The sequence below is a fragment of the Zingiber officinale genome, chromosome 2B (genome assembly GCF_018446385.1).
Source record: "Zingiber officinale cultivar Zhangliang chromosome 2B, Zo_v1.1, whole genome shotgun sequence".
In the NCBI taxonomy this organism is placed as follows: domain Eukaryota; kingdom Viridiplantae; phylum Streptophyta; class Magnoliopsida; order Zingiberales; family Zingiberaceae; genus Zingiber; species Zingiber officinale.
In genome coordinates, this window is record NC_055989.1 from 37,572,605 (window position 1) to 37,644,693 (window position 72,089).

The following is a 72,089-nucleotide window of genomic DNA, read 5'->3' on the forward strand; positions in this document are numbered from 1 at the left end:
TTGCCGAGCAACACAAGAGGAAGAAGCTTCTTCTTCCTCCCCTCTCCACCAAAAGACCTAGCCACTCCTTTCCCTCCATTGGTGCCGAACCTAGCAAGCAAGAAGAAAGGTCCAAGCAAGTTCTCAATTCTAGGAAACTTAAGCAAAGAAGGTAAGCTTCCCCTCACCTGTGGTACAAGGCTTTTTACATGTTTTTATGATTTTATGAGGATTTTAAAACCTAGAAACAAGTATGAGAAAATTCGGTTAAGAAGAGCTTTCGAAATCTAGTGATGTTTAACTAGTCTTCACTAAATGATAGATTTTCTATGCCATGGAAAAGGATTCTTCTTCATGTTTTTATACCTATATGATGCTTGATAAGAGGAGCACTTAACCCTAGAATTTCGGCCAAAAATATTTTTAAGAGGCTAGAGAAATTCATTGTTTTACTCAACTAGTACAAGGTTCTTCCTATGAAATGTTAGGGACCATGTAATTAGTTTTCTTGCTTAGAAGATGTTTGAACTAAAAGGAAACCCACCCATATGTTTCGGCCAAGAAGGGGTTTAGGGTTAGGAATACCCTTAAATTTAAATAAACATGCTCATGAGGTAGGATACAAAGATGTTAAAAGATTTGTATGTTTCGGCCAAGTTGTTCATGAACTAAATTTATATGTTTGTTTCTTAGTAAATTTTACCATGAAACTCACTTAGGTTTTCATGCTTTAGACTACTTAAAAACCTAGCTAAAGAATGGTAGGTTTCGGCCATGTGAAGGAAATAAAAGAAAAAAAAGGAAAGAAAGAAACCTAGGAAATGTTATGCAATGAAATTTATGTTATGCCATGATATGTGATAGCATATGAAAGGCTATACATAATGAGAAGAATGAAATTTATGTAAATGCCATGATATGTGATAGCATATGAAATGCTATACATAATGAGAAGAATGAAATTTATGTAAATGCCATGATATGTGATAGCATATGAAATGCTATACATAATAAGAAGAATGAAATTTATGTAAATGCCATGATATGTGATAGCATATGAAATGCTATACATAATGAGAAGAATGAAATGTACGTAAATGCCATGATATGTGATAGCATATGAAATGCTATACATAATGAGAAGAATGAAATTATGTGAATGCCATGATATGTGATAGCATATGAAATGCTATACATAATGAGAAGAATGAAAAATGAAATGCATGAAAGATTGTTCGGGATATGATATGATAGTTATGCATGATAAATTACTTTGTATGGTTTGTACCAAGGGTGGGCTCCGTAAACGCCCCGGGGTCGATGATATGCTATACATAATGAGAAGAAATGTACGTAAATGCCATGATATGTGATAGCATATGAAATGCTATACATAATGAGAAGAATGAAATTATGTGAATGCCATGATATGTGATAGCATATGAAATGCTATACATAATGAGAAGAATGAAAAATGAAATGCATGAAAGATTGTTAGGGATATGATATGATAGTTATGCATGATAAATTACTTTGTATGGTTTGTACCAAGGGTGGGCTCCGTAAACGCCCCGGGGTCGATGGAATAAGACTCGGGCTTCGTCAGTAATGGGCTTCTGATGCCCTAGGTCGATGGAGTAAGACTCGGGCCTAGTATGTATGTATGGTAGGGTTCAAGACTTGCTACCTTGGACCTACGTATGATGTATGTGGTACAAACCGGGATCCCAACTGATGATGATATTAATTTCAAGTATTTACAAGTATAAGTTTTCAAATTCATGATGCATTGCCTGCATATGTGCTTGAATTAGCTAATGATTTGATATGATGCCATGATGATATGAATATGATACCTTTGTATGTTGTATGCTTATGATATTACGCATGATGTTAATATACGATGATTTTCGGTTTTAGTGAGTAGGAAAGGAACTTACTGAGCCATGAGTGCTCACAGCTTACTTTCCTGGTACCGCAGATAAAAGAACTGGATGAACTTGAGGAGCAACAGGAGGAGCGGATAATGATGTGTGTGGTGGTGGCTCGGCAAAGAACGATTCGGACAGATTAATATGATTAGTTTTAAGTTCAATATATGCACATTTAATCTGTGATATCATGCTTATTTAAATAAAATGAATGGTTTAAATTTTTTATTCTTCCGCTGTTATAGTAAAACATGTACGTAAGTAGTATAAGAACGTAGCGCCACCTTTGGGTTGGGTAAGAAGGGCGGGCGTTACAAATATGCATGAAACTTGCTTCAGATTACCATGTCATATTAATTGATTGTGCAGGAATTGCTAATTTTGTAAAGATAGGAACTTAGATCGTATACTCGAGAGGCCCTAGTGACAGGGGTAACATGTTCATGGACATCTAGGATACTCCCTTGAAAGGAGAGACAATTCCTGACAAGGACGTAGGAAACCAAACCAAGCCCTTATCTCTATCCTTAATGATACCGATCAGATTTGTATTCTTGTGATCTACAGAGGCGCCCTAGTGACAGGGGTTAACGGTAATAGGTTTCACAAGAATCTTCTCTATTTAGTGCTTAGGGTAGTAACTTGAACTTCCGATGAGTACATGTTGATTGACAATGAGGAAAGGATAGAACATGATACGTCAACTACCACCATAACGAAACCGAACTCCTAGAGCTCTTCCCAAGCCGAGTAAAACTCTCTCTCTCTCTCTCTCTCTCTCACTCTCTCTCTCTCACTAGTTCTCACATCTACTTCCTAAGTTCTTTTCTTCTTAAGAAATAGTTCACCTACAACCATCGGTAGTTTAGCTAATTCTACGTGAACAATCGCTAGTGCTTATAACCAGTTCTCGTGGGATCGATAATCTTTTATTACTGATGACGTATCTGTGCACTTGCGGAAGCGTAACAAATTTTTAGCGTCGTTGCTGGGGACCACTTCTATAACATTAGTGATAATCATATTGGATTAGACTAGACCTTGTTTTTCTTTATTTCATATATATATATATATATATATAAACTCTTTCTTTTATTCTACACTTGGATTATTCAATATCTTGTTTTTTTTTTTTGCATGTGAAGAGCTAATCTTTCAGGAAAACTTCTACCGTTTGATCCAGAAATTGATAGAACTTTCCTGAGGAGAAGAAACTTGCAAAAACTCCAAGCAGAACAAGAAACTTCAGAAATGGCTGACATGCTTTTGAAGGACTACGCAACACCTTATGCATGAGGGCTTCGGTCTAGCATCACCCGACCACCAATTGAAGCTAACATTTTGAAATCAAGCCTGCAGTGATCCACATGGTTCAGCAAAATCAATTTGGAGGAGGACCGCACGATGATTCCAATCATCACTTGGAGCTTTTCTATGAGATCTGTAGTACTATGAAAGTGAACGGGGTCCCTCTAGAAACAGTAAGGTTACTTCCTTTTAGATTTCCCCTGAAAGACAGAGCCAAGTAGTGGTTTAATTCTTTACTAGCAAACTGCATTACATCTTGGGAGCAGTGTGAGCAAAAATATCTGGACAAATTTTACCCGCTAAGTAAAACTGCACACATCAGGAATTTAATTTCAAGCTTCAAACAGGTAGACTCAGAATCGTTGTTCAAAGCATGGGACAGATTCAAGAGTATGCTGAGACAGTGCCCTCATCATGGCCTCGAGAAGTGGTTGGTGCTGCACACATTCTACAATGGAATCAACTATCACACGAAGGTGTCCCTCGATTCTACAACAGGAGGGGCATTGATGAACAAGAGACTTGATGAAGCTGAAGAAATAATAGAGAATGTGGCCTAGAACCATCATCAATGGGCAACTGAGAGATCTGGAGGTTCCTTCCCTGGGTATCCAATCAAGGCATTAGGAAAATTTGACGTAGATGCAGTCACGCTAATGTCTGCAAAGATGGATGCTCTGACCAAGAAGTTTGAGACCATGGGGAACAACACAGCCAATGCAATAGTGTGTGTATGCGAAACTTGTGGAAGTTCAGATCATGCTCAAGATACTTGCGCCCTAGGGCCAATACAAGCACAAATAAACCATCTTGAGCAATGTGATGTTATAGTCGGATATAACCAAAGGCAAAACAATCTCTACTCTAACACATACAACCCTGGGTGGAGGAACTATCCAAATTTTTCTTACCGGGGCAATCAAGATCAAGGACCAGCAAAGCCAAGCTACCAACCTGGGCAACAAAGCTACCAATCTGGACAACAGACTCATCAACAACAGCAATCCTCTCAACTATCCAGAATTGAAAAGATGCTTGAAGAAGCTCTCTTGGAGCAAAAAGAAATGATGAACGAAATTAAGAAATTGAATCAAAGAATGGAGAATTCTGAAAAGCATCAAAAGATGCAAGATAGCTAGATCGTCCAGATAGCCCAGTCCTTTTCAAGAACGCTAGGAGCATTTCTGGGAAAGCCCGACATAAACCCGATGGAACATTGCAACCGCATTGAGCTAAGGAGCGAACGGACTTTGGAAGATCTCCAGATGACTACCCAGAAGGGAATTGAATTAGAAGAAGAGCCCTCTCACTACAACAAAAATGGCTTTTCGCAGTGCGCAAATTTGCTTTTCGCAGTGCGCATTGCGTGTTGCACAGTTAAAAGCTGTTAAAAGTCATAAATTATGTGCGGCGTACTTTGCACGCCGCGGAAAATATTATCCGCAGCGTGCAAAGTACGATGCGTAAAATATTATCCGCGGCGTGCATTGCACGCTACGGATAATATTTTCCGCAGCACGCAAAGCATGCGGCAGATAATATTTTATGCAGCGTGCAAAGCACGCTGCGGATAATATTTTCTGCGGCGTGCAAACGTACGCTGTTGATGGTCTTAACTATATTAAAAAAAAATAATTTGGCGAAAATAATAAACCAAAATTTTACAACAAATTGAGTTCAAATCATATCCATACAAAATTAATAAAAGTCATAGTTTTTCATTATACCAAAAGACTCTAAAGATCTAAAACAAGACATGAAATCTCTAACAAACTAGCAATTACATAACATCAATTAAACTTACAATCCACACAAATTAGTATAATATGTATCAATCACACAATATTATAAATTTAGATAACCATGCGATCGTGCTTCCTATTGCATCATCGAGAAACTACATTTCATCATGCGACCATGCTTCCACATCCTATCCTTCACTTCTTCATCAATATCATTCCATCCATCTAATGTATATGGCACAAATTCCTTTTCTTCTACGTCTCTCTGAAGTAGTGCAAGTAGTTCAAAGTCCACATTGATTTCTGATTGTTGTGTTGGTTCTTCTAACTCTCTTGCATTGGAATTCATAAAATAGTCATAACATTAATAGACCACTCGGTTCTCACAAGGTTGTTGTTTGCTACTCGGAAAACCTATAGGTTCCACTGTACAAAAATTTTGTACAAAGATCTGAACCTTTTCCTAGCTACCATGTGTTCTTTTAAATTAAATTTTGGATCGCCTGCGGAACTTAACACGTTTGATCCAAAACTTAATCTATTTGTTCTTTTAGGTTTTGACTTGGATCTCCTGCGGAACTTAACACGTTCGACCCAAGTCTCCTTAAGTTATTAATTCCATTAAATATTAATTTCCATAAAAGGTTCCCAGTACTGACGTGGCGAGGCACATGGCCTTCTTGGATATGGGAGCAACCACCACCGACTAGACAAAACCTTTAACAGAAAGCTAATATTTAATTTCCTAAAATAACTTTAGGTTAACCAAAGAGAACAATCAAATCACAAGGAAAAGAAAGAAAACAAAAGAACACAACTTCGAAAAACCATATTCGAAATTCTAGAACGTAAGCCTCTTGTATTTGGTATTATTTCCATAAATAACTAGCATGATGCGGAAATAAAATTTACTAGTTATACCTTGTAGAAAAACCTCTTGATCTTCTACCGTATTCCTCTTCTAACCTCGGACGTTGTGTGGGCAACGATCTTCCGAGATGAGAAACCACCAATCACCTTCTTCTCCTCCTAGCTAGGTTCGGCCAACAAAGAGGAAGCTTCACCAAGGAAGAAAAACAAAATACTAACCAAGCTCCAAGAGATGCTAGCTTTCTCTCCTTCTTCTTCTCCTTCTCCGAGTAGTATCTGGCCACCACAAGAGCTCCAATAGAAGGGTAGGGTTCGGCCACCACAAGAGGAAGATAAGGAGAGGTTGGCCGGCCACACCAAGGAACAAAAAAAGGGAGAGGAATAATAGATGTTGTGTCTTGTGAAGGCACCCTCACCCCTTCTTTTATATTCCTTGGCCTAGGCAAATTAGGAAATTTAATTACAATAAATTTTCCTTAATTTCCTTGACATGATTTAATTGAGAGAAATAAAATAAAATTTCCCCAATTAATATCAAGTGGCCGGCCACATCATTGGAAAACAAAAGAGGACAAGTTTTAATCAACAATTAAAACGTCCTAATTTGTTTCCGAAAATTTTAAAAAATAAAATTTCTCTTTAAAATCTCTTCATGGTTGATAAAAGGAAATTTCTATAATTTTAATTTTATCAACATGTGAATAATTTTTAAAGAAAAAATAAAACATCTCTCCAATCTACAAATAAGGAAAGAGATCTAATCTCTTTCTTTAATCTTTTGTAGATCTTTTACAAGAGAGATATTTTAATTTTAATTCTCTTTAAAATATATCTTCCACATAATAATAAAAATTAAAATTAAATTTCTTTTTTAATTTATTTTGGCCGGCCCTACTAGCTTGGGTTCAAGCTGGCCACCCAATTTTATACCTAGGCCGGCCCTAGCTTGTTCCCAAGCTAGCTTGGTCGGCCCCTATTGGGTGGGTATAGAAGGTGGGTATAGGTGGGTATAGAACTCTATAAATAAGAGGCTACGATAGGGACCGAGAGGAGGAATTGGTTTTGGTCTCCCGATAAAATTAAGCATCCCGTGCTTGAACACACAACTTAATTTTATCAATGATAATTCATTCCACTAGAGAACTATCATTGAACTACCGCACCAATCCCAAATTACATTTTTGGGCTCCTTCTTATTATGAGTGTGTTAGTCTCCCTGTGTTTAAGATATCGAATGTCCACTAATTAAGTGAATTACTGACAACTCATTTAATTAATGTCTAAGTCCAAGAGTAGTACCACTCAACCTTATCGTCATGTCGGACTAAGTCCACCTGCAGGGTTTAACATGACAATCCTTATGAGCTCCTCTTGGGGACATTATCAACCTAGTATCTCTAGGACACAGTTTCCTTCTATAATCAACAACACACACTATAAGTGATATCATTTCCCAACTTATCAGGCTTATTGATTCATCAAACTAAATCTCACTCATTGATAAATTAAAGAAATAAATATCAAATATATGTGCTTGTTATTATATTAGGATTAAGAGCACACACTTCCATAATAACCGAGGTCTTTGTTCCTTTATAAAGTCAGTATAAAGAAACGACCTCAAATGGTCCTACTCAATACACTCTGAGTGTACTAGTGTAATTATATAGTCAAGATAAACTAATACCTAATTACACTACGACCTTCTAATGGTTTGTTCCTTTCCATTCTGGTCGTGAGCTACTGTTTATAATTTATAAGGTACTGATAACATCATCTTCTGTATGTGACACCACATACTATGTTATCTACAATATAAATTAAATGAACAACTACAAACAAATGTAGATAATTAGACCAAATGTGATTCTTTATTCATAATGAATGTTTACAAAGCTTAGGCTTTCAGTATACACTCCAACAAAGGTAACATTCATGAGACTAGTCCTACAAGAATCAAATGACATAAATTAGTATTAGATAACCAACCACTGATTCATGTGTCTGAAAAGAATCAAAAGATAATTTTCTTATTCTGAAATAAAGGGAGTTGGAAACACATTGATAACATAACAGAAAAATGTTTTGATACAATCACTGGGGCATAACTCCAAACTATTGATACTGCTTAAAATGATAGTCACTAGGGCACAACCCCAAACAAACCATATTAGTACGTCTTAAAATGACTTTAATTTTCAATAAAACTGATACAATAAATAGAAAACCTATTACAGTGTGAATAATGCTGAAGTGGTTTTAGTAATATTTCTCAATGGTGCAACTCACATCATGGTAGTAAAAATAATGTACAAGGTAAACGTATAACCCATAAAGAACAATGATGCAAAATCTCAAACTTTATGTTGAGTATCCACATTGCAGTACATATAATTAAAATTATTATAATGTAGATATTACACAAGTAATTTTGATCTGTTAGTGGTGCAACACATCTTAATTGAACCTAACTTATTTTCTCATAAAAAATTCAAATTCAATAAATGCCTATCACCCTTGGCACAATGATAAACTAAACTAAATTAAATGTTGTTAGTTGAAATGCAAGACTAGCTCAGAAAAGTTGAGATATGGAGATATCAAGATAGAGTAAAGCTTATTTTGGAAATCAAGTTCTAAATATTATAAATGGTCATACTTTCTCAAATAAGAGAAAGTATGTGGGCTAATAAAATTAAAAAACAAGTATGTGCAAATGAGCAAGTTAATGTTACTTAACATGCGATGACTTAGGGATTCCAACAAGTAAACAATCTCCTCATTAGGTTCAATGGCAGTGAGATTCTAATGGAAACTAGACACATAATCAATGCATACAATTCACTAAAAATGTAATTAAAAATGATATTAATAATATTAATTACCCGTTACTAGATAGCAAATAGCATAATTCAGTTAATAAAATCTACTAAAGAATCATAAAACTAATCTATCCGAATACTTTACCATATTAATCAATGCTTAGATCTTGGTATAAAAAGAGATTTCATCCATTTTATTTTAGATCCTGTCAATAGCTTAATCAAATTTCTTAAGTGTATAACTCTTAAATTTTTGACCCGCTATTCTATTAGGTATGTGAGCATGCCCAGTGGCATTATCTTTAGCAAAACAGCACAAGAATATCCAAACAAGAACACCTTCAACCAAAACTCCATCCAATAAATTAAAAGTCAAATTCTCCTTTAATTTTTGAGTGGTAAAGAAATGTTTGATTCAAACAGTCACCTGCTATGCTTGAGGAACAACAATGCTTGAACTGCCACCGCCACCACCGAGTAGCCCTTTTATCTCCTGGCTTCGTCCTACTTTTGCCAAAAGCTTATGATAGTAAGGCACTGAGTTCAGAAGTACCATTTATCTGACTCCTTAACATTTGCTCGAACAAATCTCGTGTTCGATTTAGGTTTAACTCAACAAATTATATCTGATTCCCCTCTTCAACAACTTATCAAAAACTTCCATTGCTTGGCTAATCCTTCCTGCCTTCACCAATCCATTAAACCAGAGGACTCTCTATGCTATGGTTTGGGGAGTAGAGTGCTTTCAACGACAACAAAATATATGAAAATAAAAGAAAATAAAAGAAATCTAACCTAAGAAAGATCCCGACGAAGATGTTCAATTCAGTGGAGGGCTTCGGCGAAGAGGGTTTCGGCGTGGAGAACTTAGGGTTTATGGCTTCGACAGAGAGGGCTTCGGCGGAGGATTTCATGTGAGAGGGCTTCGGCGGCGGAGGAGTTTGCGTGAGAGAGAGGTCGCGTGTTTAGGTTTTTTTTGCGTGAGAGTGGTGAGCGCAATTGGTTTTGCGTGAGTTTGGTATGCTAGGGGAGTAAGTGAAAAATAATTGTGAGAGGTTTTTGCATGAATAATTTTAGCAAAAATATTGCATGTTATTAAAATTTTAAAATATTTATTGGCAGCGTATATTTTTGTACACCGTCATTTATATATGTATAATAATTATTAACAGCGTGCGTCGCATGCCGTTAATATTATGTTTTAACAGCACACTATGCACATCGTTGAAAAATATATTGACATCGTACTTTTTCTATATGTCGTCATTTGTATAAAAATTATACTATCCGCAGTGCACATAATTAGGTGCGCCGTAAAAACTATTATTAACAGCGTGTTTTAACTGCGCGCCGTTGATGATGCGCTGCGAAAAGTCATTTTTGTTGTAGGGTCTCCTCTCATCCCTAATTTGGTCCAGAACAAGGATAGGGGGGAGATTACCAAGAAAGTTGAAGGGACTTTTCCACTTCCCCCCCATAAACTAGACGATTCCTTTCCCCCAAAAGTTAATAACATCCCAAAAAGATGAAGAGTTCCATCGATTCCTTAAGAAGATTAAAGAAATTTGCATTGAAGTACCTCTAATAGATGCACCGCACCAAATGCCAAAGTTTGCCAAATTTTTAAAAGGTATTCTATCTAACAAAAGACAGAAGGGTGATTTCAAGACTGTAACATTGACGGAGAAGTGCAGCGCTCTACTCACGGCAGACATTCCCCCGAAGCTCCAGGACCCACGAAGTTTTTCTATACCGTGTAAAATAGGCTCTGAGCTCATACACAGGGATTTATGCGACTTGGGAGCTAGTGTCAGCCTATTTCCATACTCGTTATGTATGAAACTAGGACTCCAGAACATTAGACTTATTACTATGGCACTACAATTGGTTGACCATTCATGTAGATACCCAATAGGTATAGTGGAAGATGTGTCAGTAGAGATAGGTGAATGCATCATTACCGTAGATTTTGTTGTCCTGGATATGGAGGAGGATTTGAAGATCCCAATCATCCCTGGAAGACCATTCCTTGCCACTGCTGGAGCCCTCATCGATGTCAAAAAGTCATAAATTATCCCTGGTGATCGATAAAGAAATGTTAGAATTCGATTTATCTGATTCTCCTGACTACATCTCTTCTTCTCAGGGAAATTCCAACAAATCAAATATACACAAAGCTGAGGAATGCAGTTTCCATGGGAGGCCGCCGGACATGATGTGTGATTCGGCAAAACCTGAGAGGTTGCCTCCAACAAGCAATGAGAAGTATATTTGTCCTTCACGAACTGAAGCAGCAAACTGGAGCATTAACCCTTGGAGGAGAGTCATGCCCCCATGGGTTTAGTCCACATTAACTGATACGGGGTCGAGCTAAAGACCTAAAACAAGTGTTTCTTAGGAGGCAACCCAAGGGTTTCGTTTTAATTCGCTATCCAATTATCCTTCTATATATATTTTTTAGTTAGTTCAATCGAGTATTTTTATTGTTAGGTCTTTATTTTCAGGGTGTGCATTAGCCTCCATGAGCTGGCCATGATCGTTTCATGGGCGTGGGGGCGTCGGAGGGGTCAAAAAGGAGAAAGGCAAGAAAATACACGTGTAAGGGAATCGGCCGTGTGATTCCACATGGTAGTGTGACCTATGCAGAGAAGGAACAACACACGGCTGTGCCAACTGGCATGACCGTGCGAAGCCACCCGAGGAGAAAAATGCACGGGCCATGTTGATTGACACGACCATACGATCTTAGCCGAGAGGAAGAAAGGACGTGCCAACAGGCACGGCTGTGCGAAGCCTTGAAGGAGAGGCCGTGTAGAGTCTTACACGGCCCGGCCCAACCCCACCTCTATTAGGGCAAGGGTATGAGGAGACCTACACGGTCGTGCCACCAACTTCATCCCCTTCCTCATATCCTCTTTCTCTTTCCTTCCTCCGACAAATTTCCAAAGTGCTACCACCCATCACCCACATTCATTTCATTCAAATCTACCTCTCCAGTCATCCGTGATGTCGAATATCATCGAAGGAAGCTCTCATCAAAGGAAAGGAAAGGAGTTGTTGGTTGTCTTAAATGAGGGAAATGCACACTTCAAAGGTATATCTAACAACATCAGCATTACTTTCTCTAGTGATGAGCAATTGCATCATTATTATTCTTTGTCTAAATGTTCTATTTTGGGCACTAGGTTTATGGACCAAGAAACCTTGGAAGTGTTAGGATTTAGGAATGATATTGGTTGGTTACCTGATAGAATAGGTTGGACTACCTTAATGACTATGAAATACTCAACTTACCCTCGTATCATTTTAGAAATTTTAAGCTCCATCACTATTGATAATGTTCAAGGAGGAGGAAAATTAAAATTCTGTTTGCTTGATGATGACTATGAATGGAGTCTTGAGGATTTTAATGCATGTTATGATTTACCTAGGGATGGAACTTATACAATTCTATGTGTTTTTTAAATTCAAACTTATGGGAACAAATTGGTGGGTAGTCTCACTTAATCCACATGTTTCTAATGGTACTAGTATCATTAACGTAATTTTTTGATATGTCCATATGATGATGAGGAACACGATATTTGGAAGGGCGGTAATGAAGGAATTGTATGTAACGACCCAATTTTCTCTATTTCAAGTTCTAAAAGTCCATAAAAATATTTGGAAATACTTTTAAAATATTCTAGAGATTTTTAAGAATTTTTAGAGTATTTTTACGTAATTTTTGGAGGTCGTTTAGTAGGGTTACAAAAAGAAAGAAGTTTTTAAAAAAAATGTTGAAGGTGAGATTCGAACCCACGATATCCGACTGGACTGACCCAAGCAAAACCGGCCCAACCAGCTGAGCTGCACGGTTTTTGTTAATCGTATATGGAGCGATGTATATTTAACTAGTAGTTAGGAACAGTAAAATAAATTGGAAATAAAAGGGGCGCGGTTGAAAATCGAAGCCCAGACCTGTGGCTTCGAGCAGAACTCAACGGACCAACTGCGCCAGCGGTCTTTGCTGATCAGATATGCAGCGACAAGTATATAAGGTAAAGTTAGAAACAAAAATAACCTAAAGTATAAGATTTAAATCTTATTTCGAAAACCTAAAATTTTCTCTCATAATTCCCGATCCTTCACGCGCGACGGCGTTCCTGTGCTCGGGCGGAAACAACGCCGAGCCTAGGGCATCGATTTCGACGACCGACCGAGCATCTTTTTGTGAGATCTTCACACGGTGGTGGTCACCTCGTCGAGGAGAGTACACGGGTGTCAAGGGCTCGCCGAAACAGCCACACCTCCGAAGCCCTAGAGGTCGTCTCCGTCGGTTGTATGTTCAAGAAAAGCCTAAGGTGAGTTGCTTCTCACCTGCAGTAGGAGTTGTTCCGCGAGTTTTGATTTGCGAATGAGCTCTGATTTGGTATTTCTGCGCCTTCCTGTTGTTCGGCTAGTTTTCTTTTGGTTCCTGCTATTTTGGGTTTGCTGCCGTGAAACCAAAAGGAAGAAGAGAAGGATTAGTTTAGGTTAGGCATGATGAACAGTTACAAAATTTAGGTTTCTAGTAGCAATTTATCCTATTAGCAGCACATTGGTATCCTTTTTGGCTGTCTACTGTGGTTTTCATGAAGCAATTAAACCTTGAATTGTTCCTTACCAATCTGATTAAGTATAATTAGAAATTTTAGGTCGCTTTACAATAAGGGTTAAGCTAAGAAGGTGTTTCAGATTATAGAGTACAAAATTGGGTTAGTCCGGGAGTTTAAGCATAGCATGCGTTCTTGGGCTTTTCCTCTTAAGATCTGTTGTAGAAAAAAATTAGGATCATGTTGCTCTATAAAAGTATAAGAATTGTAGTCATTTTTAGCTTGTTTTCTGTTGCTGTTGCTGGACATCAGATCTGTTTTAGAAGGGAATCACGATTCCTGCTGGGTTTCAGGAATTTGGAAGGATAGTAAGGTTGTTAAGAGTTTATTAGAAGTCTTTCTTTTAATCGCTAGAGAAATTATAGGTTTCACTTGCTATTGGTATTGCTGGATTGAATTTAGTTGCCTTTCCTATTAGCAAGTGCAGAACCAGCAGTTTTCCTGGCTAAAACAGGGCACGAACAGCTATATATATATAGTGTATTTTGTGACATGATTAGTAAGATTAGATGTGCTTTCTTTTCCTTTGTTTTACAGCATGTATAGGAAGCTCAAAGTTGCATTCTTTTGCTCTATCTTACAGCATGTTTAGTAAGTCCAAGTTAGCTTTCGTTTGCTCTATTTTACAGCATGTTTAGTAAGTCTAAGTTAGCTTTCTTTTGCTCTATTTTACAGCATGTTTAGAAAGTCCAAGTTAGCTTTCGTTTGCTCTATTTTACAGCATGTTTAGTAAGTCTAAGTTAGCTTTCTTTTGCTCTATTTTACAGCATGTTTAGAAAGTCCAAGTTAGCTTTCGGTTGCTCTATTTTACAGCATGTTTAGTAAGTCTAAGTTATCTTTCTTTTGCTCTATTTTACAGCATGTTTAGAAAGTCCAAGTTAGCTTTCTTTTGCTCTATTTTATAGCATGATTAGTAAGCTCAAAGTTGTTTTCATTTGCTATTTTAATAAGCATGAACAGCCATGTATTCTAGTGGAAAAATAAGAATCCTAGTAAATACTTTTAGAAGTATTAACAAGTAAAAGAAAGGAAAAGAAAAGGAAAGAGAAAGGCCAAGGCCTTAAGTAAATTCCAAAGTCAAGACTTTAGGGATTTTGGCACACAAGGTGTCTATTAAAATGCCAAGGCATTTAAAGAAGAAGTAAATAAGATAATAAGTATTTTACTTTTAAAGGGCATGTACCGGACACAAGGTCCAAGGGATGGGCTCCAAGTTGCCCCTAGGCACAAGGCCTAGAAGTATCTTAGTAGTTTCGGGATTAGCTACCTCGATTCTTATTAAGAATGCGCGCAAAGTGGTACAATGCCGGGCCCAAGAGAAGTTGATTATTATTTTCAAGTATTAAAGTATAAATTTTAAACAAGTGAAATAAAAGAATAAATTTAGAGTAAATGAAGTAAGTTTCACTTTGTTTTAAAGATCAGCCAGTTTAGCTTTCTTTTATGCTAAGCAGCTTTTACATGTTTAGTTTCTTACATGTTATTTATTTGCTAGTTGATGAGCATGTTTAGCTTTACATGTTTAGTAGCTTTACATGTTTAGTATTTCAGTTAGTATGCTTCCTTTATTGGTTTATGAGCATGAGTAGCTATACATGTTTAGCTTTTCTGTTAGTTGATTTCTTTGCTATTTATGAGCATGAATAGCTTTACATGTTAGCATTCAGTTTTAGCATGGTTTTATTTGTATACATGCATATCGAGTTTTTGTGAGTAGATAGCGCTCACTAAGCTTTATGCTTATAGACTGCATTTCCTCCTACTGCAGATAAAGGAAAAGCTAAGGTATGAAAGGAAGGCGACAAGGTGGTGGTGATGAAGGTGTGTGATGGCTGGACTATGGAGAGATCATGAATTTGCTAAGGAGTTGTTAAAACTTACCTGATTAGAGTTTCCTTTTCTTTTCTCCTTAATGCTATGATGAAGTTGAGATTGTAATTGAGTCTATTCCGCACTTTGTTATGTTTTATTGTTGGAGTATTATCTGTTTACTATTGCTAGAGTAGTTTCATTCTTCTTATTGAGTTATTATACTGCGTGGTTGAGTGATTATATGTTCCAGCCGCCTGTGGCTGAGTATATATTATTTGTATTGTTGATTTGGTCACCGGTACAAGGGAGACTCTGTCGAAATTTTTCGGTAGGGTTTTTCTCGTGGTTTTTTTTAATCATACCGGTTAAGTAGAGTTAGTAGTCAAGTAACGGTCATCCTTAGAGTGTAGTAGTAGTAAGAAGGGTGGTCGTTACAGTTGGTATCAGAGCAGGTTCCATTCTTCAGCATCACACACACATCAGCATCATCCTTGCCGTCTTCAAGTAAGAAAGTATTTAAGTTCTTTCTTTATTGCTTTCCTTTATTATTATTTGCAGTATAGAGTGATTGCTTATAAGTGCTTAAGTAGATAAGAGTTTTTGCTATTTTTCCTTCTTCATATACAAATATGTATGTTTAGAAAGGATAGAGAAATGTTTAGAAGTACCTACTCATAGGTGTTGAAAGTCAAGAATCATGTATAAGTAAGATATATCTAGAAAGTATAGTGATAATTTTAAGTTTTCTTTTCCTCTTCCTGACTTGATGGCAAGAAGAGGACGTCCCCGTACCGTTCGTACTGAGGACCAAGTTCAGGAGAACGAAGAGCCCAGAACCCCTGGGCCTATTCTCTCTGCAGTTGTTGCTCAACTTCAGAGACAAGTAGTGAGCAGCAGCAAGTGATTGCCAATCTAATGGCCAATCAGAAGTCAGCTCCTCCCACTCCCCCCAACCATTTCTGTGGAGACCCCAATGGTGACTGAAGTCCCATCAGTTGCCTTGGAAGTTGCCACAACACCTATAAGACAAGAAGCATACCTCATCCAGTGGCTAAAACTGAAACCAGAAAGCTTCTCAGGCACGACTGAGCCCTGGGATGCCAGGCTTGGTTCAAGACACTGAAGAGCACCATGAAGCTTCTTGACTGGCCAGAAGTCGAGAAGGTCAAGTGTACCTCTTTCTGCCTATCTGGAGATGCTCGTATGTGGTGGGAGCGAGTTAAGAGTAAGAGAGCAGTCAACCAGATGAGCTGGGTTGACTTTGAGATAGAGTTGTACTAAGAGTTCTTCCGCCAACGTATCACCAATAAACATTATGAGCAGTTTATAGAATTTAGACCAGGTGACCTACCAGTAGAAGAAGCGGTTAAAAGATTTAACAGGCTAGCTCACCTTTGCCTAGAGTTAGTAAGTACAGTGAAAGAACGAGTCAGACTGATGCTCCTAATGCTGAGACCAGAAATAACACCTAATGTGAGTAGTGAAACTCACCAACCATAGATTGGTGAAGAGCTGGTCAGCAGGATATTAGTGAGCACTATTTGAACAGCAACAAGGCACAACAAACGCAACACGAGTCAGTCAAGATAGAAGACAAGACAGTGGGGAAACAGAGACCCCAGTCAAGTAATCAGAACTGGAGTACAGAAGAACAAGAAAGACCCAAGCAGGAAGATGTTCAGGTGGTCTGTGAGTATCCAAAGGTATTTCTAGAAAGGCTACCTGGACTACCTCCCAATAGAGAAGTGGAGTCAATTTCAAAAGCTCCGTACCGAATGTCTCCAGCAGAGCTGAAAGAACTACAAGAACAATTTCAGGAGTTACTTGACAAGGGTTACATCCGCCCTAGTCATTCACCCCGGGAAACTTCAGAGTTGTTCGTTAAGAAGAAAGACGGATCCATGCTAATGTGCATAGATTTTAGAGCGCTGAGCAAAGTAGCAGTTAGGGACAAGTACCCTCATTCCAGAATAGATGATCTATATGATCAGCTAAAAAGGGTAATAGTATTCTCTAAAATAGACCTGTGCTCTGGGTATCATCAGTTGGAAGTGAAAGAAAGTGATACACCCAGGAAAAGCTAACAAAGTGGCAGATGCACTAAGCAGAAAATCCAGTGCATCCTTGATGTCTTTGTCAGCATTAGCCCTACCACTGCAGAAGGAGTTGTCAGACTTTGGAATGGAAATTATTTATGGGCAACTCTCTGCATTGACCTTAGAGTCAACCCTGCTTGAGGATATACAGAGAAAGCAAAGTGAAGATCCAGATATCCAAAAGATCAAGCAAGGGATACAAGAAGAAGAAAATTCGGAGTTTCGAATATCAGACAGTGGAATTCTTTATCAGGGGAGCCGCCTTTGTGTTCCCAATGATGGAGAACTGAGAAAGAAAATTTTAGAAGAAGCTCATAGCACACCTTATTCCATGCATCCTAGTTCTACCAAGATGTATCAAGACGTGAAACCGAGATTCTGGTGGTCTGGACTCAAAAGAGATGTAGCTAAATATGTCAGTACCTACCTGATATATCAGAGGGTCAAAGCAGAACACCAGAGACCAGGAGGAGTTCTTCAGCCTCTTCCAATACCAGAATGGAAATGGGAAGATATATCCATGGACTTCATAACAGGTCTCCCAAGAATCACAAATGGATATGATGCGATATGGGTGATAGTGGACAGATTGACCAAGTCTGCTCATTTTCTAGCCATCAAGGTGTCTCACTCTATAGAGCAGTTGACACTTATGTTAAAGAGGTGATCCGACTTCACGGAGTTCCTAAATCTATTGTGTCTGATAGAGATGGATGCTTCACCTCACACTTTTGGGAGTGTGTTCAGAATGCACTAGGCACCAAACTCAAGTTCAGCACAGCCTTCCATCCTCAGACTGATGGACAGACAGAGCGAGTAAATCAGATCCTAGAAGATATGCTCAGGGCTTGTGCACTAGATTTTAAAGGCAGTTGGTGCAAGTATCTGTGTTTAGCTGAGTTTGCCTACAACAACAGCTACCAAGCCACCATCAGGATGGCACCATATGAGGCGTTGTATGGCAGAAAGTGCAGATCACCTATATGCTGGCAAGAAGCAGGTGAAAGAAAGGAAATGGAAGTAGAGCTGGGTATTCAGACAGAGCTGCTAGAAGAAACCACTCAGGCTATTCAGAAAATCAGAGAGAGGATTGAGACTGCCCAGAGTAGACAGAAAAGCTATGCTGACACATGCCGTAGGCCATTGGAATTTTAAGTAGGAGATTCAGTTTTTCTCAAAGTTGCTCCTATGAAGGGAGTGATGAGATTTGGCAAGAAGGGCAAATTAAGTCCTCGCTATGTAGGACCTTACCTGATTACAGACAGGATTGGGAAGGTAGTTTACAAGCTGGAATTACCACAAGACATGTCAGCTATACACAATGTGTTTCATGTCTCCATGTTAAAGAAGTGCCTCCATGACCCTAGCCAAGTGATTGAGCCTCAGTAAGTGCAGATCCAAGAGGATCTTAGTTTTGAGAGTAGACCAACACAGATAGTGGACAGAGCAGTCAAGAGACTAAGAAGCAAAGAAGTGCCACTAGTGAAGGTTATCTGGCAGAACCAGAAGCACGACGAAGTCACTTGGGAGCGGGAGGACAGTATGAGACAGAAGTATCCAGAGCTATTCTAAGTTCGAGTACGAACTTTTTATAAGGTATGGGGAATTGTAACGACCCAATTTTCCCAATTTCAAGTTCTAAAAGTCCATAAAAATATTTGGAAATACTTTAAAAAATTCTAGATATTTTTAGGAATTTTTAGAGTATTTTTACGTAATTTTTGGAGGTCGTTTAGTAGGGTTACAAAAAGAAAGAAGTTTTTAAAAAAAATGTTGAAGGTGAGATTCGAACCCACGATCTCCGACCGGACTGACCCAAGCAAAACCGGCCCAACCAGCTGAGCTGCACGGTTTTTGTTAATCATATATGGAGCGATGTATATTTAACTAGTAGTTAGGAACATTAAAATAAATTGGAAATAAAAGGGGCGCGGCTGAAAATCGAAGCCCAGACCTGTGGCTTCGAGCAAAACTCAACGGACCAACTGCGCCAGCGGTCTTTGCTGATCAGATATGCAGCGACAAGTATATAAGGTAAAGTTAGAAATGAAAATAACCTAAAGTATAAGATTTAAATCTTATTTCGAAAACCTAAAATTTTCTCTCATAATTCCCGATCCTTCACGCGCGACAGCGTTCCTGTGCTCGGGCGGAAACAACGCCGAGCCTAGGGCATCGATTTCGACGACCGGCCGAGCATCTTTTTGTGAGATCTTCACACGGTGGTGGTCACCTCGTCGAGGAGAGTACACGGGTGTCAAGGGCTCGCCGAAACAGCCACACCTCCGAAGCCCTAGAGGTCGTCTCCGTCGGTTGTAAGTTCAAGAAAAGCCTAAGGTGAGTTGCTTCTCACCTGCAGTAGGAGTTGTTCCGCGAGTTTTGATTTGCGAATAAGCTCTGATTTGGTATTTCTGCGCCTTCCTGTTGTTCGGCTAGTTTTCTTTTGGTTCCTGCTATTTTGGGTTTGCTGCCGTGAAACCAAAAGGAAGAAGAGAAGGATTAGTTTAGGTTAGGCATGATGAACAGTTACAAAATTTAGGTTTCTAGTAGCAATTTATCCTATTAGCAACACATTGGTATCCTTTTTGGCTGTCTACTGTGGTTTTCATGAAGCAATTAAAACTTGAATTGTTCCTTACCAATCTGATTAAATATAATTGGAAATTTTAGGTCGCTTTACAATAAGGGTTAAGCTAAGAAGGTGTTTCAGATTATAGAGTACAAAATTGGGTTAGTCCGGGAGTTTAAGCATAGCATGCGTTCTTGGGCTTTTCCTCTTAAGATCTGTTGTAGAAAAAATTAGGATCATGTTGCTCTATAAAAGTATAAGAATTGTAGTCATTTTTAGCTTGTTTTCTGTTGCTGTTGCTGGACATCAGATCTGTTTTAGATGGGAATTAAAATTCCTGCTGGGTTTCAGGAATTTGGAAGGATAGTAAGGTTGTTAAGAGTTTATTAGAAGTCTTTCTTTTAATCGCTAGAGAAATTATAGGTTTCACTTGCTATTGGTATTGCTGGATTGAATTTCGTTGCCTTTCCTATTAGCAAGTGCAGAACCAGCAGTTTTCCTGGCTAAAACAGGGCACGAACAGCTATATATATATAGTGTATTTTGTGACATGATTAGTAAGATTAGATGTGCTTTCTTTTCCTTTGTTTTACAGCATGTATAGGAAGCTCAAAGTTGCATTCTTTTGCTCTATCTTACAGCATGTTTAGTAAGTCCAAGTTAACTTTCGTTTGCTCTATTTTACAGCATGTTTAGTAAGTCTAAGTTAGCTTTCTTTTGCTCTATTTTACAGCATGTTTAGAAAGTCCAAGTTAGCTTTCGTTTGCTCTATTTTACAGCATGTTTAGTAAGTCTAAGTTAGCTTTCTTTTGCTCTATTTTACAGCACGTTTAGAAAGTCCAAGTTAGCTTTCGTTTTCTCTATTTTACAGCATGTTTAGTAAGTCTAAGTTATCTTTCTTTTGCTCTATTTTACAGCATGTTTAGAAAGTCCAAGTTAGCTTTCTTTTGCTCTATTTTATAGCATGATTAGTAAGCTCAAAGTTGTTTTCATTTGCTATTTTAATAAGCATGAACAGCCATGTATTCTAGTGGAAAAATAAGAATCCTAGTAAATACTTTTAGAAGTATTAACAAGTAAAAGAAAGGAAAAGAAAAGGAAAGAGAAAGGCCAAGGCCTTAAGTAAATTCCAAAGTCAAGACTTTAGGGATTTTGGCACACAAGGTGTCTATTAAAATGCCAAGGCATTTAAAGAAGAAGTAAATAAGATAATAAGTATTTTACTTTTAAAGGGCATGTACCGGACACAAGGTCCAAGGGATGGGCTCCAAGTTGCCCCTAGGCACAAGGCCTAGAAGTATCTTAGTAGTTTCGGGATTAGCTACCTCGATTCTTATTAAGAATGCGCGCAAAGTGGTACAATGCCGGGCCCAAGAGAAGTTGATTATTATTTTCAAGTATTAAAGTATAAATTTTAAACAAGTGAAATAAAAGAATAAATTTAGAGTAAATGAAGTAAGTTTCACTTTGTTTTAAAGATCAGCTAGTTTAGCTTTCTTTTATGCTAAGCAGCTTTTACATGTTTAGTTTCTTACATGTTATTTATTTGCTAGTTGATGAGCATGTTTAGCTTTACATGTTTAGTAGCTTTACATGTTTAGTATTTCAGTTAGTATGCTTCCTTTATTGGTTTATGAGCATGAGTAGCTATACATGTTTAGCTTTTCTGTTAATTGATTTCTTTGCTATTTATGAGCATGAATAGCTTTACATGTGTGCATTCAGTTTTAGCATGGTTTTATTTGTATACATGCATATCGAGTTTTTGTGAGTAGATAGCGCTCACTAAGCTTTATGCTTATAGACTGCATTTCCTCCTACTGCAGATAAAGGAAAAGCTAAGGTATGAAAGGAAGGCGACAAGGTGGTGGTGATGAAGGTGTGTGATGGCTGGACTATGGAGAGATCATGAATTTGCTAAGGAGTTGTTAAAACTTACCTTATTAGAGTTTCCTTTTCTTTTCTCCTTAATGCTATGATGAAGTTGAGATTGTAATTGAGTCTATTCCGCACTTTGTTATGTTTTATTGTTGGAGTATTATCTGTTTACTATTGCTAGAGTAGTTTCATTCTTCTTATTGAGTTATTATACTGCGTGGTTGAGTGATTATATGTTCCAGCCGCCTGTGGCTGAGTATATATTATTTGTATTGTTGATTTGGTCACCGGTACAAGGGAGACTCTGCCGAAATTTTTCGGTAGGGTTTTTCTCGTGGTTTTTTTTAATCATACCGGTTAAGTAGAGTTAGTAGTCAAGTAACGGTCATCCTTAGAGTGTAGTAGTAGTAAGAAGGGTGGTCGTTACATTGTAAGACTTTCTGACTTGTATTGTTTATGGGAAATGATAGAAAATGTGTCTATTAATTCTGGATATTTATTTTTAAGGCACTTGGTAACATTAGGAAAGACTTCTTCCTCTACCCCCATTGTTTTAGGAGGATTGCTTACTCATATTTCGGTAGTACTAGGTTATGATCTGAGTGGTCTTGAAATGATTGAAGATGTTTATCGAATGGATCTAAATTTTTTTTAACCACTCATTTGATTCACCGTGAGGAATATGGGTATAGTCTTGTAGTTAAGGATAGTTTTCCCCTTAGATTGCCTAACCCAAATTTAACCACTATCCATGTTAAGGAGAATTGGCGTTTGACTTTAGCAAAGCAACAATTTAACCCACCTCCACCCTCCGTTCCTAGATATATGCCTTCGGTTAGTCGAGATATTTTGTGATTCAATTTCCAAGAATTTCGTCCTACTATTAACTCTCTTCATCATGACTTGGAACAAACTAATAGATTGTTTACTATAAATATTTGCATGAAGGACGAGCAATTTAAGCACTTGTAGGACTGTTTTAAGAGTGAGAGAGATTTATGCACACAAATGCTTGAATTCATGGATGCTCATAGGAAGAGAATGGTTTGGAACGAGGATTTTAGGTGGTATATGAGGAATTTTTAGAGTAATATTGATGAGTTGTTCTCGTATCATAAACAGGTAAGGGACTTGAGATGGGTAGTTAAGACTTATCCTGAGATTCCAGATTTCCCCGACCTTTAGCCTCATCGGCCATTTTGATTTTCATCGGGACGATGAAAAGTCTAAGTCTTGGGGGGTGTTGTGTTTGTACAACCAGAGTTGAGTCGAGTCCTTTTCTTTTTCTTTCTACACATTTATCTAGTTTGCTTTATCTACTTGCATTTCATTTTATCTTTCAGTCTCATATTGCCCGCTCTTTTCTTACTTGTAGTTTTTCATCATGTTTATTTTGAAAAAAAAATGACAAAAATAGTTTTGAGGCATATTTGAGAGCATCAAACCTTCTACTTTTTCTGCTGACTTGTCTGATAGCAAAATGACTAGCACATGTATTTTCTTAGTTCATGTGTTGTAGAGATAGTGTTAGTATGTTTGACGTATCCTTTTTCTCTATCTTTAGTAGCATGAAATAAGCTAAATATTGTACGAAGTTTAGTATAAGTCTTGGCCTAACCTTAAGGATCTTACTTTCACTTCACTTAAGCTTGAATAGTGGAAATATTTTGAAATAGTTATGATTCATCCAAATTGTTTAGTACTTGTGTTGCCATAGGGATTCCTTAGTTACATTTTAGTTACTGGATGACCTCAGATCATAGAAGCTCATTCGGAAAAATCTAAATCCCAACATTTGCATCATGTATTTGTGATTAGTGCTACACTTCTATGGCGCTTAAAAAAAAGAGTTGAATAAGGGATAAAAAATAGTTGTCGTGAGTGAAAACTAACAATTTAGCCCTTTGAGACCGAGTTAGATTACTGGGGAAATAAATGTTATGTTTCTCTTGATTCCGAGTAGTATCCTTTGAGACCTTGTGTAATTTAAGGAAAACGAACCAAGTGTGTGGTAGGTAAGTGCTTATCACCGAGAACATTAGGAATTCAATTGTATGACGACTTGACTAGGACAAAAAATTGAAACTTGAAGATTTTGAGTCACTTATTGCACCGAGCACAAAGAACTTATGCTTAGGCCATACTTGGGTTACTCCACAATCATGCTTATCAATGAAACTAATTGATAGAGTTAGGCGAATGCACTATAGATTATGATACATTATAGGAACTCATGGACATAGATTGCAGTATTTTTCTTGAGGACAAACAAAGGTTCAAGTCTGGGGGTGTGATGTGCATAGATATTATGATCGTTTATGGATGTTTTAATGCACATTCACTTGCTTAATTTTCATATATTCTTTATACGATCATCGCTCCTATTATTTATTCTGCATTAATTACTCTTTTGTCAGAGATCTGCTCTTTATTTGATTTTGTGTTGACAAGGATAACTTTTGGAGCGAAAATAGCGATTGTCGACGCATCGAAGCAAAGCAGGGAGCCACTTGACATCAGCCGTGAAACCCTGCACAACCGTGTGGCCATTCCCGAGAGAGAGCAACACACGCCCATGCAACCTCGCGCAGCCGTGCTGTTAGCTAGAGCCCTAGAGCCAATCATTTGATGATTGTATTTTGGACTTGTTGTATCATATTCTATATAAATAAAGGCATTTAGTTTTTGGTTATTATACTTACTTGTATTGGTGCCAAATAAACTAAGTATAATAACGTCCTTGAGTAGACGGTTCTCACCTATATCAATCGGTTAGTTGAACCGATAGTGAGATGATATAGGGAACACTACTCTTAATCATTTCTAGTCGAGTATTAACATTCAGGGACAATGTTAATGCAATAAGACTAGCATGTAGCTCAACTCGATGACTTGATCTCACAAGTCATGGATATAGAGATATCAAGTTGACACATGGGTATGCATTAGAGAATGTATACTGAATGACCCGCCATGAGAAAGTATCATGGATCATTATATGAGTGTCATATACTTTCTCATGTGGCTATTAGTATGACTACTAGTCCTTAGACCTGAAATCACCATGGTTCCCTACATAAGGAGTTATGTACTTTGGTTTCGTCAAACGTCACCCGTAACTGGGTGGACCATAAAGGCGATTACTGGGTATGTAACAAATTATGCAGAGGGATGTGAGTGATTTAGATGGGATCTATCCCTCCTATATGACGGGAGAGACATCGGTATTCTTGATAGAGTGAGACCACGAAGTGCATGACCATGCCCAAATGAGTCAATATAGGATATTGAGCTCATTTGATTGAGTGAGTCTACTTGGAGTTCAATATTTAGATTGATTAGAGGATGACATGGCCTATGCCTCACATTGATCAATCTAGATGTCTAGGATAGAAGGACACTTGTCATATATTGTGAGGAGTCACAATTAGTAGTCACAAGGTGATGTTGGATCTCAACATTCTTGAAACTTGGGTAGTAATGATGTATTGCTAGATACCGCTCATTGCTTATGTTTCTAAATGAGTTTAGGGGCATTGCCAACGTTACAAGAACCTATTGGGTCACACACAAAGAACAAGTGGATGGAGATTAGGTTCATATGATGAACCAAGAGGATTAGATTCATTTGATGAATCAAATTGGATTAAGAGTAATCCTAATTGGGCTAATTGAGTTGGACTCAAGTTGATTCATGTGTTCAATGAGTCTAATTTAGATTATGACTCATTGAATCAATTTAATTAAATGAATTAGATTCATTATATTAAATTGGCTTGAATTAAATGGTTGGATTAGATCAACCATGAGAGAGATTAAGTCAAGTTTGACTTGACTTGAGAGGAAGATGAAGAGTCAAGTTTGACTTGACTTTATGCCACCTCATTGGTGAGTTGGCATTAAGTGGACCAATGATGATGCTCCACATCATCATGGTTACTTAAGTGAAGTGCCACCTCATGGGAGTTACCAAGAGTTGTGACAATTGGTATCCCATGGAGGTTACAAACCACTTAATTAGATGAAAAAAGAGTTTCATTTTTTGCAAGTGTAACTCTCATTCAAGTGATCTTCCTCCTCCTAAGCTCTCTTCTTGCTCCTTCTCTTCTATTGGTCGTGGGTTTCAAGCAAGGGAGAAGAAAGGAGAGTGAATCTAATCCAAGAAGAAAGGTTAGTGAAAGTCACATAGAGATTTTAGAGGAGTGTGTTCTCTTCTTTTCTTTTCTTCTTCTTCCAATCCTACCCGAGAGCGCTAGAGAGTGCTAGCACACTTGTGGTGCTCTCTTCTCCATCCTTGAGTGTTAGAGAACACTTCTTGTTCGTGTGGATATCACTAGAGAGTTGTCTACGTTGACAACTTCGAGATCCGGCGTACCGTTGGACGAGCGGGATTTGCGAGGGCACGCTTCAAAGATATAAAATGTTTTTCCTTTGTAGATCTACTGTAGATCATAGTTTGAAACTCGTACTCATAATTTTGAAATCTATCCTTCACACGAGATCCAGTGGCATGGGTGATTCGGGGTTTTCGCGACGCGAAAAACGGTTGTCGTGGCCTGAAAAACCCAACACGTGCCTCACGACCAGTAGCCAAGAAGCACACAATCATGTGAACCTCACACGGTCGTGCAATGCAGACCCGAGCTAAAAGAAGACACGGCCATGCGGATCTCGCACGACCGTGCCACTCAACCCGAAGGGAAGAGGAAGTTGGTCGTGCAGATCTCGCACGGCCGTGGCACGGGCCGTGTGGCGCCCGTGCCCTAGCCTATAAAAAGATCCTTTAACCCTTCTCCAGAGGGGGGGAGGGGGGGGGGGGGGAGCCGTCAGAGAGAGATATACCTTGGTGCCATTCCACGCCGTCCCGGACCTCCATTCGACGATCCGAGATCACCTCCATCACCACATCAACTCCAGAAGCAAAGGTTTGGATCCGAAGATCACTGGACGACATTGAATAAGCATATCTTTTCCCTCTCTCTTATTGTTTGGGGATTATGTCTAATTATACTATGTCTTCGGGTTTTTCTCCTGCGTCTATGGAGTAGATTCTTTATTCTAGGATCAGGGAGTAGTTGTGGATAGGTATTGATGTAAGACTCATGTTTATGCCTCTTTCTCATTGAATGATTTCACTTGTCTTGTTTGTATTTGATATGGATGAAACTTGCTTCAGATTACCATGTCGTATTAATTTATTGTGTAGGAATTGCTAATTTCGTAAAGATAGGATCTTAGATCGTATACCCGAAGGGCCCTAGTGACAGGGGTAACCCGTTCACGGATATCTAGAATACTCCCTTGAAAGGAGAGGAAATTCCTGACAAGGAAGTAGGAAACCAAACCAAACCCCTATCTCTATCCTTAATGATACCGATTAGATTCGTATTCTTGTGATCTACCGAGGTGCCCTAGTGACAGAAGTTAACCATAACAGGATTACATAAGAATCTTCTCTATTTAGTACTTAAGGGTAGTAACTTGAACTTTCGATGAGTACATGTTGATTGACAATGAGGAAAGGATAGAACATGATACGTCAGCTACCACCACAATGAAATCGAACTTCTAGAGCTCTTCCCAAGCTGAGTAAAACTGTCTCTCTCTCTCTCTCACTAGTTCTCACATCTACTTCCCAAGTTCTTTTCTTCTTAAGAAATAGTTCACCTACAACCATCAGTAGTTTAGCTAATTCTACGTGGATAATCACTAGTGCTTATAACCAGTCCTCGTGGGATCGATAATCTTTTATTACTGACGACGTATCCGTGCACTTGCGGAAGCGTAACACTAAACTATGCTTAAAAACATGAATAATTTACGCACATAACACCCCAAACTTAAACTTTTTTTTATTCTCAAGCAAAACTTGCAATCTAGATTCATGTGTGTAATTGATGCATCATAATCCTTAATGAATCAGTCTAATACTATCATAGAGTTTTATTGATAAATATGATACAAAATTTTTTGAATGTGGCCTAAGTAGAAGTTCTCCATGCTCAGTACAATGAGTAACCTAACCTTTTCAAGTATCAATCTTTAAGTCTAGTCAAATCATCATCTAACCATGTTCCTCATGCTTCCAGTGATAGACACTTACCTATCACTCGTAAAGTTCTTCCCTCTCTAAGTCTGCACAAGGTCTCAAAGGAATACCTGGTATTAAGAGAAACATAACTGTTATTTCCTCAGTAACCTAACTCGGTCTCAAAACGGGTAATGTATTAGCTTCCACTTACAATAATTATTTTTTTATCCCTTATTCTTTCTTTCTTTTTGCTAAGTACTTACAAAGTGCAACACTTGAACAAACTATTTTTTTTTTGGGATTTAGATTCTTCCTAATGAGTTGACATAAACTGAGGTTATCCAGTAACCAAAATATAGTTCAGAGGGCACCAAGAAAGCAAGAAACTAGTTTGGTTATATGAATTATGACTATTTTCATAAGTATCTACTATTAAAGTCAAGCATGTATTAAGAGATCCTAAAATTAGGCCAACACTCAAACTCTTCTAGTAAAAATATTGCTTCATGCTACTATGGGTAGGAAAATATAGATCAATAGGCATACTAGCATATCAAATAACAACAACATAAATATCTAGAACAAGTGTGCTAGTATCTTGCTATGAGAAATAAACAAATAATGGCATGATATATGATACAACTAGAAAATTTTATTATCCAAAAAGAATTATGATAAAAACTAACCTACGACTCGACATATATACATCTCCTAGACTTAAATCTTTCGTTGTCCCAATGAAAACAAAAAAAATCTAATGCGGAGGAGGTTTGAAGTGATGGAAATTACTAAGTAATGAGGGCCAAACATTTGAGTCATTTATCTACTGAAGTCACCCCTCCATCTAGTGGTTGTACACATTCTAATCTTTGAATCTTGTAAAAAGAATATTATATAAGAAAAACCAAGTAGAGGGTTGGGATTACGAAAAAGAGAAAAGGAAAGTCAAAGAGAATTATAAAGTTGTTTTTTTTGGGCAAAAGATTTGGGCACGACTGTGCCTTATAGACATGACCTTCCTATGTTTATCTCTAGAGCTATCAAGGCATCAGGCAAGGCCATGCCTAAGAGGCATAACCTACCCATGTTGGTCACAGGAGATCTTGTAAGAGAGGCATAACCTGTAACGCCCGCCCTTCCACTGCTTACGAAGGACGGGGTTACTTGAAACATACATACATGCATATATGGCAGTGAAAGTAAATGAATAAAAACTAATAATCATGTTATCATAGAAGCATGTCCGTTATCATAAATCATATATCAAAAGCATGTCATGTGAACAATGTAATCATGTATCATATTAACATGTGAACATGCTAGCATTCATAACTTGATTTAACATCTACTACTTGCTACGTGATACATGATATTTTACTTAACTAGAGCATAAAGCATACTAACATGGAACATGAAAACAAAAGTTCATAATGAGTATAAACCATCAAGTATCATCCATCAAAAGCATTATGTAGCAAAATAGGATCACATGCAAAGCTTTAAAACATATAAGCATAAAGCAGATCTATTCCACCATGTCACTGCCACACACATCTTTGCCCTTCCTGCTGCTCCCTTTTAGTTTAACCATTCTTTTCCCTTTTCTGCAATACAAGGGAAATTAAACTATAAGCACATAGGCTTAGTAAGATCCTTTCCTACTCACAAAAACATAATTCATGCATTTAAACATAAAGTAGTGACATGTTTTTTAACCAACATCTAGATATAAAATTTGCATGCTAGCATAAAGTAGTGTCATACTCATTTAAGCAAATCATAACATAGCATGTGAGAGTATAAACATAAAGTAGTAGCATGATCATCTAGGCATCATAGACATATTTTCAAAAAGCATCTTACTAAAGCATAAAGAAAATCATTTAGCATGAAATAAGTATATGCAATATGTCCTTTTGAAAACATGTATCATGAAATGAGTATATGCAAGATGTCCTTTTGAAAACATATATCATATAAGTACTTAAACATAATCTCAACATGAGGGCCCGACTTTGTACCACATACATGAATTTGTACGCATCCTAAATAGATCCGAGGTAGCTAATCTCGAACCTAGCTATTAGGAACTAGGCCCGTTTCCTTGACCATCGACCTAGGGGCACTTAGGAGCCCATCCCTTACTAGGCCCGTTTCTTTGACCATCAACCTAGGGACAACTTAGGAGCCCATCTCAAGTACAAGCCATACAAAAGTAAAATAGCATATCATGCTTCTTATCATATCATGGCATATCATATTTCTTGTCATATCATGACATATCATGTTCTTGTCATATCATGAAGAGTGCTCTTAATACCAACTTAAGGGAAGCATCTCTTAGACTTTTCATCATACATAAGCCTTGCATAAGCATAACATGATGACATAAAGTGCTCATAACATATAGCATATCATAGAAAAAACATAACATGATGGCATAAGTGCACATAACATATAGCATATCATAGAGAAAGCATAACATGATGGAATAAGTGCACATAACATATAGCATATCATAGAGAAAGAATAACATGATGGCATAAGTGCACATGACATATATAGCATATCATAGAGAAATCATAACATGATGGCATAAGTGTACATAACATATAACATGGTGACATAAAATCCATATCACATCATAAAGAGTCATTATCATGCATGGTTGGGTTTTGAACTTCCTACAAACCCTAAATCATAACTTGGCCAAAACATATAAGCATGAGTCATAGATTTTCAAGCAACATAAAAACATGGGATCAATAACCTAAGTTCTCACAATACTTAACATAACATGTGAGACCTTTAACAACCCTAGGTAGCTCCTTAACCTCATTTTTCTTGTCTTGGCCGAAACTTGTGAGCATGAATCTTAGGTTTTCAAGCAACCTAAAAAAACATGGGATCAATAACCTAAGTTCTCATAATACTTAACATAACATGTGAGACCCTTAACAACCCTAGGTAGCTCCTTAACCTTATTTTTCTTGTCTTGGCCGAAACATGTAAGCATGATTCTAGTTTTTTTTCAACAACTTAAAGCATGAAACTTTTACACCATACCTAGTATAGCAAGTGAGACTCTTAGTAGGCATAAATGAGGTTCTAACCCTAATGTTCAAATCTTGGCAGAAACCTCTAGAAGCATGATTCTAAATTTTAATGCACCATAAGGCATGGAACTTAAACTAACAATATATAGAAGATCATACATCATGAGGAAGCATAAGCAAACATAATTTAGGTCTAAAAACTTTCTCTAAACCTTTTCATTTCTTTTGGCAGAAACCTAAAGGTAAGACTCTAGGTTTTTAATGCAACATAAGGCATGGAAACTTAAACTAACATTTTATAGAAAGTCATACATCATGAGGAAGCATAAGAAAGCATAGTATAGGTCTAACAACTTCCTCTAAGGCCTTTATTTCTTCTCGGCCGAAACCCTAAAAGCATAGTTCCAAGTTTTTCTTTATTTTTTTTTTTTACAACATGAAGCATGAAAGCTCTTAGTAACCATAGATAACCTCTTAACTTTATCTTGGCCGAAACTTTACAAGGTAAGACCCTAGGTTTTTCAAGCAACCTTTAAGCAATAAGCATATGAAAGCTACTTGTACTGCAGGTGAGGGAATACTTACATTCTTTTGCTAAGGAAAAGTACCCTTGCTTGAGAAGTTTTCCTAGGAAGAAGACCCCTTAGCTTGGTTTCGGAAATGAAGAAGATGGTCTTGGGATTTCGGTGGGAGAAGGAAGTAGGAGGAAGAAAGAAGAAAAAATGAAGTTTTCCTTTCCTTTCTCTTATTTATGCTAAATGAAGGAAGAAGGCAAAACCATCTTCTCATTGGGAAGGAAGAAGGAAACTCAAACTTTTCCTTCTAAGTGAAGGGGGGCCTTCACTTTCACCACCCTTAACTATAATCTCCCTTCTCTTCCTAACAGCACACCCCTGCTGGGGCTACTAGTTATCACATACAACCACCTACCAAGAGGTTCAAGGTTCAAACCTTGGTCATGCCTCTTTTTTTGGTTCTTTTTGCTCTTTATTTTTATTTTGAAAAGTCTACATAAAGCTCATTTTAATCATGCAATAATTTATATAAAATTGATAGGGATCCTATGGGTGTTACATAACCATGTCAAAAAGACATGGCCTTATTGTGAAAGCTTCTATAAACTCCTTCAAAAGAGACACGATTGTGCCTGAGAGGCATAACCCTGCCGTGAAAACTTCTGGAGTCTGGTTCAAAAGTGGCATGACATTTAAAGGCACAACCTAATTGTGACAGCCTTGGGAGATTTTGAAGAAAAGACACGGTCATGCCTTTTAGGCACGATCACACCATGTTAGATTCGGCTAGTATCAACACAAGAGGCACTACCGTGACTTTTAGGCACTGCCTGCCTTTAATTTTTCTCCCAACTCCTTCCACTTCCATGGTGACTACCAAGACTAGCTCATGGGTGCTCCTAGCCATGAAATTAAGCAAAATAAAAAGTTAAAACTATGAAGAATGAGAAAAACATAAACAAAAATAAGAAAAAAAACTTGGGTTGGCTCCTAAGAAGCGCTTGTTTATGGTCATAAGCTTGACTCCTTATTAGGTGTATCATTTAAATCTTGCTCATGCTGAAGTAAGATACTTATAAACTTTATTGTCAAGGATTCTTAGCTTTTCATCAAATATGTTCTCCTTTAAAGTGTCATCATGAGGTTGTGCATGTGATTGTTATGTAAAGTATGCCCTGCCACTAATATATTCATAGAATAAAGGTTAGTAGCTTTAGATATATCAAATAAAATTTTACGATTACCAATCACTAAAGAGAGTAAATCATCAAGCATGATTTCAGATGTGGATAGGGGAGCCACTTCTGGATCTTTGAGATTTGAAGGTATTTGAATTATAGTAGTACACTCCTTTGTCAAACTTTAATGAGATGTTCCTCAAGCTCATTTTTATTATCTTCACTCATCTGAAACTCCTCCAAAGATAAGAGTTGAGATGACATTCTAGTGCAAACTAAGTCTATTTTATAGCACTTAGCATTCATTTTCTTGATTTCCACGTGCATCTGAACTTGTAAGGTTTGGAAGCTTTCTGCTAATTTCAATATTTTATCTAGCTGGGATGAAGATTAAACATCCATAATATGCCCATAGTGTTGGTTAATCCTAGGAAAACGTACCGGGTCCACTGTACAAAAATTTTGTACAAGTGTCGAACCTTTCCTTAAATAACATATTGTGTTCTTTAGAAGTTAAATTAGGAATCGCAGACGGAACTTAACATCATTGATTCTAAATTTAACTTATCTGTTCTTAATGGTTTAGATTTGAATCACAAGCGGAACTTAACACTATTGATTCAAATCCACCTATGTTATTAATTCCATTAAATATTAATTTCCAAAACTGGCTTCCAAGACTGCATGGCGAGGCACATGGCCTTTTTGGATATGGGAGCAACCACCACCGCCAAGTCAAAGCCTTTTAAGGAAAGCTAATATTTAATTTCCTTAAATAACTCTAGGTTAACCAAAAAGAACAATCGAATCATAAATTCAAAAAGAAGAAAACACAAACTCGAAAAACTAATTCGAAAAACTAGATCTAATTGCCTCTTGTATTTAGAATTCTTACAAAGAAAATAACTAATATGATGCGAAAGAAAACTACTAGTTATACTTTCTCTTTGTAAGCTAATGACCTCGAGATCTTCTGCCATATTACTCGCCTCACCTTGGACGTCGTGTGGGCGACGATCCTCCAAGATGAACACCACCCAAAAGCTTCTTCAACTTATTCTAAAATCCGGCCACCACCACAACCAAGGAGAAGAGAGCAAAGGGAAAGGAGGAGAAGGGGCCGGCCACACCAAGATCTCCAAGCAAGAGAATAAGAGTTGTCTCATGAAACCCCCCTCACCCCTTGTTTTATATTACTTGCCCAAGGCAAATAAGGAAAAACTTTTTACAAAAAATAAAATCAATCTCTAGTTTTTCCTCTTCCCTTTTTATTTTTCCTTTTCTTTCCTCTTGATTGAATCAATCACCAATTTTGCCGGCCCCTTGCTTGGGCACCAAGCAATGTGTCTGACCACCTCATCAAGAGAAAAAGGAAATATATTTTTTATAAAATTTTACAAGAAAAACTCTTATAAAATTTTACAAGCTCTCTTTCCTAAAGTAGGAGTTAAAAAAGGAAAGTTCTAAAAATTTAAAACCATGTTTTAAAAATTTAAAACTTCTCTTATAAAATTTCCTTTTTTAACATGATGATAGAAAATTTTAATTTTAAAACTTATCTCCCTCTTTTTCTTAAATCATGAGGATGGTTAAAAAATGAAAGTTTTAAAACTTTTAAAATTCTCTATTAAAGCATGTGGCCAAATTCAAATAAGGAAAGTTTTTAAAATTAAAATCTCTCTTTTAAAACTTATTGTTTTCTACAAAGAGAAGATTTTAAAAATTCAAAACAACCCTCCTATTTGAATTAATCTTAGCCGGCCCCTACAAGCTTGGTCACCAAGCAATAGGGTCGGCCCTTATAAAGAGGATGTGGCCGGCCCTTGCTTGGTCACCAAGCATTGGACCGGCCCACTTCTTGGACACCAAGAAGAGCCATACATTTGGATGGACTTGAGTCTATAATGAGGCTACGACAGGGACCTAGAGGAGAAATTGGTTTTGGCCTTCCGATGAACTTGAGTATCCCATACTCGCCTCGAACACACAACTCAAGTTCATCGATAATAACTCATTCCACTAGAGAGTTATTATTGCACTACCACACCAATCCTAAATTACATTATGGGCTCCTTCTTATCATGAGTGTGTTAGTCTCCCTGTGTTTAAGATTACGAATGTCCACTAATTAAGTAAGTTACTGACAACTCACTTAATTAATATCTAGCTCCAAGAGTAGTACCACTCAACTTCATTTTCATGTCGTGCAAAGTCCACCTGCAGGGTTTAACATTGCAATCCTTATGAGCTCCTTTTGGGGACATTCTCAACCTAGATAACTAGGACACAAATTCCTTCTATAATCAACAACACACACTATAAGTAATATCATTTCCCAACTTATCGGGCATATTGATTTATCAAGCTAAACCTCACTCTTTGATAAGTCAAAGAAATAAATATTAAATATATGTGCTTGTTATTATATTAGGATTAAGAGCACACACTTTCATAATAACTAAGGTCTAGTTCTTTTATTAAGTCAGTACAAAAAGAATTTACCTAAATGGTCATACTCAATACACTTAGAGTGCACCAATGTAATTTATTAATCAAGATAAACTAATACTTAATTACACTATGACTATTCCGATGGTTTGTCCTTTCCATCTTAGCCGTGAGCAACTGTTTATAATTTATAAAGAACCGATAACATGATCTTCTGAGTGTGACACCACACTCCATGTTATCTACTATATAAATTAATTGAATAATTATATTTAACAAATAAATGCAGATATTGACCAATGTAATTCTTTTATTTCAAAAATAAATGTCTACCAAAGCTAGGCTTTTAGTATATACTTCAACAATCTGCCACTTATACTAAAAGACTAAGCTGCCATATCTGTTGCCATACATCTGATTCCCATCCCCTCCACATGTCGATCAAAAGCTTTCGTCGGAAGGGCCTTAGTGAAAGGATCTGCCAGGTTATCCGCTGATGCAATCTTGGCGACGATAACTTCTCCTCGCTTGACGATGTCTCGTATCAGGTGTTACTTGCGCTCTATATGTTTACTTGCTTTATGGGCTCGTGGTTCCTTCGAGTTTGCTACTGCAGCGCTATTATCACAATAAATTGTGATGATCTTGGGCAAACCAGGAATCACATCTAAGTCCATTAGAAAATTCCTGAGCCATACAGCTTCTTTGGCTGTCTCAGAGGCTGCCACATACTCAGCTTCCATGGTCGAGTCCGAGACGCATTTCTGCTTAACACTCCTCCATGCAATGGCTCCACCTCCTAGAGTAAACACATAGCCTGATGTAGACTTACTATTGTCCCTATCTGATTGGAAATTCGAATCCGTGTAATCCATAGGGAGCAAATCATCTACATGGTAAACTAGCATATAATCTCTAGTCCTTATAAGGTACTTCAATATATGCTTTACAGCAGTCCAATGTCCTTGTCCAGGGTTACTCTGATATCTGCTGACCATGCCCACGGTAAAACAGATATCAGGTCTCGTACACAGCATTGCATACATAAGGCTTCCTACAGCCGAAACATAAAGGACTGCCTTCATTTCCTCCATCTCCTTTGATGTCTTCGGAGACATCTCTTTAGATAAAGCTACTCCATGCCTAAAAGGTAAGAAACTTTTCTTGGAGTTCTGCATGCTAAAACGAGCAAGGACCGTATCTATATATGAAGCTTGAGATAGGAACAACATTCTTTTCTTGCGATCCCTTATAACTTTGATCCCAAGAATGTGTGCACATTCTCCTAAGTCCTCTATATCAAATTTCTTGGACAACCATACCCTTACGTCCTATAATACCTTGACATTGTTGCCAATTAACAAAATATCATCTACGTATAGTACAAGAAATACCACAACGTTTCCGTTACACTTCTTGTATACACAAGACTCATCCGGACACTGAATAAATCCATATGATTGGATTACTTCATTAAACCGGATGTTCCAAGATCTTGAAGCTTGCTTCAGTCCATAAATGGACTGATTGAGCTTGCACACTAGATGCTCTTTGCCTTTTTCAATAAATCCCTCTGGTTGCTTCATATGGATGTTTTCTTCAAGACTTCCGTTAAGGAAAGCTGTCTTGACATCCATTTGCCAAATCTCATAATCCATATGAGCGGCAATGGACAAGAGTATCCGGATAGACTTAAGCATGGCTACCGGTGAAAAAGTCTCCTCATAGTCGATTCCCTCTTTCTGAGTATACCCTTTCGCAACAAGTCTTGCTTTGAAGGTTTCTACCTTCCCATCTGTCCCTCTTTTCCTTTTGTAGATCCACTTGCATCCAACGGCTTTTACACCATCAGGTGGTTCTACAAGCTCCCTGACCTTATTAGAGTATATAGACTCTATTTCAGAATTCATTGCCTTTTGCCAAGATACTGCATCTATATCTTGGAGTACTTCATCATATGTCCGGGGATCAGGTTCATGTTTACCCGGGATCAAGTCCGAAGACTCTCCCAAAAACATGAATCTCTCAGGCTGCCTTACAACCCTCCCACTACAACGAGGCACCGTCTGTGGTTGTGTATCATGTGTGACACGTGTTGCAGTCTCTTGTGGTACTTCATCTTGTACTGTTGGTATTAAAGTAGATGTGTCCTCTCTTATTTCTTCTAGAACTATTTCACTCATGGGCTTATGGTTCATTACATAATCTTCTTCTAAAAATTGAGCATTGGTGCTAACAATGATCTTCTAATTTTTAGGATTATAAAATAAACCACCTTTGTTCCCTTAGGATATCCCACAAACAGACAAACTTCTGTATGTGATTCCAACTTGTCAGTATCTCCCTTCAGCACATGTGCTGGACTACCCCATATCCAAATATGATTCAGAATAGGCTTACGCCCATTCCATAATTCCATGGGAGTAGAAGGAACTGTTTTAGAAGGTATCATATTTAGAATGTATACTGCTGTTTCTAAAGCATATCCCCAAAAAGAATTTGGTAATTCTGAATAACTCATCATCGATCTAACCATTTCCATAAGAGTCTTATTCCTTCGTTCGGCCACACCATTCTGTTGGGGTGTACCAGGTGCAGACAATTGGGATTGAATCCCGACTTCTGATAAGTAATTCCTAAACTCTCCAAAGAAGTATTCGCCACCACGGTCAGACCGTAGTGTCTTGATACTTTTACCAAGACGTTTCTCCACATCAGCCCTATATTCTTTGAACTTGTCAAAGCATTCAGACTTGCGGCGTATCAGGTAAATGTATTCATATCTTGAATAATCGTCTATAAAAGAGACGAAGTATTCATAACCACCTCTTGCCTGGATAGACATAGGACCACACAAATCAGAATGAACCAGTTCTAACGCATCTTTGGCTCTATAGCCCTTGGCCTTAAAAGGTCTCTTGGTCATTTTACCTTCTAAGCAGGATTCACATGTTGGAAAGTTTTCCAACTCTAATGAACCCAAGAGTACATCGGTTACAAGCCTTTGAATCCTACTTAAATTAATATGACCAAGCCTTAGATGCCAAAGATACGTTTGGTTCATTTCCGAAGGTTCTTTTCTCTTATTAGAGTTAGAAGATGTGTTATTAATTTCCATATTTTGCTTGGCGGGAGAAATTGGATTTAAAGTATATAAATTGCCTACCAATGCACCACAACAGATAATCACCTTATTTCTCTTTATAACCACATTGTTACTAAAGGAAACTGAATATCCATCCAAATACAGTTTAGAAACTAAAATTAAATTCTTTCTAAAACTGGGTACATAAAGACAATTTCATAAAACCAAATTTCTATTCCTATCAAAAGATAAGTAGATATCTCCCACTGCAACAGCCGCCACCTTAGGAGCATTGTCCATGTAGACGGTTATCTCTCCATCAAATAGTCGTCGGGTTTCCTGAAACCCCTACAAACACTACAACAAAAACTGCAAATGACAACGGATAATATCCGTTGTCGTAGGGTCAAAAAACCGTTGTAACTGAGGGTGTTGTAGAATGTATTGCCCTACAACAACGGTTTTGAATCCGTTGTCTTTGTAGACATTTGACAACGGTTTTTATCCGTTGTTGTTTACATGCTCAAAATTTGTTTACGAAGGATACGACAACGTTTTAAAACCGTTGTGGTAGATAATTTCGACAACAGAAATAAACCGTTGTGGTAGACTCTTTTTACAACAGATTAATTTTAAAACCGTTGTGATAGATAATTTTAATATATTTTACAACAGATAAAACTGTTGTCTTTTATTACTTTTTATAAAAAAAAAATTCGTTGTGGTTACGTACTTTTTACAATATTTCTAACCATTGTCTTTAATATTCATGTTGTAACATGATAATAACAAACAACCAATCTTTATTTAATATAAACTAACCACCAATACAAAACTAAATATTTACTACATTCAATCCATGAAAATGTTATCTTCAAATTTCAAAAATTAACTACACACATCAAAATGAGAAAATAATAGCTGTGTGATCGAAATCCATAATATGCAAGCTAAAATCCTCTTCCCAACTGAATCTTTAAAGCCTTTTCCAGCAACTTACTGACTGCATCTTCACGTGACCGAGTATACAAATTTCCCTTGGCAATCAAATATGCAGAATTAAGCTGTAGGAGCTGATAAAAATAAACAAATTATAAAGACATTAAAAGATAAAATATACATGTAAGCGAATAAGAATTATCTTAACCTGCTGAAACACATATGGATTGATGATACAATTAAGCTTTGCACTACTGTTGTCTTATTTGTGCAGCATGTTATTGGAAATTAGCAACTGGTATAGAAGGAAATGAAATTGCATAACATCCACAGCTATTTGGCAATTTGCAACGATCTCAATCATATAAATCATATGGTTCTTCATTGAGTTCAATTTAGCCCAGTGACATATTCAAATCAAAGCATGATACTTTAAGGTTGGCAATGCCATAAAACTTATCCAACAAACACTGAAAGGTCAAATGCAAAGTGCTAACATAACACATTCTAACATTGAGTAGAACTAATAAGATATTTTCACCCAGAACGCTAGTTATGCACTATATGTCAAATAAAAAGATAGAAGAGAACGCTTGTGTAATGGGGAAAAAAACTTCAATTGCCCAAGTAGAAAACAATTGGATAACATGTAACAATTAATGGAGCAAGCCAATGAAGCATCAAAGAGAATAGAAGAGTTACTCATGAAGTGCTTTGGAAAGTTACAAGGATTCCAACGATTGGAACTTCACCAGACAAGAAATTTGTTGATAAATTCCTACAGTTGTTAAAAAAAAATCATAGTCAAACAGTTAACTCTGCAACAACAAACTGCCTAGCCACCAATAATCACATGAAGACTCACAGAAATCATAATGGGTTCAGAGAGCCAATAGATGGAGGAATTGTGCCCCTGCGCAAATTGCTTGACAAGTCCCTACATTTCAAAAGAAAACAAGGGGATGTAAAAACTACAAGATGGTAAGGTGCACAAGTTCTCCAATCTCGGATGGAATGTTCCCTTGAAGGTAATTAGCTCTCAGATACCTTGAAAAATAAGTAATGTGACAACTTCATGCAACAATATATAGTAAATTCTCCTTGCCAATAACTATAATCGATAAAAAAAATATATGAATAGAAGAAAACGCATACAATGCTGTTAGCTCAGTGCAATTCTTTATGGAATAGGACCGTGCAAGATCAACAATTTATTCAATTGTACAGCAGAAAAGTATCAATCATTGTGCTTTAAACAAGGTTAAAGACATGCTCAAACTTAGCTCAATCATTATGATCTCTTATCACAATCATGCGAACAATGCACCGTTGTCCATTGTTAGACAGATATGTTCAACAAGTGAAATAACTATTAAAATGTCGTAACGTTCACCAAAGCCTCTGTGGTGCCGCAAGATCTACTAGCCTAAAATCCATTATAAGTTGGAAATCATTAGAAATGCTTAATCAAGGAGATGTTGTAATACCTCAGAAGCATCATCATGAAATGCTTCATCCACATTTGCAGGAGACAACAATTTTTTTCTTTCATTCAATATTATTTTCTCGCTTTCCTTGTTAGCGTCCATCAAAGCTACTTCTAGAAGAGCTCTTGCATCTGGATCAAGTTCACTGATGAACTTTAATGGAGAAGGCCAAACAAGAGGTTCTGCTACTGATGGGTTTAGCAAAGCTGCACAAGCTCCATGATTGTGCTTTATAGCTACAGAATAAGGTATTCGCCTGTGGAATATGGATCAACATATGTTTAATAACAGTGAAACAAAGACAGAACTTCCATGAACACAGAAATTTTAATTAGTTTGTTAGTAGAAAAGTAGAAAATTAAGAGAGAGAGACTCCTTAAATTGACTCTCCTAATGTATGGAAAATTTTGATTCATTATAATTCATCTCAACTAACAAAAGACAGCCAAAATATAAAAAGGCTAAATGCTGCCTAAAAAATTCCTAAAAAGAGATTTCATGGTTGTTGGAAGATAATCACCAAAAGGCCAACTAACAAAGAATCTACACTGTCTGTTTGTTCAAGATTTCAATTGTAAAGCTAGCAGTTCCAATTTCTCCAAGAGTATAGGCAATTTGAAAAGATGAAATATGCCCACCCAGATGAATCCCTCTGGAGCTGATCGGCTCCCCATGCAAGCAATGTGCGAACACAATCCAAACTTCCTCCGTGAGCTGCCAAATGTAGAGGAGTGCTCCCAGAATGACTGAAAAATATGGATTTCGATCTCAAAACAGAAAATTGACACATAAACATAATGGCAAATGATCGAGTATATAAATCAGTCAAAATACCCATATTCCCTAGTGGAAGAAGAAACAAGAGCCCCATGGTCTAAGAGTACACGGACACACTCAGTCCATCTTCGCCGTGCTGCAAGATGTAGAGGCGTCTCTCCCCTTTCATCCCCAACATTTACAAACCGGGCAAATCCCCTAATAACAGTATACCAAAAGGAAAATTGCAGAGCTAAGTAATTAAAACAAGGCCAAGGACCATCAATCAAAATGAATCAAGGGACTTGAAAAAAACCGCACCAAGAATCAACAACCACAGTGGATTGGGAAATCCACTGCGGTTGTTGATTCTTGGTGCGGTTTTTTTCAACTTCCCAGAAACATAATCCCAGTCGAAGTAGGATCAGGCTACAAAACCACAAAGCTCACATAAGCACTAAGAGCTTGAGGCAACGATATCTTCGCGGGGGTGGGATGGGAGTGAGCACAGGTAGTAAGGTTCGGAAGCCCTTTCCCAAATAAGAGAGCACCTAAATCCAACAAAAAGGGATCCAAGCAAACAATAAAACCTCACAGGCATCACCTTTATCAGGGGAATCGATCCCGACGCAGCAGCCTGAACCGAAAAGGGTTTAGATTCAGCCAGAATCTCTCCATGGACAGTTCGGTCGAGGAGTTCGCCACCCAAACCCGGACAGAGCTGGGGGAAGAGACACAGCGGCGTCGATCCGAGCCTCGGAAGCGAAAGTCCACCAGAGAAGAGGGTCGACGGTTTTTGTAAGCAACGGACGAGGAGCTTCTACGGCGCGGAGAAAGAAGGCGAAGTGGCTACTGGGGCCACGGAGAAGTGGGAAAGTCTCTGTTGAAGTGACCGGTGAAGAATCGTAGAGGAAGAGCGATAGCTTCTTGCCTTCGTCACGAGCAGGAGAGCAACGAAATAGATCGCTCCATTTGGTGTCATGGCGTGAAGAGATAGTCGAGGAGAGGAAAGAAAAATGGCTTAGGGTTTGGGAACGCTAAGGGAAAAACACGGCGTGAAAAAAATTTTGCAGAGTGGGAAAGTAAAACTGCGAGCGGAAATGATGAAACTAATAAAGCCAAAGACAACGGTTTTTTCAAAAATGTTGTCGTAGACGCTAAAAATGCGGATAAAGACAACGGTTTATAAAATCGTTGTAAAAAGTGTTGTCGTTTTAAAAAAATATTGCTCAATGACAACAGTTTTGCCAAAACCGTTGTCTTTTATATTTAATGGGGAGTTCAAAGACAACGGTTTTGGCAAAAACCATTGTCTTTGAACAAATACGCAACGCTTTCTCTTAAAACCGTTGTCGTAGGGGTGTTGTCGTTTGCAGTTTTTGTTGTAGTGAAAGAATTGCAGACATGATCAGTGGCTCCCGTATCTACACACCAGGTGCTGGTAGATAACACCGCTAAACATGTTTCAACTACTAGAGTATGAGATATACCTTTATTGTTCTGATTCCTACAAGGACAGTCCTCTGTCCAATGTCCTGACTGCTTGCAGATGAAGCACTTTCCCTTCGGCTTCTTCATTCCAGCTTTTTGTCCCTGAGGTTTATTCACTCTCTTTGCTGAAAAGACCTGTTTCTTCTTCTTCTTGCCTTTCGATTTAGAAGTAGAACCATTTTCAGCATAGTGAATCAGAAAACTTTGACGAAATATCCCTTCTGCTGCCTGTAGTTCTGTCAGAAGTTCTGCCAACGTATACTCTCTTTTGTTCATGTTATAGTTCAGGCGAAACTACTCAAAATTTCTCGGTAACGTTTGGAGAATTATATCGACCTGGGTTTCCCCATCGATTTCTCCTCCAAGAACTTGTATTTCGTTTAGATAGGCCATCATTTTGAGGATATAATCCCTCACGGGTGTCCCCTCAGACATGGTGGATGTCATTAGCTTTCTCATTGCCTCTTGCCTAGCAGTCTGACTCTGGTGCCCAAAGAGTTCTTTAAGATTGTTCATTATATCATAAGTTGTTGGTAAATCTTGATGCTGATGTTGCAATACATTTGACATTGATGCCAAAATGTAACACCGCGCCATCTCATCAGCTTTTACCCATTTCTTATGATACTCAATCTCCTCTGGGGTAGTGTCACCATCAGGTGCATCAGGGGAAGCCTCAGTCAGTACAAACTTATAGCTCTCAGCAGTAAGAACAATGTCCAGGTTTCTTTTCCAATCAATATAGTTTGGACCAGTAGATAACTGGACACAGATTCCTTCTATAATCAACAACACACACTATAAGTAATATCATTTCCCAACTTATCGGGCATATTGATTTATCGAGCTAAACCTCACCCTATGATAAGTCAAAGAAATAAATATTAAATATATGTGCTTGTTATTATATTAGGATTAAGAGCACACACTTCCTTAATAACTAAGGTCTAGTTCTTTTATTAAGTCAGTACAAAAAGAATTTACCTAAATGGTCATACTCAATACACTTAGAGTGTACCAATGTAATTCATTAATCAAGATAAACTAATACTTAATTACACTACGACTATTCCGATGGTTTGTTCCTTTCCATCTTATGTAACGCCCGCCCCCTCCTATGCTAATACTGCTCTAGGGAGGGACGGGGGTTACTTAAACTTACATATCATACATATGCATATGAACTCATGGCAGTGGAAGACATATTTAAAATTTTCTAATTTATCATATGCATAGTTCTAAACATGGCATGTGAGTAATATGACCATATAACATAATGGATATGCTACGTACTAGTATTCATGCATAATACTTGAACATGATTCATAATTCCATAACTAGGGCATAGGCATACCAACATAAAATCAAAACATGGTTCACATGCAAGTTTAGACATATATAGGTTCTAAAACATAAATGGATTTATTCCACCATGCCACTTCCACACACATCATCATTGCCTTTCCTGCTGCTCCCCTTAGTTTAGCCACTCTTTACCCTTATCTGCAGTACAAGGAAATATAAACTATAAGCACATAGGCTTAGTAAGTTCCTTTCCTACTCACAAAACCATAAATCATAACATAGTATATGGCAAATATAGTTAGAACATGTGAGTGCATAAGGTAAATCATAGCATATCATGTGAGAGAATAAACATAATCATACCATATCATGTGAGAGCATAAACATAATCATACCATATTGGAGCATAAACATAATCATATTATGTGAGAGCATAAGCATAATCGTAGCATATCATATGAGAGCATAAGCATAATCATAGAGCATCTTTCCTAAAGCATCTAGAATCATATAGCATGAGATATGGGAATGCATGAATGCTCTTTTGAAAACATGTACATGTTAGAGTGTATACTAAAAGCCTAGCTTTTGGTATAAATATTTATTATGAATAAAGAATCACATTTGGTCAAATTGTCTACATTTGTTTGTAGTTGTTCATTTAATTTATATTGTAGACAACATAGTATGTGGTGTCACATGCAGAAGATGATGTTATCAGTACCTTATAAATTATAAACAGTAGCTCACGACCAAAATGGAAAGGAACAAACCATTAGAAGGTCGTAGTGTAATTAGGTATTAGTTTATCTTGACTATATAATTACACTAGTACACTCAGAGTGTATTGAGTAGGACCATTTGAGGTCGTTTCTTTTATACTGACTTTATAAAGGAATAAAGACCTCGGTTATTATGGAAGTGTGTGCTCTTAATCCTAATATAATAACAAGCACATATATTTTGATATTTATTTCTTTAATTTATCAATGGGTGAGATTTAGTTCGATGAATCAATAAGCCCGATAAGTTGGGAAATGGTATCACTTATAGTGTGTGTTGTTGATTATAGAAGGAAACTGTGTCCTAGAGATACTAGGTTGATAATGTCCTCAAGAGGAGCTCATAAGGATTGTCATGTTAAACCCTGCAGGTGGACTTAGTCCGACATGATAATAAGGTTGAGTGGTACTACTCTTGGATTTAGATATTAATTAAATGAGTTGTCAGTAACTCACTTAATTAGTGGACATTCGATATCTTAAACACAGGGAGACTAACACACTCATAATAAGAAGGAGCCCAAAAATATAATTTGGGATTGGTGCGGTAGTTCAATAATAATTCTCTAGTGGAATGAATTATTATTGATAAAATTAAGTTGTGTGTTCGGGGCGAACACGGGATGCTTAATTTTATCGGGAGACCAAAACCAATTCCTCCTCTCGGTCCCTATCGTAGCCTCTTAATTATAGAGTACTATACCCACCTATACCCACCTTCTTACCCATCCTATAGGGGCCGGCCAAGCTAGCTTGGAGACCAAGCTAGGGCCGGCCATGGGTATGTTCATGGGTGAATTCATGTGGTCGTCCCTATTAAAATAAAAAGGAATTTTAATTTTAAAATTTTTCTTATGTGGATAATATAATTTAAAAGAGAGTTTAAAAATTTAAATCCTTCCTTTTATAAGATTCTACAAAAGATTAAGAGAAGAGTTAAAATCTCTTTCCTTATTTGTAGATTAAAAGGTTGATTTTAATTTTGGTAAAAACTTTCCTTTTAATTATATTCATGATTTAAAAGAAAGTTTAAAAATTAAAAATTCTCTTTTATTAGTTTCTACAAAAGATTAAGAAAAGATTTAATATCTTTCCTTATTTGTAGATTGAAAGGAGATTTTAATTTTAGAGATAACTTTCCTTTTTGGAAATTATCCACATGTTTAAAAGAAAGATTTTAATTTATAAAATTTCTTTTTATTAACCAATCATGAAGGGATTAAAATTATTGGAGAAATTTTTATAAATTTCTAGAAACAAATTAGGAAGTTTTAATTTTTGTTTTAATTAAAACTCTCCTTGTTTTGGGGAGAAGAGTGGCCGGCCATTATAATTTGAAAAGAGAAAATTATTTTAATTAAATAAATTTTCCTTTTCAATGGAAAAAGAATTAAGGAAGTTTTTATTAAATTTTCCTTATTTACCAAGACCAAGGATTATAAAAGAGGGGGTAGAGGAGGCTTCAAGGCTAACGACTCTATTCTATTTTTCCTCTCTTTTCTCCTTGGGTGTGGCCGGCCCTTTCTTTCCTCTCCTCTCCTTTGTGTGGCCGAAACCTTCTCATGGTGGAGATAGCTTTGGTGGCCGGATCTAAGAAGGAGAAGAAGGAGAAGCCTCTTTTCTAGCATCCCTTGGAGCATGGTGGTGGTGGCCGAACCTCTTCATCCTAGGAGAAGTTTTGATGGTCGAAACTTGTAAGGAAGAAGAAGGTGCTTGGTGGTTCTCATCTCGGAAGATCGTTGCCCACACAACGTCCGAGGTTAGAAGAGGAATACGGTAGAAGATCAAGAGGTCTTTCTAAAAGGTATAACTAGTAATTTTTGTTTCCGCATCATACTAGTTATTTTTGGAAATAATACTAAATACAAGAGGCATACGATTCTAGAGTTTCGAATTTGTTTTCGATATAGTGTTCTTTTGTTTTTCTTTCCCTTGTGATTTGATTGTTCTTTTCGGTTAACCTAAAGTTATTTTAGGAAATTAAATATTAGCTTTCCATAAAAGGTTTTGTCTAGTCGGTGGTGGTTGCTCCCATATCCAAGAAGGCCATGTGCCTCGCCACGTCAGTACTGGGAACCAATTATGGAAATTAATATTTAATGGAATTAATAACTTAAGGTGATTTGGGTCGAACGTGTTAAGTTCCGCAGGAGACCCAAGTCAAGACCTAAAAGAACGAATAGATTAAGTTTTGGATCAAACGTGTTAAGTTCCGCAGGCGATCCAAAATTTAATTTAAAAGAACACATGGTAGCTAGGAAAAGGTTCAGACCTTTGTACAAAATTTTTGTACAGTGGAACCTCTAGGTTTTCCGAGTAGCAACCAACAGTACATATACAATGAAATGAGAATATGCAAGATGTTCTTTTGAAAACATATATCATATAGGTACTTAAACATAATCTCAACATGAGGGTCCGGCTTTGTACCACATACATACATGAATGCGCACATCTTAAATAGATCCAAGGTAGCTGATATGGGTAAGGTTTTGTGGGTCCCTGATAAGGAAAGAAAAGGGGGTAAGGAAACTAAGAAGATAGGCCAATATCAGCCGGGACATACCTCCCAGGGGGAGTTAGGCTAATATCGCCCGGGACATACCTCAAAGGGGGAGTTAGGTTTATATCGGCCGAAACATGCTTCCCAGGAGGAAGATCTATATACCTCAAAGGAAGTAGGCTAATATCGGCCGGGACATACCTCAATAAGAGGTAAGTCTATATCAACCGAAATATGCTTCCAAGGTGGAAGATCTATATGCCCTAAAGGAGTTAGGCTGATATCGGCCGGGACATACCTCAATAAGAGGTAAGTCTATATCGACCGAAATATGCTTCCAAGGTGGAAGATCCATATGCCCAAAAGGAGTTAGGATGATATCGACTGGGATATACATCACTAAGAGGTAAGTCTATATTGACCAAAATATCCTTCCCAGGAGGAAAATCCATATAGGTCAAAGGAGGTAGGCTAATATCAGACGGGACATACCTCAATAAGAGGTAAGCCTATATCGACCGAAATATGCTTCCCCAGAGGAAGATCTATATACCTAAAGGAAGTAGGCTAATATCGGCCTGGACATACCTCAATAAGAGGTAAGTATATATCAACCGAAATATGCTTCCAAGGTGGAAGATCTATATGCCCTAAAGGAGTTAGGCTGATATCGGCCGGGACATACCTCAATAAGAGGTAAGTCTATATCGACCGAAATATGCTTCCAAGGTGGAAGATCCATATGCCCTAAAGGAGTTAGGCTGATATCGGCCGGGACATACCTCACTAAGAGGTAAGTCTATATTGACCGAAATATCCTTCCCAGGAGGAAGATCTATATAGGTCAAAGGAGGTAGGCTAATATCGGATGGGACATACCTCAATAAAAGGTAAGCCTATATCGACCGAAATATGATTCCAAGGTGGAAGATCTATATGTCCTAAAGGAGATAGGCTAATATCGGCCGGGACATAATAAGTAAGTCTATATCGACCGAAATATGCTTCCCCAGAGGAAGATCTATATACCTCAAAGGAAGTAGGCTAATATCGGCCGGGAGATACTTCTGAAGCATGTAGAATAGTATCGATCGCGACACGTCTTAAGGTTAGTATCAGCCAGGTCGACCAACACCTTGGAAAAATACCTGATAAAATACGATGTATTGCTAGATAACATAAAATGGCGCGGACAGAAATCTCATGAAGAAGAATAGAGATAAATATTTCAAATAGGCTAATTAATTATAATATCTGCAATATGTGATCACATGACAGGTGTTATATATCTCGACGGGAAAAGTGCTCTTAGATTATTTTGCAGGTGCTAAACGACAAAGGAGGTACATCTGGGGTACAAGAAAGATTCCTTAAAAGTCACTTACTACAAGTACATGGCTGACGTCATCTCATAACAAACTCTAACAAACCGGGGTCCACTTCATTCTACGGAGGTTATATGAAGTGGTATAAAAAGGGGAATCCTCTCCATTGGCAAGGCAAGTTCACAAGTTCACATCATTGTGCACATTCATAACCCTAATTTTCAACTACTGTTCATCTTCTTCTTCCTTCTTCCACACCGAGAGAGATCACTGACTTGAGCGTCGGAGGGCCTAGCCAGGGATTCCCACCCCGGTCTTAGGTCGCTGACAATAGTGTTGGTTGGTCTCTTGTGCACAGGAAGTCTTGAAAGCTTCGGATATGGGTTTCTTCTCTTCATATTTGGATTTCTTCTTCTTCATCGGGTCTTCATGCGAGGAGGACTTGCGGTGACTCTATTTCTCCCGATCCGCTTTGGGTTTCTCGGATCGGTATTCTGCGAACATTATTCTTCATCAGCGTGGTGGGTTTCCTTCTTCCGGATCTCTGTCGTGTCCAGCTTCTCAGACAGGATCAAATTTGGTGCCGTCTGTGGGAACTTCACCTGAATCTGAGACTACAGGATGGAAGAAGCCGGAAAATCAAACCTACTCACTATCAGTCATGAAGATTTGGATTTCCTCATCAATTCTCACGTTCAGAAAGCCTTACAATAGCAGCAACAATAATTGCAAGCCCATCCCAGAGCTACTCTGCCAACAGCTCATCATCCAGCAATATCGACTACCGAGCATCAGAAAGGAAAAGAGCTGGAAGAAGAGGAACATGCATATTTTCCTCCAGCCGTTGTTTCTCCGACAAGGCGTCCACGAGCCTTTCTTCGCACTCCCGTGGATCAAGGGGACAAGAGGCCCGTGTTCCAAGAATCCTCTGGTGAAGCACCAGATAGAGAAAAGCGCAAGATCAAAATGATAACTAGTGATAGCTCACCAGAGAAAGTCATCTCCCCATTCTCTCAAAATGTACTGGATGATCCGCTTCCTAAGCCGTATCAGAATCTTCAGATCAGAGAATTTACTTGAACAACAGATCCAGAAGATCATCTGTTAAAATTCAAGAACGTAGCATTATTACAACAATTCTCTGACGGGGTGAAGTGTCGGATGTTTCTCACTACCCTCGGAGGAGCTGTACAGCGCTGGTTCAAGAGATTACCAGAGAAGTCTATTCGGAAATTTAAAGATTTCAAGAAAGTCTTTCTACACCATTTCTCCAGCAACAAAAGGTATCATAAGACTCCTTGGAGCTTGTTTTCAATTAAGCAAGCATCTAAAGAGTCTATCCAAGCATACATCAAAAGATTCAATTAGGTAGCTATTGACGTACCTAATGCTACCACTGAAATATTAGTCAGCGCTTTCTCTCAAGGTTTAAATGATAATGATTTCTTTAAAGATTTAGTAAGGAATCCTCCTATTAATTTTGATTCCTTGATTAAGCGTGCCACCGAGTTCATTAATGTGGAGGAAGCTCAAGCTGCTCGTAGAAAGGAGGGTGTTACCTCTTGTCCTACCCAGGTTAAGGAGAAAGCTCCGGCTCCTGTGCCTCCACCGAGAGGTCCTAGAATAACTCACCCACCTCATCGACAACCAGAGTATCGTCGACAAGCTGTACAACATGTGGAGATACAGCCAGAGGCACCAAGGAGATGGCGCACTTATCACAAAACTAGTAGTCATCATACTGAAGACTGCTTTGTTTTAAGAAATAAACGAGCTAATCGGGAGCGTTATCAGAGGCAGAACTATTATCGACAGCAATACTTCAGGCAGCAAAGCCCACTCAAACTGCAATATCGCCCGATCGAGCCTCGGCAGGAGGCAATACCAGTCCCGGCCGGTACCAGCCAAGTGTCAAGAAAGCACCCTCCGAAGCTGTGACGACTCGGCAAGAAGAAAATAGGAGTAATGCTACTCGGGGCAGTATCAATATGATCACGGGCGGACCCACTGATGGGGATTCTAATAGAGCCAGAAAAGAACATGCCCGAAGACTGGAAATTCATGCCGTGGGATGTAGTATGGAACAAGCGGCCGTCTTGAAATAAGTTTTGGGCCCAGAGAGCTCGAGGGGGTAGAAATACCCCATGATGATGTCCTGATCATTAAAGCTGTCATAGCCAACTATGTCATTGCTCGTACCTTCATAGGCACGGGCAGTTCTGTCAATATTATATTCAAGAAGGCTTTCGATCAACTGCAAATCAATCCGAGTGAACTTCAACAGATTGTTACTCCTCTATATGGGTTCACAGGCAACGAAGTACAACCATTAGGTCAAATAAATTTGGCCATATCTCTGGGAGAAGAGCCTCTGATGAGAACAAGAAGATCTTATTTCATGGTAGTAGATACTCCATCCTCTTATAATGTGATCCTGGGTCGACCTGCCTTAAACGAGTTTAGGGCGGTCGTTTCTACTTTTTGTCAGAAGATTAAATTTTCAATGGATGACCAAGTCGGGGAGGTGCGAGGTGATCAGAAGACAGCCCGAAAATGTTATGTAGAAATAATTCGGACTGAAGCTAACACCGCCCGAAAGATTCAAAGAATGGAGGTTAATGCCATTCGGGAGAAGCAGCCCGTCCTGGTTTATGAGGAGAAGGAAGAAGTTCAGATCCAGGTCGGTCGGCCTGAAGCTACTACATATGTTGCGGCTGATCTTGATCTTGCTCTTAAAGCCGAATTGGTGCAATGCCTGAAGAAGAATAATGATGTATTTGCTTGGACTCCCAAAGAAGTCTCGGGCGTTTCTCCTACAGTCATGGAGCATTCCTTGCATGTCTTCCCAGATGCCCGCCCGGTCATGCAAAGGAAAAGGAGTTTTAGCGTGGAACAAAACCAAATCATCAAAGAAGAAATTACTAAACTTATGGAAGTCGGTTACATCAGGGTAGTACAGTTTCCAAGCTGGCTAGCTAATGTGGTGTTAGTCTCTAAGCCTGGAAACAAATGGCGAGTATGCATTGATTTCCGGGATCTCAACAGAGCTTGCCCGAAAGACTATTATCCGTTGCCTAGAATCGATCAATTGGTAGACTCCACTGCGGGATGCGAATACATCTCTATGCTAGACGCTTATCAGGGTTATCATCAGGTTCCCTTAGCTAAGGAAGATCATGAAAAGGTCAGTTTTATAACATCTGAAGGTACTTATTGTTATAATGTTATGCCTTTCGGACTAAAAATGCAAGAGCAACCTATCAAAGGCTTATGAATAAGGTCTTCCAGAAGCAGATTGGTAGAAATATGGAAGTATATGTTGATGACATCTTAATTAAGTCTCTTCAAGCTGCTGATCTGTGCAGGGATGTAGAAGAGACCTGCAAGACATTAAGGCAATATGGGCTCAAATTAAATCCGAGCAAATGTTTATTCGGCGCGAAAGGGGGGAAGTTCCTGGGATACATGGTGTCCGAACGAGGGATAGAGGCCAACCCGAACAAGGTCAAGACACTGCAGAACATGGAGCCACCACGCAATGTGAGGGAAGCTCAGAGACTGACAGGCCGGATTACAACCTTGTCTAGATTCATTTCTAGATCGGCCGATCGTAGTTTCCATTTCTTTAAAATACTTAGAAAGGCTAATAAATTTCAGTGGAATGAAGAATGTGATAAGGCTTTCCAGGAATTGAAAGATTATTTGTCTACTCTCCCTGTATTGGCTAAACCCATAGTAGGAGAAACTCTTTGGGTATATTTGTCTGCTAACGAAAACGCTGTGGGCTCGGTATTAGTCAGACAAGAAGGAAAGGAACAACAACCTGTATATTTTTCTAGCCATTTATTAAAAGGAGCTGAGGGTAGATACACCACACTAGAAAAATTAGCTTATGCTTTAGTATTGACTGCTCGGAGGTTGCGCCCATATTTCTTAGCACTTGAGATTATTGTATTAACCAATAGTACTCTTGGACGGGTGTTACTCAACCCAGAGGTATCAGGTCGGCTGATCAAATGGACAACTGAACTTGGGGAATATGACATCTAATATCAACCTCGCTCGGCTATCAAAGCACAAGTTCTAGCAGACTTCATCATAGAAGTTCAAGGCCCTGAGGAAGAAGACATTTGGAAAGTTTATGTAGATGGTTCTTCAACTAGACAGGGCAGCGGAATTGGTGTTCTTCTTATATCTCCAAGGGAAGACGGCCTTCAACTCTCCATCAGATTGAATTATAGAGCTACCAACAATGAGGCAGAATATGAAGCCCTGATAGCAGGATTGCAGGCTGCGCAGCATGTAGGGGCGGCTCGAATCCTTATCTATTCTGATTCTCAGTTAGCAGCTCAACAATTGTCAGGTAATTATGAAATTAATAATAACAGGCTTAAGTTATATGCTGAAGCATTTGATAAGTTGAAGTCCCAGTTTCAAGAAGTAAATATACAAAAGGTTCCTAGATCTAAAAATCAAGTGGCAGATGAACTGGCTAAGTTGGCCTCTGCTATAGTGCCATGGAGTCTAGATCGGCCCGTAGAACAAACCCTGTTAATATCTTGTGTTGAAAGACAGGCCGAAGCAGAAATTCAAGGTGATTGGAGAGCTCAAATCATATTGTATTTACAGCAAGGTATTCTTCCCAGTGATATAGAACAGGCAAGGGTATTCAAGAAAAGAATTGCTCAATACACTATGGTAGGAGAGCAATTATATAAAAGAGCTTTTTCTAGACCTTTGCTCAAATGTATTGGCACAGAAGATATACAGTTTATTTTACAAGAAGTCTATCAAGGTTCATGTGGTAGTCATATAGGAGGGAGATCTTTGGCTCGTAAAATTCTGCTAGCAGGATATTTCTGGCCTACTCTACATGAAGATGCTAACAAGTTGGTAAGAACTTGTATCTCTTGTCAAAAACACCAAAATATCTTACATCATCCTACACAGTTACTGAGAACCTCTATAGTTGCATGTCCCTTCGATTAGTGGGGCATGGACATAGTAGGTACGTTTCCTATGGCAGCTGCACAGAGAAGGTTCTTATTGGTAGCGGTAGATTATTTTTCTAAATGGGTGGAAGCAGAACCATTTGCTCGAATTACTGAATATGCAGTTATTAAATTTTTATGGAAAAATATAATCTGCAGATTTGGCATTCCTCATAAATTAGTCTCTGATAATGGAAGGCAATTCTAAGGGGATAGGATTTTAGATTGGTGCAACAGTTACGGCATTACTCAGGCCTTCACCTCTGTGGCTTATCTGCAAAGTAATGGTCAAGCAGAAGTAACTAATAGGGAAATCATAAGAGGTTTAAAGACCAAACTGGATCATGTCGGAGGTAGCTGGGTAGATGAATTACCCAGCGTTCTTTGGGCATATCGTACTACGCCTCTAGAGGCTACAGGAATCACTCCCTTTTAATTAGTTTATGGAGGAGAAGCAATAATTCCCATCGAGGTGGGAGTAGAATCTGACAGAAGACAATTATATGATGGGGACAATGAAGGTCGGTGACTCATGGAGCTAGATTTAATAGAGGAGGTTAGAGATAAAGCTGCTACTCGTCTGGCCTCATATCGACAACGGATGAGACAAAACTATAACAAAAGAGTCATCCCCAGATTTTTCCAAGTAGGAGATTTGGTATGGAAACGAATTAAACTTGTTGGAGATGTCAGTAAGTTAGCACCACAATGGGGAGGACCTTACAAAGTAATAGAAAAACTTACATCAGGTTCATATTATCTCCAAGATACTGAAGGAAGAATTCTAGAGCGTCCCAAATCACTTACAGCCTTATCGAACTTAATTGCATCATACTACTCAAGAATGTGTCTGGAGAAACAAACCACAATTATTCGAGGTCCTCGGTGACTGAAGACAAGTATACCTACAGCATATGTATTCTATTTCTTTTAATAAAAGTCAAGCAAGACCAATACCGCCATGGAAATAAGCGTGATTCATACAGATTGATAAATACCAAGGGAACTTTCATTATCTATTTCAAACAATCTAAGGGGGGAACCCTAAGGGTCTACGCAGCTCCCTTCAAGAACCTAGAAATTCTGAAAACTGTCACAAGGTTAGTACAAACTTCATATTTTTACATAGAATGCAGTCGATCAGGAAATCCCATGAAGTAACTCGGACGGGTCTTCATGGGAGGAACCGGAGACTCTAAACCATCACAGAACATAAGTCGATCGGGAAATCCCATCAAATGACTCGGACGGGTCATCATGGGAGGAACCGGAGACTCTAAACCATCACAGAACATAAGCCGATCGGGAAATCCCATGAAATAACTCGGACGGGTCTTCATAGGAGGAACCGGAGACTCTAAACCATCACAGAACATAAGTCGATCGGGAAATCCCATGAAATAACTCGGACGGGTCTTCATGGGAGGAACCGGAGACTCTAAACCATCACAGAACATAAGTTGATCGGGAAATCCCATAAAATAACTCGGACGGGTCTTCATGGGAGGAACCAGAGACTCTAAACCATCACAGAGTATAAGTCGATCGAAAAATCCCATGAAATAACTCGGACGGGTCTTCATGGGAGGAACCGGAGACTCTAAACCATCACAGAGTATAAGTCGATCGAGAAATCCCATGAAATAACTCGGACGGGTCTTCATGGGAGGAACCGGAGACTCTAAACTATCACAGAACATAAGTCGATCGGGAAATCCCATGAAATAACTCGGACGGGTCTTCATGGGAGGAACCGGAGACTTTAAACCATCACAGAACATAAGTCGATGGGGAAATCCCATGAAATAACTCGGACGGGTCTTCATGGGAGGAACAGGAGACTCTAAACCATCACAGAACATAAGTCAATCGGGAAATCCCATGAAATAACTCGGACGGGTCTTCATGGGAGGAACCGGAGACTCTAAACCATCACAGAACATAAGTCGATCGGGAAATCCCATGAAATAACTCGGACGGGTCTTCATGGGAGGAACCAGAGACTCTAAACCATCACAGAACATAAGTCGATCGGGAAATCCCATGAAATAACTCGGACGGGTCTTCATGGGAGGAACCGGAGAGTCTAAACCATCACAGAGTATATGTCGATCGGGAAATCCCATGAAATAACTCGGACAGGTCTTCATGGGAGGAACCGGAGACTCTAAACTATCACAGATCACAATTAATCAAAAAACCTCATAATTCCAAAGCCTAATCGACCGGGGTTATGTAGACATGAAGTCTGAATTCAAAAAGGATTCTATGCATATGATACGTTATTCATTTGGAAGGCAATCCGTCTAGAAGTCTTTACTTAAAATTCGCATGGAGTAGGATACTCCACTTGGAACTCAGGAATTTTTACAGCTCTTTATCTAGAAATCAATTGAAATTATGCATTCTTTTGGAATTATGAAGTACACCAGATGTTGTCTGCAGAAGGATTCATCAGGACAAGGCTTAACTTCACGAGATGAGCTAGGAATTCTTGAATAAAGTTTATACTTAATACTCACAAGCATTTCAGAAGGGGTATTCTCAAACCAGCATAATAAAGAAGCAAGTAAGTATCAACAATTTCTTATATACTGCAAGTTCTTAATTACCCAGCTTTAATTGCACTTCTTTTCATTATCAGTTCTTATAGTACAAGTCTTTTATGAATGATCTCCTTAAACATTCAGAAAAGGACCTTTTAAATCTGTGGGCAGTTCTTCGTTAAGCCTGCGACGATTTATGAAAGAAATGGGAGGTTCCTTGGGTAGGTAACCACCCTCTCTTAATTGTTGAAAAACTCCCGATACGGAATGGTTTAGAGCACCTACTATCCTACGAACGAATTCCTGAGCAAAGACTGAAGACTTTAAATAAGTCTGACGCCACTTTTCCCACCGGTTCTTCTCTTGCTCCTTGTAACTTTGAAAATCAGCTTGTAGTTTTGCGTTCTGATTTTTCAAAGCATCCTTCTCTGATTTAAGCTGCTCCAATTCCTTTTGAAGCAGTGACAATTTGACATCTTGAGCTTTCCTTTGTTCTTGTTCCTGTAGGATAGTGAAATCATGAGAGGCTAGGTCTTGAGCTTGGTCATAAAGACAGGCATTATGAAGCTTCTCTACTTTCTCTAAAAGGAGACTTTTATGAGAAACGTCTGAGAGAGCTTTCTCTTTTAAAGCCATCTCTAGTTGAAGACCAGAATGTATCCTATCCACATGTAATTCTAACGTCCTTTTGGCAAGCTCTTTATCTTTCAATAGTTGTTGGCACTCCTCCATTTCTTGTTTCAAGGTCCCCAACTGTTGATTTTGTAAGGCCACCGTCTCTTGCAACTAAGTCATATCACTGTTAGAAGAAGGTGAAGTAGCCTTCAACGTCTCCAGTTGAGCTTTTAATTTACTGTTCTCATGATCCTTAGCCGTAAGTAGCTGGTCGATATGCAGAATTGAGGCAAGAAACTAAACAAAAGGATAATGTAAATTAAAAATAAAGGAACAAAGTCGATAACATACAACTATAAGTACTTATAGCCACTGCCTGACGGCTATGGCGATCAGCCCAATGTGGAAGGCTAAGGCCTCTTAGTTGTTCGTAACCCTGCAGCCAAGATTCGACTAATAAACCTTGCAATTGCAGAGAACCATAGCTGGGTGGATTAGAGGGTTGTCCCAATTGAGAAGGTAAATCCGCAGCCTGTTTAAATAAAGGAGGAGGAATGAAGGGAGAAGGAGGCAGAGAAGAAGAGGACGCAATAGAAGGAAAAGGAATAATAGAAACAAGAGAAGCAGAGGAAGAACTAGACGGAATAGAAGGTGACAGAGTAGGAGAAGCTGATGTAGTTGTAGGAACACTAACAGTCGAGGGAATGGCACCGGGAGAAGACCTCCGGCAAGGTGTCCGTTTTGCTCGAGGCCTAGAAGCCAAGGGAGGCAAGGCCAATGCCAAAGATGTAGAGGACACAGAAGGGATAACGGTCGTCTCAGAAGCAGAAGCAGAGGGAGCTGAAATAATAGAAGAAGAAGGGATAAGTAGACCGGGTCTCATCATCCTAAGAGTAGGATTAGAGATAATATGGGTTGGAGTTATCGGTGTCTTACCTCTCTCGAGAGAAAGAGGCGCTGGGACAAGAGGAGCTTGCACAAAAGTACCAAAGAAATCGCCAAAGGGAGAAGCCTCAGAGAGATTTGGCTTTTTAACTAAAACCACAAAAGGTTCTTCTTCTTCTTCTTCCATGGCTGCAACAGCCTCTGCCTGTCGTTCTTGTTCAGATAGTAAGCCCATGGTAGAAAAATTAGGATTCGATCGGCGGTCGCGCAACCATTCTTCTCCAAGATTATTTACAAAAGACTTAGTTATGGCTGGATTCTTGTACATAAGGGCTGATAGAAGAACATCAGCTGAAACACAGGAATTGAACACCGTTATAAAAAAGATGTATTAAATTAGTAAATATTGATTGAGATGTTTTTACATACCAAAGGATCCCTCCAAAGGGGTGTCAATCTTGCTTATGCCGAAAGGAAACATTAAACCTTCCACAATTAGGTGTGGCAAGCTGAATTTTGCTCCCCTCAGTTTAGGTAGAGCAGAAGCAACAGAGGGATCGTCAAGAAGATCATGGGTGCTAGGAAGTGGAGGTAAGTCATGTATCCATTGAATAGGAAACGGAGGGGGAGAAGGGAGACGCATATAGAAAAATTTATGATACCATTCCCCTTGAGGAGGAATGCGGTTGAACAAAATAGCCTTGGGACGAGATTGGAATTTAAAAACACCAACATCCACTCGACGAGGAATGAAGAAGTGGTGAAAAAGACGTGGAGATAAGGGGAAATCTAACAGTTTAGATACCCCAATAAAACCCATGAGAATGGAAAAGGATTGGGGGACAAACTGGTTGAGTGGAATATTAAAATAATGGCTGACATTATAGAAAAAGGGGTGAAGAGGAAAGCGAAAACCTTGTAGGACCTGGTCTCGGAAGATAGATACACACCCTAAAGGAGGAAGATGCGGACCCTCATGAGGAGCAGGACGGATTATGTAAGACGGAAAACCATAGGTAGCCTGCAAGTCCACTTCTTCTGTATCTGTAAGATTGGAAACACACGAAAGAAACCATGCGGGAAGAGAAGCTACCATAGAACGACGATAAAATGGAAGAGGAATCAAGGAAGAGGGCGAAAGATGGAGGAAAGCAGAAGAAAACTTTGTAAACCCTTGTTTTTTCTTCTGGCCCTGTACTAAAACCCCCAAACATAAACAACAGAAGGAAAAAGGAGAATAAAAGGTACTTAGAATTCCAATCGTCATAAATAATAATATTAAAGAATAAAATCAAGAGAAAGAGGTAAAGTTAAGTAATCTACCTCGAAAAATGTGTGAAGTTTCCCTAGAAGTAATTCTGAAGAGAGCCTGACAAGTACAGAGAAAAATCAGTCCAGTAATCATAAGTTTAGGGTATGGGTATAATAAAATAAAAGTTGAGCGCCAGATATTAGTTAATAGATGAAACTTGGTTAAAGGATACTGAATACGGTCTGTAAGTATGAAACAGGCGGTCCTGATGGATCGGCCGAGACAAAGAGCATGCTAGCATGTCGACCAAAAGCTTATCATAATGAGTCAAATAATATACACTATAATAAAACCCCATGAGACTCGATTAACACGTGAAAAGGACACATGAAGACTTAGGGGTAAATCGATAGAGTAAAATAAATCGACCAATATTAAGAACATTATGATAGAGCTGTGTCAAATCGGGCGAGACATAACTACGCTATGAAATATCGGGCGATACTTATCAATCTTGATATATATCATCCGGTCATAAGGAAACGATCTAAGACGTGACAACCTGTTGGGAAAGTTTGTATGGTGATAAACCAAGCAACATCGGACACATTCATATAAAACAGATAACTATCATGAGAAAGAGTAAAATTAATAACAAAAGGAGAATAAGCAGCGTTATGTGAGATCGTCATTACAGAGTTTCCGCCCGCCTCTTTACAAAAGTTTGAATTTAAGTCAAAGTCAGGTTAGGGTATAGATCAAGGGGTTTGTTCTCAATCAATCTACGTCGATTTAAGAAATTAGGAGGAGGGTCTCGAGATAAGTAGTTTTCTTCTCTTAATTGCTGAATTGCCCCTTGAGCTCCCGCAGTAAAAGCTGATAAGATGGACTTCACGATCGGCCTATTGAATTCAGGAGACTCGATTATGGCAGTGGCCCGCTCCCTGTAACGGATATCTTCGCCACCCTTATAAACCACCAAAGCCATCTGAGAAGTCTTCAATTCAGCTTCTTTTTCAGAAACCTCGGTCTTGACTGAGTTAAGGGAAGTGCTCAAGGAAGTTATTTCATCTTCCTTCAGCTGCAGGGCTTTGAGTTTTTCAGTCAATTCTGCTTCATAATTATCCTTTAGTTCGCCAAGTTTGGAAGTCAATTCTTGGTTAAGGTCCGTAACCCATTTAAATTTTGTCTGAAGACTTTCAATTTGTGCTTCGAGTTGTTCCTTGGCAGCAGCAGAAAACGCAGCAGAAGATAACTCAGCAACCTCTTGTTTTAGCTTATCATTTTCATATTTCAACCTCTTGTTCTCAGTATATAAGTTATGCAGTAGTCGAGAAAAACCCATATTTTCTATCCATCGCTGGAAGTATAATGAAAAGCCATAAGATAACAGTTGAGAAATAGAAAGCAGGCGTTAGTAAGCACACCTGATTCTCCTTATGAGAAAAGCGATCAATTGCCTCAGGAATAGAGAGCTCTTCAAAAAGGGGACGAATTTCATCCCAATCGCCAGCAAAGGAACCTCCTAGAAGTATGGGGAGAACGGGAATAGTAGAAGAACCAGTAGAAAAGGAGGAAGTAGTAATAGATGGAGGAGCAAAGACTAAATAAGAAGAAGGTGAGGAAGGCAAAGACCCAGAAGTCGGAATAGATAGGGGAAAAGTGAAGGATACATCACCAGAAGCGTTGGCATTAGAAAAGGGGGAGGCAAGAAAACTAAGAGAAGGATAGAGTTCTGCCAATGTCGGCTCATCAGAAGGAAGGTCAGCCGAAGCAAAACCTTCCGAAACTGGCTCGTCAGTAGGGAGAATAAGCCTCCTTTTTGACGGAGGAACTCTGGTAAGTTTGCGCCCTGGGCGTTTACCCTTAGAAAGTTCAGTTATCGATTTACCGGAGCTACCGGGAGACGTGAGCTCAATGAGGGGAAGAGGGGTAGATGAGGAGACAGCAACAGCCACTGGAGAAGTAATAGCGGGTAAAGAACTGGCAAGGATCTCTGCGGAGGGACCTTCAGGAGCTTCAGGAGCTTCAAGAATGCCCAAAGAACTGGGTGCTTCAGCTAAAGGGGCTGGTTCTTCGATTGGAGGGGGAAGAACAATAGCAGCTAGAAGTTCGGCTTCTTTGGCGCGAATAACATCCTCTGCCAGACGTAGTTCCTCGTCAATCAAAGCATCATAGAAGTTGTCCACTACGTAGAGAAGAAAAATAGTTTAGTTAGTTAAAAATAAGAAGAAATAAATAAGGTGTTACCTAAAGGAACTCGAGTATCAGGTCTGATAGGGCTTAAGCCAAACAGGTATAGGAGATCAACCCGTAGCCACTTAAGAATAGAAAGTCGATGATTTAACAATTTCTCACAATAGATAGGGAAAGAAGGATGAAGATGAAACTCCTTGACGTCGGGCAAGGGGGGCAAGAAAGATTTCCAAGCATGAGACCAAGGAATGGGTCCTGGAAACTTTAAGAAGAAAAACGAGATTTCCAAGCTTTGAGAGACGAAGGCATATCGTCAAAAAGAACCATTTTAGTCCGTGAATGAAATAGAAAAACACCCGGTTCTGAACATTTAGGATAAGAGAACATGAAGAAATTTTGAGGAGTAGGAGGAATATCCCGCAAACGAAACAGCATGTAAGTACCGCATAGGTAACGAAATGCATTGGGGGCAAACTGTTGCAAAGGAATATCAAAATACTGGCTTATTTCAATCAAGAATAGAGGAATAGGAAACATTAAAACTCCTATCAACTGATCCTTAAAAAAGGTTACGCAATTATCAGGAGGACGATGAGGACGATCAGTTGATTTTGGGATTATGATACTGTATTCCCGGGGAATTTCATACTGATGACGGATAGCTATTCTCGCATTTTTATCAAAGGAGGAAGACATATGGACATACCAAGGAGCAATTGCTTCCTAGCCATGGACAAAAGTATAGGCTAGTGAAACAATAGATTACTTACTGAAGACAAGAAAGGGGGTCGTCGAGAAACGGTGAGCACGGGGTCTGGTTGAAGGCAGCAATAAGAAAAGAGCTCTAGAGAAGAAAAAAGAAGGGACAAAGTTTTAAAGGAGACGAAGGGTTTAGGGTTAGAAAAGCACACAGCCGTCGTCAGATCAAAACACTTTTATTGCAGCAGACGCTGAGGATCACAATAGAAAGCCAAAAAACCCACGTGACATGGCGGTTAGAAAAAGTATGTGTCACACCATCATAAAAACATTTATATCGGATATGATAGGTCGGATCACGGTAGGGTTGGTAGCATCTCGGGGTACGCTTCTAACATTCTCTCACCTGAAGAAGAGCCAATCACCAACTAGGAAGCTTCGAAAGAAGACGTGATTAACTGGACATGAAAAAGCGAAAAGGATTGATTTCCTTGACTAAAGTCCAAGCTAAAGACAAAAACATTTAAGGATGAAGATTTAGGCGAATGACAAATTTTGAATTAACGCCCTTATGAAATACAAATTAATATTGATCAAAAATGATTTTATATTGACTTTGGTTATGCTGGGAAGGTATAATATTGATGTCAAGCAACGAAACAATGTTGGATGGCATAATCTTAACCATGATATAAAAATATAACAGTTAAGATGGTCTCGGTCATGATAAATAACACATAGGATATGCAGAGAGATAATGAATACAACATTATTCATTAGGTTGCTACTCGGAAAACCTAATGGTTCCACTGTACAAAAATTTTGTACAAAGGTCTGAACCTTTTCCTAGCTACCTTGTGTTCTTTTAAATTAAACTTGGATCGCCTGCAGAACTTAACACGTTTGATCCAAAGTTTAATCTATTTGTTCTTTTAGGTTTTGACTTGGATCTCCTGCGGAACTTAACACTTTCGATCCAAATCACCTAAGTTATTAATTCTATTAAATATTAATTTTCAAAATTGGCTTCCAGTACTGACGTGGCGAGGCACATGGCCTTCTTGGATATGGGAACAACCACCACCGACTAGACAAAGCCTTTTAAGGAAAGTTAATATTTAATTTCCTTAAATAACTTTAGGTCAACCGAAAAAACAATCAAATCACAAGGAAAAGAAAAACTAAAAAAACACAACATCGAAAATAAATTCGAAATACTAGAATCACATGCCTCTTGTATTTGGTATTATTACAAAAAAAAACAAAACTAGTATGATGCGGAAACAATTACTAGTTTTACCTTTCTTTGAAGGCAATGCCCTCTTGATCTTCTACCGTATTCCTCTTTTAATCTCGAACATTGTGTGGGCAATGATCTTCCGAGACGAGAACCACCTAGCACCTTCTTCTTCTTCCTTCAAGTTTCGGCCAAGCAAAAACTTCCAAAGGATGAAGAACTTTTTCCACCAACCAAGCTCCAAGGGATGCAAGCTTTCTCTCCTTCTTCTCCAAGCTAGAATCCGGCCACCAATTAAAACTCCAAGAGCATGAAGAGGTTCGGCCACAAGATGGAGAAGAAAGAAAGAGAAGGGGCCGGCCACACCCAAGGAGAAAAAGAGAGGAGAAAATAATAGAGTCGTTAGCCATGAAGGCATCTCTACCCCCTCTTTTATAATCCTTGGTCTTGGCAAATAAGGAAATTTAAATAAAAACTTCCTTAATTCTTTTTCCATGAAAAGGAAAAATTTTATTTAATTAAAATCAAAATTCTTTTCTCAATTTCAATGGCCGGCCACATTAATATCTCCAAGTAAATAAAATTTTAAACATAAATTAAAACTTCCTTATTTGCTTCCGGAAATTTATAAAAATTTCTCCAATAATTTTTATCCCTTCATGATTGGTTAATAAGAAGGAAATTTTATAAATTAAAAACTTTCTTTTAAACATGTGGATAATTTCTAAAAAGGAAAGTTATCTCTAAAAATTAAAATCTCCTTTCAATCTACAAATAAGGAAAGATATTAAATCTTTTCTTAATCTTTTGTAGAAACTAATAAAAGAGAATTTTTAATTTTTAAACTTTCTTTTAAATCATGCGCATGATTAAAAGGAAAGTATTTACCAAAATTAAAATCAACCTTTTAATCTACAAATAAGGAAAGAAATTTAGCTCTTCTCTTAATCTTTTGTAGAATCTTATAAAAGGAAATATTTAAATTTTTAAACTCTCTTTTAAATCATATTATCCACATAAGAAAATTTTTAAAATTAAAATTCCTTTTTATTTTAATAGGGCCGGCCACCTAAGCTTGAGTTCAAGCTAGGGCCGGCCACATGAATTCACCCATGAACCTAGCCATGGCCGACCCTAGCTTGGTCTCCAAGCTAGCTTGGCCGGCCCCTATAGGATGGGTAAGAAGGTGGGTATGTGGTAAGTATAAATCTCTATATACAAGAGGCTACGATAGGGACCGAGAGGAGGAATTGGTTTTGGTCTCCCGATGAAATTAAGCATCCCGTGTTCGCCCCGAACACACAACTTAACTTCATCAATAATAATTCATTCCACTAAAGAATTATTTTTGAACTACCGCACCAATCCCAAATTATATTTTTGGGCTCCTTCTTATTATGAGTGTGTTAGTCTCCCTGTGTTTAAGATGTCAAATGTCCACTAATTAAGTGAGTTACTGACAACTCATTTAATTAATATCTTAGTCCAAGAGTAGTACCACTCAACCTCATCATCATGTCGGACTAAGTCCACCTGTAGGGTTTAACATGACAATCCTTATGAGCTCCTCTTGGGGACATTCTCAACCTAGATCACTAGGACACAGTTTCCTTCTATAATCAACAACACACACTATAAGTGGTATCATTTCCCAACTTATCGGGCTTATTGATTTATCGAACTAAATCTCACCCATTGATAAATTAAAGAAATAAATATAAAATATGTGTGCTTGTTATTATATTAGGATTAAGAGCACACACTTCCATAATAACTGAGGTCTTTGTTCCTTCATAAAGTCAGTATAAAAGGAACGACCTCAAATGGTCCTACTCAATACACTCTAAGTGTACTAGTGTAATTATATAGTTAAGATAAACTAACACCTAATTACACTACGACCTTCCAATGGTTTGTTCCTTTCCATCTTGGTCGTGAGCTACTGTTTATAATTTATAAGGAACCGATAACATGATCTTCTGTGTGTGACACCACACACCATGTTATCTACAATATAAATTAATTGAACAACTACATTTATCGTAAATGTAGACATTTGACCAATGTGATTCTTATTTCTAGATAAATGTTTATACCAAAAGCTAGGCTTTTATTATACATCCTACAATCTCCCACTTATACTAAAAGACTAAGCTGCCATAACTGCTACCATACATCTGATTCCCAAACCTTCAACATGCCCATCAAAAGCTCTTGCCTTAAGGGCTTTAGTGAAAGAATCTTCTAGGTTATCACTTGATGCAATCTAGGCAGCAACAACTTCTTCTCGTTTATACGATTTCTCGTATTGGGTGGTACTTGCGCTCTATTGCATTTACTTGCCTTATAGACTTATGGTTTCTTCGAGTTTGCTACTGCACCACTATTATTACAATGAATTGTAATAATCTTTGGACAAACCAGAAATCATATCTAAGTCCATCTTGAGGTTATTGAGTCATTTAGCTTTTATGGCTACCTCAGAGGCTTGCCATATACTCAGCTTCTATGGTGGAGTCCAGAAAAACACCTATGCTTATCACTCTTCCATAGTTATGACTTTTCCTCTTAAAGTAAACACAAAACCCCGAGGTTGACTTATTATTGTCCCTATCTGATTGGAAGTCAAAATTCGTGCAACCCACAGGGACCAAATTAACTGCCTTGTAAGCTAGCATATAATCTCTAGTGCCTCTAAGGTACTTTAATATATGCTTAACTGCAGTTCAATGTCCTTGTCTAGGGTTACTTTGATATCTGTTAACTATGCCCTTGGCAAAAATGATTTCTGATCTCGTGTATAGCATACATTAGGCTGTCTAACTTTCAAAGCATAAAGAACTGCCTACATGTCCTCAATCTCCTTTGATGTCATCGGAGACATCTCTTTAGATAAAGACACTCCATGCTTAGAAGGTAGAAAACCTTTCTTGGAGTTTTGCATGCTAAAACGAGCTTGTTATATAAAGCTTGAGATAAGCACAACATTCTTTTCTTGCGAACCTTGTTCCCAAGAATATGTGCTTATTTTCCTAAGTCCTTTATAAAGAATTGCTTGGACAACCATACCCTTACTTCCGATAACACCTTGATATTGTTTCCAACTATCAAAAATGTAATCTACGTATAGTACAAGAAATACCACCACGTTTCCATCACACCTTTTGTATACATAAGACTTATCGGGTTACAAATAAATCCACAGGTCTGGATAACTTTGATAAACCGGATGTTCCAAGACCTTTGAAGCTTTATCTCAGTCCATAGACTGATTCAGCTTGCACACAAGATGCTCTTAGCCCTTTGCAATGAACCCTTCTGGTTGCTTTATATGGATGCTTTCTTCAAGACTTCCATTAAGGAATGCTGTCTTGACATCCACTTGCCAAATAGATAAAAGAATCCAGATAGATTTAAGCATGGCTACCAATGAAAAAGTTTCCTTTTTCATCAAGCCTTGCTTTGAAAGTTTCTACCTTCCTATCTATCCCTCTTTTCCTATTATAGACCTTTTTATACCCAAAGGCTTTTACACCATTTGGTGGTTCTACAAGCTTTCATATTTTATTATAATACATATATTCTAATTCTGTTATTCATTACTCTTTGCCAAGATGCTGCATCTTTATCTTGGAGTGCTTCGTCATATGTCCAGAGATCAGGTTCATGTCCTCTAGGGATCGAGTCCAAAAACTCTCCCAAAACATGAATCTTTTTAGGTTGCCTAACAACACTCCCACTACGACGAGGCACTTTCTGCAATTGTGTATCATTTGTGATACGTGTTGTAGTTTCTTGTGATATTTCATCTTGTACAGTTGGTACTAGGTTAGACATGTCTTTTATTATTTCCTTAAGAACAAATTTACTTATGGGCACGTGATTTATTACATAGTCCTTTTCTAAAAATCGGTCATTGATGCTAACAATGACCTTCTGATTTTTAAGACTATAATCCTACTTTCATTTCTCTAGGATAACCCACAAACAAGTGAATTCCTGTCCAACTTATCATTATCTCTCTTCAGCATATGTGCTGGACTACCCGAATCCAAATATGTTTCAAAATAGGCTTACGATTATTCAGCAATTCTATATGAATAAGGGGTTTTGACTTTTGAAAGGTACTATATTCACTTCCATTTCCAGAGTATATCCTTAAAATGAATTTAGTAATAACTCATCATCAATCTACTTATTTCCATAAGAGTCCTATACCTTCCTTTTTCTACACCATTCTGTTGGGGTGTACCAGGTGCAGTTAGTTGGGATTGAATCCCTACTTCTGATAAGTGACTCCTAAATTCTCCCAAGAGGTACTTGCCACTACAATCTCACCGTAGTATCTTGATACTTTTACTTTGACGTTTCTCCGCATCAGCCTTGTACTCTTTGAACTAATCAAAGCACTTAGTCTTGCGGCACATTAAGTAAATGTATTTGTATCTTGAATAGTTGTCTATAAAATAGATGAAATATTCGATACTACCTCTGTAACGCCCCGCCCCTCCTGCTAAGGAGACGGGGGTTACTTACACATACATATACATACCTACTTACTACAGCGGAAGTCTTATTTATAAAAGTTAGAAACATTTCTTTTTTTTTTCCTATATGAATCAACATGACTAATCACCTGGACATATAGAAATCACATAGCATACTTAACATGATTGTAAGTCATAATGCCCAAACACAAAAATTAAATGTCATGGAATCATAAAGCAGTAACATAACTAGGCATGGTTCTTATTAAACAAAAAGCAGGTCTTTCTCCTTTAGCCAGGACACTACCACACACATCCTTCCAGCCCCTCCTGCTGCTCCCCTAGTTCATCCATTCCTTGCCTTTATCGGTGGTACAAGAAAGTAAGCTGTGAGCACTCATGGCTTAGTAAGTACCTTTCCTACTCACAAAAATCGTATGACATATATCAAAATCACAAGACATAACACATGAAGGCAATTCATTATATCATGCAGCATATCATAGCATATCATAACATAAGCATAAGGTATCATGGCATAACATAACATAATCATCAATTTCACCCTGACATATCATAACATCATCATAAATATCATGGCATAATCATAAGGTATATGCAAGGTAAATTCCTAACCATGTATCATGAAAACATATGCAATATGTCCTTTGAAAACTTATACTATACATACTTAAACATAATCTTAACATGATTAGGGTCCTGGCTTGTACCACATACATAAATGCGCGCGCCCTATGTAGGTCCAAGGTAGCAAGTCTTGAACCCTACAAGGCATACATACTAGGCCTGTTTCTTAGTCCATCGACCTAGGGGCACTTAGGAGCCCATCCCTAACGAGGCCCATTTCTTAGTCCATCGACCCCGGGGCGCTTATAGAGCCCACCCTTGGTACAAGTCATACATAAAGTAAAATAGCATGTTCTTACATATCATGGTTCTAATCTCTTCTTGTGCATTGTGTCACTTATCATATCATACCATATAGACTTTTGGGCACACAGCTCATCATAATGGTATGTAAAGATTTGGGCACACAGCACATCATATATTTTATGCATAAATTGGGCACACAGCACATCATATATTTCATGCATAAATTGGGCACACAGCACATCATATATTTCATGCATAAATTGGGCGCACAGCACATCATATATTTCATGCATAAATTGGGCACACAACACATCATATATTTCATGCATAAATTGGGCACACAGCACATCATATATTTCATGCATAAATTTTTGCACATAGCTTCATCATAAATAATACACACCATAGCATAAGGGTTTCCATCATGTATAGATCATAAGTGTGCATAATTAAACATAGAAGCGTGGAAAACTTAAAATCATGGCATATAAGATACATGGAAAACATAATTCGATCTCTAACCCTAATGTCTCTTTGTGGCCGAACCATATAGGTTGGGTTTATGGTGAAAACTTCATCCCAATATGTGAACCCTAAGCAAGCATCACTTCTTATACCATAAGAACTATCATGAGCAAGTTTAGGTAGAGTTCTAGGTTACTTAGACTTACAACTTATCATGTCCGAACCTTATCAAGCATGCATTGGGTTAAAGACTATCATTCAAGCTTGTGAACCCTAAACAACTTCCATAGCAAACATTTCAAGGAATAATATGAGCATGGTTGAGTTAGGTTCTAAGTTTCCTAAGTCCTTCATCATGTATTGGCCGAAACTTGTAGGGTTTGAAATTAGGGTTCAAGTGCCCTAAAAGCATGGAAACCCTAAACAACTTTCATAGCATATATATCAAGGAATAACATGAGCATAGTTGGGTTAGGTTCTAAGTTCCCTAAGCCATCGATCTTGATGTGGCTGAAACATGTAGGGTTTAGAATTAGGGTTCAAGTGCCCTAAAGACATGAGAATCTTAAATAACTTTCATAGCAAAAATATCAAGAAATAACATGAGCATAGTTGGGTTAGGTTCTAAGTTCCCTAAGCCCTAGATCTTGATGTGGCCGAAACATGTAGAGTTTAAAATTAGGGTTCAAGTGCCCTAAAAACATGAGAACCCTAAACAACTTTCATAGAAAAAATATTAAGGAATAACATGAGCATAATTGAGTTAAGTTTTAGGTTTCCTAAGTTATACATCATGTAATGGCCGAATACTATAGGACTAAAAATTTGGGTTCAAGTGTCCTAAAAGAATGGAAATCTTAAACAACTTTCATAGCATATATATCAAGGAGTAACATGAGCCCACTAGATTAGCTACATAACATTTCATCAAGGAGATCATGAGCATCTTAGATTTTGCTTTAAATTCTCCTAGGCTTTTAAAAAAAAATCCAAACATAACCGAACCTTCATGGACATAAATAGAGTTTAAATAAATATATAATCATGGCATATCATAATAGTTTCATGACTTATCTTAAGGAGATCTTGGCATACTTAGTTTTAACTTAAAGTTCTCCTAGGCCCTTAGTTTTTACCATGGCCGAATACTTATGGATTTAGGTTTTACCAAACATTTTTAACATAGATAAGTCCTTACCATAAAATACATGCTACAAGAGAATTATTCAAACATATTAATCTAGATCCTTTCATTCTCTATATCCTTCCTTTGATCTTATCTTGGTTAGAATTCCTTCATGATGTTTCCTTAGCTTTCTCTTTCTTTTTTATATGCAACCGAATCTTCATAGCAAAATAAGAGCTATTGTACCACAGGTGAGGGGAACTTACATCCTTTCGCTTGTGGTTTTTCTTAGAGAAAAAGGTGTTCTAGTGATAAGGAAGGTGGAAGCTTCTTCTTCTTGTATCTTCTCTTGTTTCCTTTGCTTGTAAGGGCTAGAACTTGAAGTTTCCTTCTCGGTAGTTAGCTTTCTTGGAGAAGAACTTAACTTAGAAATTGGTATGAGGAGAGGAAAGGAGTTTCTTGGTTCGGTGAGAATGGAGAAGGAAGAAGGAGGAAGAAGAAAATGAATTAAATCCCTTTGTTTTCTTCTCTAATCCTATTTATCCCTTGCCAATGAGACATGTCCCCATTCTTTCCCCCAACTCCTCTTTTCCCTCACTCCATTAATTCCCACGAAAATAGAGAGGGGAAGGGAAGTAGTCAATCCTTCTTTTGCTTGCTCCCTTTTCTTAACCAAGAGGGAAAAAGGAGGTAAGAAACTTGGTTTTCTCTTGCTCTTTTGCTTAGTTTTCTTTTCTCCTTTAACTAAATTTTTCATTCCTTTCATTCCAATTATTTCTTCTTATCCTAATGGTTATCATTCATAAATCTATCTCCATCATTTGTGGGAGGTTCAAGGTTCAATCCTTGACCTCACCTCTTCTTATTCTATATTTCTTCTTTTTGTTTTTATTTTCCTTTTTCTCTTATTCTTTTCATTTCTATGCTCTAAGGAAAAATAATATTCATACACCTATCTTATAATTTCGTGGGTGTTACAACCTCTTATCTGGATAGTCATAGGATCACACAAATCAAAATGAAACAATTCCAACATATCTTTGGCTCCATACCTTAGACTTAAAAGCTTCTTGGTTATTTTTCTTTCCAAGTAAGACTCGCAGGTTGGAATGATTTCGACTACCAATGAACCCAAAAGTTCATCAGCTACCAATGAATCATACTCAAGTTAATATAACCTAGCCTTAGATGCCAAAGATATAATTGGTTCATTTCCGAAGGTTGCTTTCTCTTAAAGTTAGAAGATGTGTTATAATTTCCATTTATTGCATCGTGGGAGTTATTGGATTATAAATTGTCAACCAACATACCAGAATAGATAACTTCTCTATTTTTCTTGATAACAGCTTTGTTATCAAAATAGACACAATATCTATTCTATAATAGTTTAGAAACTGAAATCAGGTTTTTTCTAAACTTAGTACGTAAAGACAATTTCTAATAATCCATATTTTATTCCTTTTAAAGGATAAACATCTCCCACTACAACAGTTGCCACTTTTACAGCAGTGCCCATGTGGATGGTGTTTTTATTTTCATTTAGTTGTCAGGTTTTCTGGAACCCTGCAATGAATTGCGAACATGATTAATGCATCTGTATCTACACTCCAGGTTCTGGTAGATAACACCATTAAACATGTTTCAACTAATGAATACACCTATATTGTTCTTTAGTTCTAAAAAGACAAACTACCTTAATGTCCAAGTCCTATTTCCAATTTTTACAATCGGGACTACTAAGTCTTTTCTATAGTATAACAGCTAGGGAATTGACAAACATTTTAAATCCTAAGAATCACAAAAATATTTGGTCAAGATCAATTCCTTAAAATCCCCATGAATTTTGTATGCCACGATAGTGTGGACGTATACAAAATCAAAGAAGAGATTTTATCCATTAATTTTATTATCTCGTCAACTTTACTTTATGACGAATAAAATTAATAGTTGATCTTTCTTTGATCAAATATTTGGTCAAAACTTTTGAATTTAAAATAACATTGATTCCTCAAACAATATTATTTAAATTCTCCAACACCTCAAACACCGTGAATTTTGCATGCCGCGATAGTGTGGACGTATACAAAATTAAACATTTGTAAGAGGAGGGGTTTACCCATTAATTATCTTGTCAATAAATCTTTATGACAAATA

At 38.0% G+C, this 72,089-nt stretch overlaps 1 long non-coding RNA gene and 1 other non-coding gene across 2 annotated transcripts; both read right to left on the reverse strand.

The window, feature by feature from the left end:
- Positions 1 to 3,531: 3,531 nt before the first annotated feature.
- On the reverse strand, positions 3,532 to 3,639 carry LOC122049827. The gene has a single exon (XR_006131082.1). It is a non-coding gene; the product is annotated as a small nucleolar RNA R71 (small nucleolar RNA).
- A 37,452-nt stretch (positions 3,640 to 41,091) lies between these two features.
- On the reverse strand, positions 41,092 to 41,477 carry LOC122049069. The gene is made up of 3 exons (XR_006130805.1): positions 41,458 to 41,477; positions 41,215 to 41,355; positions 41,092 to 41,126 (listed from the first exon to the last, which is right to left on the reverse strand). It is a non-coding gene; the product is annotated as an uncharacterized LOC122049069 (long non-coding RNA).
- Between the last annotated feature and the right edge of the window lie 30,612 nt (positions 41,478 to 72,089).